This window comes from Malania oleifera, chromosome 6 (genome assembly GCF_029873635.1).
Source record: "Malania oleifera isolate guangnan ecotype guangnan chromosome 6, ASM2987363v1, whole genome shotgun sequence".
NCBI classification, from domain to species: domain Eukaryota; kingdom Viridiplantae; phylum Streptophyta; class Magnoliopsida; order Santalales; family Ximeniaceae; genus Malania; species Malania oleifera.
Window position 1 is genome coordinate 102343133 of NC_080422.1, and position 72089 is coordinate 102415221.

At 37.1% G+C, this 72089-nt stretch overlaps 2 protein-coding genes across 3 annotated transcripts in view; one reads left to right on the forward strand and one right to left on the reverse strand.

Annotated features, from left to right (window-relative positions):
* Positions 1-7776: 7776 nt before the first annotated feature.
* On the forward strand, positions 7777-41411 carry LOC131157230 (uncharacterized). Of its 2 annotated transcripts, XM_058111214.1 has the most exons (8): positions 7777-8407; positions 17034-17150; positions 18385-18578; positions 18657-18762; positions 18880-19027; positions 19177-19316; positions 40493-40659; positions 40743-41411. In XM_058111214.1, exons 1-8 carry the CDS (start codon positions 8347-8349, stop codon positions 41034-41036), a joined length of 1227 nt encoding a protein of 408 aa, XP_057967197.1. In that variant the 5' UTR covers positions 7777-8346; the 3' UTR covers positions 41037-41411. The 2 variants fall into 2 exon arrangements, with proteins under 2 accessions (XP_057967197.1, XP_057967198.1); XM_058111215.1 differs by lacking the exon at positions 7777-8407 and having other exon boundaries at positions 18385-18466; positions 18682-18762.
* Positions 41412-49121: 7710 nt separating this feature from the next.
* The window catches only part of LOC131158729 (pantothenate kinase 1-like), a 23895-nt gene continuing 927 nt past the window's right edge, over positions 49122-72089 (reverse strand). Inside the window, exons 2-13 of the mRNA XM_058113587.1 lie at positions 72007-72089; positions 71135-71323; positions 70859-70914; positions 70006-70056; positions 69754-69870; positions 69323-69442; positions 69127-69200; positions 68924-69017; positions 55306-55434; positions 53278-53390; positions 52921-53092; positions 49122-49587 (exon numbers count right to left, since the gene is read on the reverse strand). The exon at positions 72007-72089 is cut by the window's right edge and continues 62 nt beyond it. Coding sequence (XP_057969570.1) covers positions 49471-49587; positions 52921-53092; positions 53278-53390; positions 55306-55434; positions 68924-69017; positions 69127-69200; positions 69323-69442; positions 69754-69870; positions 70006-70056; positions 70859-70914; positions 71135-71323; positions 72007-72089 — 1315 coding nt within the window. The 3' untranslated portion in view covers positions 49122-49470. The remainder of the gene's footprint in view (positions 49588-52920; positions 53093-53277; positions 53391-55305; positions 55435-68923; positions 69018-69126; positions 69201-69322; positions 69443-69753; positions 69871-70005; positions 70057-70858; positions 70915-71134; positions 71324-72006) is intronic.

Genomic DNA, 72089 nt, shown 5'->3' on the forward strand with positions numbered 1-72089 from the left:
AATTTTTAAATCATATACTATAACTGCTAAATTAAACTTTTAACTTTAAAACTGTAAAAATATTTAATGATAAACATACATATACTTTTCCTTATACGTTTTCCTTAGATCGTCATATAAGCACCAAAATGATCCTTTTCACGTAAACTTACACTTTTCCTTCAAATTATCAGTAACTTTGTACACGTAATTAAATATGTATAAACACATATTGTAAAAACCACCCTTAGGCCTGTTTGCCGTAAGTCATGTTTACCCCCATGACTGGGTTGTGCGGTCCGAAGATTGGACTTAGCTGGCTGGCCGACCAAACTAAATCAACGTACGTAAACTTTAAGTGAGATTTTCCTTATTAAGTCCTGGTCCGGAACCAGGTGTGCACTCAGGAGAAATCCACTAACATAAATAACCACTCTGTAAACAGTGTGGGTGCACTTTGATCCGTATAAACTTTAAGCTGTGGTACCGAGCATCTGTAACTTTGAACTTTCGTTGCCATAAGGGGTTTTAAAATCATCTTATTATAATTTATGCAATTTAAAATAATATCGTGAAAATCTCATCTTTACTCATATTTTCATAAAAAATGTAACGTAAAAATAAACTCATGCCACACAATTTTTGTGTTAAAAATATATATAATTTTATTTTTGAATAGAAATAAATGCTGAAAATTTACCCGAGGGGATTAGAACATTTCTTAACCCAAATATAGATGCAAGTATATTAAAGATAGAACTGGTATAATTAAATATGCGTAAAAATAAACTCATAGAAATTTTGTGGAACTAAGTAACATAATTAAAATTTACGTACAAAATAAACTCGGGTATGAATTTAAAATAAAAAGAAACTAACATAATCAAAATTTACTTACCTTCTTCTTTTACCGTGTGCTACGAACACAATAATTATCTTTAAGAAATGAGATCGGAAAAAGTGGGTGATTGAGAATTTATTCAAAAATTCTCTCTCCACCACAAATTCTTTCACTCACTAATCCTTCTCTTCCTTAGAAAATTGTTGTGAAAAATGAAGGTTGAGAGCTCCCTATTTATAGGAAAATTTTGGGGAAGAAATAGAATTTATAAAAGTGTGGGGAGATGGGTGAAATTATAATTTTTTTTTTTTTTAAATTAAAGAATGGGCAAGGGATGGGCAAGGTATGGGTTGAGTATGGGATAGGGATGGAAGCCATGTGGGAGTGCTTGCCACCATTCCCACTAAATAATTTTTTTTTTAATTAATTACTTACCTAATTAATTAATCAATAACTTAATTAATTATTCTATTATTTTATTATTTTTTTTTCTAATCATTATTATCATTATTATTATCATTGTTATTAATTTTAAACTACTTTTAGTATTTATTTATTTTATTATTTATTTTTGAACAAGAATTAAATTTAAATTTTAAAAACTCATGTGAGCCCCACATGGTCTTGTGGGCCCCACACAACTTCGAGACCCGAATGGATCCTACGTAACTCGAATAACTCTTATACGATTTTATGCATCATACATAGCTTTGAGACTTGTGAAAACCTCCATACGGCTTCGGGACTCATGTGGGCCCCACACAGTCTTGTGGGCCCCGCATAGGATACCTATATTATTATTATTTTATCATATATTTCTACAAATTATATCAGTTAAAACATTATTTTATGTACTTATTTACGTATATAAACAGTGTCTTGTGGCTCCGGGACTCATGTGGACCCCACATAGTCTTGTGGGCCCCACATATGATACCTATATTAGTATTATCTTATTATGTATTTCGACAAATTATGTCTGTCAAAACACTATTTTATGTATATATACTTATTTACGTGTACAAATAGTGTCTATCCTGTTTATCCTATGAAATTCCATTTTGACCAGGCCGACCTCCAGGGAGCGACTGAGCCGCAATGGTCTCTGAGCACTCGCTAAGACAAGGTCTTTCTTAGGCATCAAACATGGAATCAAGGATCCTACAGAAAAACACTTCTGTATTGATATTAACTTAATGACTATTTTTATTATTTTATTATTATTGTACTTTAATCATATATATATATATATATATATATATATATATTTTTGGGTCATCACATACTATCACTAAAATTTGAAGTGATAGGGGTACAGAATTTAAAAATCAAGGCATGGAAGACTATTGCAATTCTTTAGGAATAATCCATAACTTTTTGGCCCATAGAACACGACAACAGAATGGTGTAGTTGAAAGGAAAAATAGGTCTATACAAGAAATGACCAGAACTATGCTTAACGAACATGAATTACCTAAGTACTTCTAGGCTGAGGCAGTGAATACCGCCTACTATGTGCTAAATAGAGTTCTGATTAGACCATCACTTAATAAGACTCCGTACAAGTTATGGAATGGCCATAGACCAAACATATCATATTTTCATGTCTTTGACTGTAAATGTTTTGTGCTTAGAGATAATGAACATTTAGGAAAATTCGACGTGAAATCAGATGAAGGAATCTTCTTAGGGTATGCCTTAGATAGTAAAGCCTATAGAGTTTATAACAAATGAACATTGACGGTTATAGAATCTATTTATGTAGTGTTCGATGAGTCAAATCCCTTCTCCAAAAGAACTGATAAAGATGAAATTGAAATAAACAAGGAATTTGAAGAACTATCCATTGAGAATGATTTAGAAAAGAAAAGTGTAACTAAAGAACCATCCACTGAAACTAATCAAATTGAAGATGAGTTTCATGAACTGCCTAGAGAATGGAAGTACATTAAGAATCATCCCATTGATCAAATAATAGGTGAACCATTACGTGGAGTAACCATTCGATCCTCTCTTAGGAATATGATTAGTCATTTTGCCTTTCTATCTCAAGAAGAACTTAAGAATGTGAGTGAAGCTATAGAGGATAAATCATGGGTGTTGTCCATGCAAGAAGAACTAAACCAGTTTGAGTGAAACAAAGTATGGACATTAGTTCCTAGACCTGAGGATAAGTCAATCATTGGAACAAAATGGATATATAAGAATAAAAAGGATGAACATGGGATAGTTGTGAGAAATAAGGCAAGATTAGTAGCTCGGGGATATAACTAGGAAGAATGAATAGATTTTGAAGAAACCTTTGCACCTGTAGCTAGAATGGAAGCCATTCGAATGCTTTTAGCATATACAGCTTTTAAAGATTTCAAACTATATCAAATGGACGTCAAGAGCGCATTTTTAAATGGCTACATAAGTGAAGAAGCGTATATAGAACAACCCTTAGGTTTTGAAAACCATAAGAATCCAGATCACGTGTATAGACTAACAAAAGCCCTGTATGATTTAAAGCAAGCTCCTAGAGCTTGGTATGAAAGGCTAAGCGGTTTTCTATTAGAAAATAAATTTATAAAAGGGAAGATAGATACAACTCTGTTCATAAAGACTAAGAAAGATGACATTCTCCTAGTTCAAGTATATGTAGATGACATCATATTTGGAGCTACAAATAATAAATTGTGTAATGAATTTGCGAATACTATGCAAAATGAATTTGAAATGAGCATGATGGGTGAACTAAATTTCTTCCTAGGACTTTAGATTAAACAAGCAAAACATGGAATATTCATAAATCAATCAAAGTACATTAGAGATCTACTCAAAAAGTTTGATATGGAAGATGGAAAAATACTAGGTACACCTATGAGCGTTTCATTGAAATTAGACAAAGATGAACAAGGTATACCAGTAGATGTCAAACTTTATCGTGGAATGATTGGTAGCTTACTTTATTTGACTGCCAGTCGACCTGATATAATGTTTAGCGTATATTTATACGCAAGATTTCAGGCGGCAGCAAAAGAGTCGCATTTGTTAGCTGTCAAACGAATACTTAGATACATGATAGGAACCGTGGAACTAGGGTTATGGTATCCTAAGTATACATCTTTTGAGATTATCAACTATTCGGATGCTGATTTTGCTCATAGGAAAGTGGATTGGAAGAGCACGAGTGGGACTTGTCATTTCTTAGGACATTCGTTAGTCTCTTGGTTTTCCAAGAAGTAAAATTCAGTTGCTCTTTCCACAGATGAGACTGAATCCATAGCAGCAGGTAGTTGCTGTGCTCAAATGCTATACATGAAGCAACAACTAAAGGATTTTGGATTAAATTATGAAACAAACCCTATAAGATGCAACAAAACGAGTGCAATAAACATCTCAAAGAATCCCATATTACATTCACGAACTAAGCATATAGAGATACGACATCATTTTCTTCGTGATCATGTACAAAAAGAGGATGTGACACTTGATTTTGTATGCACGGATGAACAATGGGAAGATATATCCAAGAAACCACTTTCGGAGGATAGGTTTATCCAAATTAGGCGTGAATTAGGCCTGATGCATAGTCGATAAGTTGCCTAGAATTATATTAGATGACATAATTCAGAGGAAGCAACGTCACTTAAGATGTAAACATTTGGTATCATATATTAATGTTCTCATTTGATATAACACTAGACAATTTGGTATCACATCAATCAATATTTGGTATCCTCGCATAATCTTTGAAATTTATGCATTAGTAAGGGGGATTGTTGATGTCAAAAGGAGGAGAAGTAATTTTTTTTTTTTTTTTAAATCTAATGGTTGAACAAGTTTTAAACTTTAAGAACATAAGATTATGTCCACTAATGTTATTTTTATTATACACCTTTTTGTTGATGTCAAAAGGGGGATAAAAAAAAAGCGTAAAATTGGTTATTGTTGGCAAAACTAATTATGCAAAGGGGGGGAAGGACAATAGCAAAATTGTTTGAAAAATCAGGAGCAAAAATGAGCATATTTTCACTTATTTAATGCATTATTTGAGGGGGAGCCTTGTTAGGCGTAACCCATTATATATATATATATATATATATATATATATATATATATATATTTTTGCTCGTGTATTTGTCATCATCAAAAAGGGGGAGATTGTTGACTCTATGGGTCCAATCCAGTTTTGATAATGACAAATCACTTGGTATTTGATATGTGCATTGAGATTGTGAACAAGAGCTATACTTAGCATGCACGGAAGGACAATAAGTCATGGAGGCCATACAAAACAAAACATACATAACTTGGTAGATCCACGGAACTCAAAGAGTACAATAATGAAGATGCAAGTACCAAGTTCAAGAACATCATGGGAATGGGTACTTAGAACTCATGTATTTACATTTTCATATGATTTAATTTGAGACTCAACATATACCCTAGAATGACTTTAGGACTCATGCATCTCATGGACATCATTAGGGGACATTCATGGACTTAGAAAGATTTTTAAAACCCTGTAAATGTTTTTATAAAAGAGCTGAGAAAGAGAGGAAATTAGTTTTTCAACATATAAAGAAAAAATTTAAGAAATAGGTACTTTAGAAGACTAAACTCAGTGTCAGACGTTTGAAGATTGCACCTCAGAAGACTGAACTCATCATTCAGTCATCTGAAGATTGCACTTCAGAAGACTGAAGATAACCTCAGTCGTCTAAAGAATTTCTTTAGAAGACCAAAGATTAAGTTCAGTCATCTAAAAAATTAATGGTGAAACACAGAACCTGGCAAGAGCACATCAGAAGATTGAACTTAGACTTTAATCATCTGAACCCCAAACTTCGGTCGTATGACCTTGTGTCCAGGTTATTTTTTCAAAACTTTAAGGAACTTCAGTCGTTTGGGCCCTTGACCTCAGTCGTCTAAATCTTCGGGAAAGTTTAAAAATTTATTTTTTAATAAAAGAACACGCGAGCTATTTCTTTGATCCAACGGTTGAAATCAATTCTAAGGGTAAAGCACCTATATATACATCATCTAAACCCAAGTGAGTTAGAAGAAAAGATCAACGTGAAGAAAAGAGAACATTTTATTGAAAGAAAATTGAGACTTTAACGTATTTCTGTACAATTGCCTACACTCCAACCTATAGTCATCTTCCTTGGGCAAATCAACTCAAAAAACCAAAAGGGATCTCACTTATACATCTTGATTTCAACTTGGTGTTGAGGTTTGGTGATTCGAGTTAAATATTTTCAAGAGTTTCTCATTTCATCACTTGTTATTGAATATCATTAGAGAGATTGATCTTGAGTGTGCATATACATATAACGATTGTTTTTGACAAGATCATTACTTGTGAAAAGTTTTAACTATTAGTTGAATAGTTTTTGACTCAAGAGTATATTTATTTTTTATAAAGCTTATCATTGCAAAATCTACTTTTGAATATTTGTTAAGAAGTTGAACATGAGTATGCATATGGTAAATCATTTTTGAGAAGATTACCACTTGAGAAGAGCTTTAGTTATTGATTAAATATTTTTGATTCAAGTGAGTTTTTCATTCAAAACTTGATATTTTTAATATTACAAATCTACTTATTTGAATATTCTTAGTGTTCATCACGATATATTATTGAGGGATATTCTCTTAAATATATTACATTAGGACTTTGATCTTTGGTATACATATCGTATATATATTTGCATATTACAAAGATCGTGGTGCGATGGAACATTTGAAAGAAAGTTTTTGATTTAGATCTTACACTATTCAAGACTCATTTTATAAAGATCATATTTGATAATTGAGCATCGTGTCTTCAAAGCTATTACTCATACAAATATTTTGGGAGATTTGATAAAAAGAGAATTGTGTGTTGAAGCATATCATTCATAAACGATTGTATAGTTTCATACATTCTGAACTTCAAGTTTCAGTATATGATCATGTATTAGGAATTTGAATTGTACTCACTAGCTTTGTTTTGGAAGCAACTTTGAGTGTTTTACAAATTTGATTGTAATCACGGTTTGGTCTGTGAACCGAGTGTGAGGAGAGAGTTGTATCTTTTGTAAGCAACGAAGTAGGAGGAAGTTGTACCTCTTGTAGGTAGCGGATTGTAAGGGAAGTTCCGTCCCAATTTAAGGAGCATGGATTATAGTGGAATCCTTGAGTGGGTTGCCCAAGGCGAGGACGTAGGCCGAGTTGGCTGAACCTCGTAAAATTACGTTTGTCTTCTCTCTTCCCTTAACTCTTTACTTTCCGCACTATATTTTATTATTCGTATTGCATGTATATGTTGAATAACTCTACATATACTTAATTAGGTAAAAAGAACTCATTGATGAATTAAATTTAATTCAGAAATAAATCTCAACATTTGATTTGTTAATATACAAATAGGAATTAAGTGGTAAATAGGTTCAAAGAATTTTTTAAAATACTTAATTCCCCCCCCCCCTCCCTCTTGGGATTACACCTTAATCAACAATATCTCATTAAGATATCATCAATCTTGACAAATACAAAGAGAATTGAAGAGAATATATCAAAATCGCAGTTACTGTTCACAGACACAAATCTCAACTCCCAAACTTAAAACCTGATCTCCACCATTCAGATTGTAGTTCATTGAGTCGTGAACCTCCTCTCTAAATTTTAACTCAATCGGACCAAGGACGAAGTGGAATCGGAGTCTTGATAAAATGGATAGTATGAGAAAAAACCTAAGCTGATGGTCACTTATTAAGTGCGAGGAAAAGCCTAACTCCTTAAACTAACTTTTGGAATTGAGAATATTAAATTATTTCATCTTCTCTTCTCTTTTTCTAACATCCTTTAGGTTATAGCACTAAAAAGATGGGTTTTAGGCTATAATAAAATTCACTTAAAAATAATTTAATATTTTTAATTTCTAAAGTTAGTTTAATGAATAAGACTTTCCCTCACCCTTACTAAGTGAACAAAGCTGTTTAAGGAGGAAGGCTTCCCTCACCCTTAATAAGTGAACATCAGCCAAAGCTCGTTTGCGGGGGAAGCCTTTTCCTCACCCTTGATGAGTGAACACCAGCCCTTTCACAACTGACGGGGATAACCCAACAGACTCTGCTCTTGCTCTCGCATTTGGAGCCTCGCACTTCAGCGTGACTTCCCAGCTCTCCACTCTCATCTCTGGTCTGTTCTGCTAGTCTCCGTCTCCGTCTCCGTCTCACTCGTATTTTGTCTGATCTGCTGGTCACGCCATTTCCTCGCTCCGTCTATGTCGTGTCTCGGAAAATTGGTTCTCAAATTTTGGAGCTGATTCTTCTTCTTCTTCTTCAGAAATTCAGTTGATGCTGCAGATTTCTGGATCTGCTTTGTCTTATTATTCTTCAAAAATTTCTTTCTCTGATAGACGGTGCTGTCTTTGATCAGTTGTATTTTCTCTTGAGCGTTGAGTTCCAGTGGTTCATGTTTCGCGTTATCAGTTCGTTGAGTTCGATTGAAGAATTCGTCTTCTAAACGAGCCGGAGTTTCTTGAATTTTTGGTGATGGGAAAAAAAGATACCTCGAAGATGAACATCGCCATCATTCATCCCGATCTTGGCATAGGTAATGAATTGATCAATTAGCACAATTTCCTCATCCCAGACTCTGTTCTGTTCTACACGTTGTATTTTGAAAATTGATGAATGATTGGTAAGCTCTGTAGATCGATTCCGTATCCTTTAATTACTTTAGTGATATCTGATGAAACCCCATATGCCCATTTAGACCCGCTTTGAATTTCCCTACGATGGTATGCCTCTCCCGGTTGGCTGTGGAGAAATGGAAAATTCTTGAGCTTTTTCTGTGTTTGGGTGTTTTAAGGGCGACCAATCTCGTAACAAATTTTTAGGAGCTACATTTGTCAAGGGCAGTCGAGCAATTTTGAGGACTCCCAAGTGTATACGGGTTATCTTTGGCGTGACGTTTTTTTTTTTTTTTTTGTCGGAGAAGTCTTAGTCTTTTGCTTGAGTTCTGTCCTTGAATGCAACTTAATCTGTGATATTCATTTAAACAAAATTTTGTTGTTTTTTCAATTTCAGTTTTGAGATTGTGGTGTAGTTTAGTGTCATGGGCCGAACACTTCACACCTTGTGAAGGACCGTGAAGAACTTGTTAAAGTACTGTTACTTAACATAAGAACATGTTTATAGTAGTTGAGTGAAAAGTAAGTTGAAGCAATAAGCTTTCATTGAAAGCAAGTGGAAAACATTGAAGTAACTTAATTCATGAATTATCCTCCATAAGGACCGTGCATTCGTGTGTTTAGCAAAGGAAGCAAGTGGACTAAACACGTTTACACAGTAAGTGAGTTTTACAAGACTAATAAACACTCTCCCTCCCCTAAAAATCTTTATACGTTATTTTAATTATGACACTAGGAAACATCAAAATGTCTGAGTAATATTCCCATTCTACACTAAGTCATTGACACCCTACATAACAAAATCTATACTAGTACTTACATTATGGTACCCTATCACAGGCAAGCATAATGCCGTGAACAAGTTTAGCTCATAACATTCTTCCCCACTTATGCGGTCGATGTCCTCGTAGAATTTGATGTTAGGTGCTCTTTAACTTTGTCCATGAATGGTTGTGAGTCTTTAGCTGAAATCTAGTTAATTTCTTTGTTTCCAATGCCATTCTGCTTCTTCCTTGATGATGTGGACTCTTTATCTGCAACAATGACTTCAAGTTCTCTTCTATTAGGTTGTGCTATCTTTAGTAGTGCTTTGGTTGGTTGACCTTTGCTTGGATCTTCAGTTTTGGTGTTAAATGACTTGGGGCAATTGACATGAAACATAGTATGCACTTTCATCCAAGTCGAAGAATCAACCTTGTAAGAAGCCTTCTTGACTTTAGCCAAGATGGGTGCTGATCTTTCTTTTTTGGGAAGTAGTCTCCTATCTCGACCCCGTAGTGACCTTATCTATTCAGGATGGAGCTTAACAAGCACCACGTTATCCTTGTTGAAGTGCAACGGTCTTCTCCCCTAATTTGCCCACTTCATTCGCTTGGAATCTTTCTTCAGGTAAGTTTGGGCGATCTCCGCATTTTGTCTTCGTTCTTTGGTGAAGATGTATGCTCTTGGACTCTCTTCTCTATGCGGATTATCCACTGTATGAGGTAACAACGATTGTTGGCTTGTAACAATCTCAATGGGACTCTTATTGGTGGTTGAGTTAAAATTGAGCTACATAAGTAGTTGCAATCAATTCTTTTGATTGGCAGTGACAAAATGGTGTAAGTACTCCTCTTGTAGCCTTTTGAATCTCTTAGTCTTTAACTTTGTCCACAAATGGTTGAGTCTTTAGCTGAAATATAGCTGATTTCTTCATCTCCAAGGCCATTCCACTTCAGTAAGAACTCGTGCCACTTCTTCCTTGATGATGTGAACTCTCTGTCTGCTACGATGACTTCAACTTCTTTTCTATTAGGTTGCGCTATCTTCAGTGGTGCTTTGGTTGGTTGACTTTTGCTTGGATCTTCAGTTTTGGTGTTAAATGACTTAAGACAATTGACATGAAACACAGCATGCACTTTCATCCAAGCCAAAGGATCAACCTTGTAAGTAGCCTTCCTGGCTTCAACTAAGATGGGCAGTGATCCTTCTTTTTTGGGAAGTAGTCTCATATCTCGACCTCCTAGTTACTTGATCTGTTCAGGATGGAGCTTAACAAGCACCATGTTATCCTCGTTAAAGTGCAACCATCTTCTCCCATAGTTTGCCCACCTTTTCATTTGCTCGGAAGCTTTCTTTAGTTAAGGTTGGGCAATGTTCGCATTTTGTCTCCATTCTTCGGTCAAGATGTATGCTTTTGGACTCTTTTCTCTATAAGGCTTGTCCTCTGCATGAGGTAACAATGGTTGTTGGGCTATAACAATCTTAATAGGGCTCTTATTGGTTTTTGAGTTAAAATTGAGCCACATAAGTAGCTGCACTCAATTCTTCTAATTGGCAGTGACAAAATGGTGCAAGTACTCCTCTAGTAGCCCTTTGAATCTCTTCATCCGTCCATTTGTCTACAAGTAGAAACTCGAAGAGATGTAAAGTTGTGAACCAAAGATTCTAAAAAATTCTATCCAAAAGTTGCCTATGAATCTTGAGTCTCGGTCATCGACAATGTAGGGAACACCCCAATACTTCACAATGTGTTTGAAAAACAATTGTGCTGTCTCCTCTATCAAATAATATTTTGGTGCAGGCATAAAAGTATTGTACTTTGAAAACATATCTATAGCCACAAGCATAGACCTTGTGTCTCCCACTCTAGGCAGGTTGACGATGAAGTCAAGGGAGACACTATCCCATGGTCTCATTAGTACTTAAAGAGACTCCAGTTGTCCAGCAATTTTCTTCCACTCCATCTTTTCTTGCTAGCAAGTGTGACAAGTTCATGTATATTTGACCACCTTATCACGCATGTGTGGTTAGTATACCCCTACTTCAGCAACGCCGAAGTGCAATATCATCCTAGATGATCTGCCCACATGATGTCATGACACTCTCTCAGCAGTGTCTTCCTCAGATCTCCAGCTTGAGGCACAAAAAGTCGATTAGAATGTCATCACCAATCCATCTTTTAACCAATGGCACGCTTTGCCCTCTTTTGCCAACTTCATGAGATTTTGGGTAATTGGATCTTTGGCAAGGTTCTCCTTAATGTGCTCCTGCATTGTTGTGGTAATCTTTGTCACTGTTAACTGTGTCATCATCCTATAAGGTCGCAAGCTCGACCTTCTTGCTCAGTGCATTCACGACTTGGTTAATTCGCCCTGCATTGTGCTCACATAAGAAATCAAACTCCGCCAGGAATTCTTGCCAACAAATTTGCTTGGGTGATAACTTTGGCTATGTAGAGAAGTGACTAACAACCGAGTTATCTATACTTCACCACAAACTTCGACCCGAAGTAATGCCCATGAAGGAAATGCGTCACCGCTAGCATCTCCTTCTCTTGAGCTATGTTCTTCCACTTGGCTCTATTAAGCTTACAACTCTTGTAAAAAACAGGATGCCCATCTTGTAACAAGATTCTCCCAAAGACAGCATCCGCTTGTACTTTGAAGGGTTTCACGATATCCAGAAAAGCAAGTCCTGGATCTCGCATCATAGCTTCCTTCAAGTTGTCAAAGGCTCGCTAGCACTTCTTTGTCCAGTTCCATTTATGACCTTTCTTTAGTAGAAATATCAATGGGGCAGTTCCCCTCGAATAGCCCTCCACAAACTTTCGATAATAGTTGGCAAGCCAAGAAAGGAATGAAACTCCTTCATTGTTGTTGGAATCTTCCAATATTTCTCACCTTCTCCATATCCATTCGTATATGACCTTCCTCAATCACATAACCAAGGAATTTCATTCTCCACTGAGCTAAAGAAGACTTCTTCCTTTTCACATAAGGATTGTTCTTCTCTAGTTTGTTGAACACTTTCGTAGATATAATGAAACTATAGACAACAATGTCATCTAGGTATACTAGGTACGCATGAAATACTTAGTTCATCTAGGTACAGAATGTCATTGGTGCATTCATTAACTCGAATGGCATCATCAAGAATCCATATGCCTCGTACCATGTCACAGAAATCGTCTCTGGTTCATCACCATTTGCTGTCTTCACCAGATAGTAACCTATCCGCAAGTTAAGTTTGGTAAAGTACTTTGCATAACTTAACTAATCAAACAAACCAGCAATCGGTGGAATGGTATACTTGTTGCACACAGTTACCTTGTTGAGCACGTGGTAGTCCATACACATTTACATGTTGTCATCATGTTTCCTTTAAAACAAAATCGGTGCTTTGAACGGTGCTTTGGAAGGACTTATATGGCCTACTTCCAATAACTCATCAAGTTGTTTCCTCAACTTTGCTAACTTTGGGGGTACCATCTGATATGGTTCTTTAGCAGACGATTTCACTTCTAGTAATAACTCAATTTCATGCTCCACACCCCATCGTAGAGGCAAGTTGTGAGATAGCTTGTCTAACATCACAACTTTATAGTCATCCAACATAGCTTGGATGGTAGTAGGCAACCACCCTTAGCATATGTCTTCATCTACCACCAATGTGGCAAAGTATGTTTGTTCACCCCTTCTCAAACCCTTCTTGAGTTGCATAGGTGAGAGGAACTTCTCATCATCCCCTTTCTTCACAATCGCTTGCACCATGCAAGGGTGGTCTCTTATCAGACAAAGGAAACTAGCAAATGACTTCGGTACTCCCTTAGTCTCCCATAGGAATTCCATTCCAAGAATCACTTGAAAGTCATCCATCCACAAAGTTGTGAAATTTGCATGTCCTATCCACTGTTCAAGCTTTACAATCACTTGTTTGGCTACTCCCAATATAGGATTTGGTGAGGAGTTAATTGCTCTCATGTGTCCTGAGTCATTCTCTAAGCTCAAGCCGAGTCTCTGCACTTCTGCTTGTGAGCTTGTGAGACGTAGTAATGGGTAGCTCTGGTATCAACTATAGCACGGGTGCTGTTCCCATTAATCCGTAGATCCACAAATATTGACCCTTTAACTTAGGCAACTTTTGGTTCTTTTGTCTACGTTTCCAATACATTGAGTAGCCGCATTGCACCAACCCTCGAGGTTTCCTTGCCATCCTTATCATCCTATAGTGCCCCCTCTGCAATGGAAGCTTGTAAAGCATTGAGTGATGACATATGAAGGCAATCAACAACTTTGTGAGGAACTCGACGTATGAAGCATGTCATTGTACCCTTACCACTAGATGTGTTATATAGTTGAGACGTTAAAGCTTCCTTTGAAGTGGTTGCCTTGGTGTTGGCTCCCCCATTTTGGGGTTTGCGCTTCTTGAAAGTCTTCCTGCTACTTCCACCCAAGCCACTCTCTTTGGACATTTGGAACTCTCTCCAGCATAGTCACTCAAGGGTTCTGCGGCAACCTACGTGCTAGGCAAGTTTTTGAACTCTTTGTTGATTAAGTTCTGCCCTTGCTCACTGCTTCAACTCCTAAAAAAAATAGAACAATTTGTCTTTCTCCAACATATCCCAGATATCTAACATCAAAGTAGAGAACTATTTCACATACTCCCTAGTCATACTCGGGTGCTTAAGGGCTCGTAGTTTTTGTCAAGCATTATACTCAAGATTTTCAGGAAAGAATTGGGCCTCCAAACAATCAATTACACAATGTCCATTCTCAATTTCATCGTACTTAATCACCACAACTTAGCATCACCACTCAAGTACATTGTTTCCATGGATACTTTCGCCTGATCTGAGTTGGTCCTCACCTACGAAAGTATCTCCATGTTAAGTAAGAAGCTTTATAACTTATTAGCATCATGGACACCCCCATATGTTTTGGGTTCTAACACCTTTGTTCCTTTATATTCCATTCCCATAGTGTTGGAATTACCCATAGCAAGTACCATAAGTTCATCTTGGCGATCAGATCTACCATTTAAGACTATATAGTTTCTATCATCACATGGAGGTCCTTTGAGATCTCCACCATAGAATTTTGTTGATGTTCTTGTGATCCCTCAAATGCATCAACAAATTTAGCAAGTTTGGCCATCTCCATGGCCCCCTTTTTGGTTGTATCAGCTTGCGCCTCTATCGCCTCAACCCTTTTTATATTTGTTGACATGATCTCTTACCCATGCTTCACACAATCCCGCTATGAAGACAACTAAATTCATGTAGCAAACCAAGATCATGGGCCGAACACTTTACACCTTGTGAAGGCTCATGGAACACTAGTTAAAGCACTATTGCTTGACTATTCAGTCAAAGATTACCATGGTTTACCACAAGAGCACATTCATAATAGTTGAATGAAAAGTAAGTGGAAGTAGTAAGCAATTCATGAAAGCAAATGGCAAGCAAGCGGTGAAACATTGAAGCAACATAATTCATTGAAAACACCTTCGTAAGCAATGTGTGTAAGACACGGAGGCAAGTAGGCTAAATAAGTTTACAAAAGCTAGTGAGTTTTACAAGTTTGATGAACACTCACCCTCCGCTAAAGAGCTTTATATGCTATTTTAGCTTTGGAATTAGGAAACATCAAAATGTCTGAGGAGTCAGACTCCTATTCTACACTAAGGCATTAACACCCTACATTAACAAAACCTATACTAGTATTTACATGATGGTATTCCATCCCATGCCCGCATGACAAACGGTCACAGGGCAAAACAAAGGAAGAAAATAATGTTGCATGTGGTTTGGCATATAATTTTTTTTTTTCCTTTTTGGTCTATCTATGATGAGAGGGACTCTCATGAACTTTTAATTTTGTTAAGAAACAAATCAACAAATTTAGCAGCATAAAAGGTAAATATATTGGATAAGATAGAAGTCAATAGATAGTACTGTGGTGATCCTACATTTGGTTTGAATTATCTCTTCGGCCCTCCACAAACAGTAGTTTAAGACAATTCATTAGTGCAAGTGTTTTGGTCAGTAATTAGTTGTATCAGTCATCAGTTCTGATTTCAAACTCGTCAAAGTTAACTGGGAAATACTATGTTTTATCTGCCACTCTGTAAATTTAATCTTCCACTAAGGCAGAGTGGCAAATAATGAAGGAAAAGGTTGAAAGCATTTGCAAATATGCATGCATTACATGTAATTAATGGAGTTCAAGTGTTCTGTAATATTATTGCATCATTTAACTTATTGACCAATTTTATTTTATTTTTTTAATAGTGGATTAATTTCATGAGGTACATATTTTAGACTTAATGCAAGCCTTAAAGCATTTTGCTTTCTGCTTTAGTGGAATGCTCAGAGTGTGAGACATGAGCTTCCATTGGTTTTGATTTCTAGAGTCCAGACTTTGCTTAAGGCATTTGATTTGCAGTTGAGAAACAAGTCTCAAAAGCACTTCTAAATTATGTTGTATGGATTATATTATTGCATTTTTTATTTCTTTCTTGGGTTTTGATAATTTTACCTTGGAAATATGGATTCTAGTTGTGATTAGAGATATTTAGAAATCAAAGGGTGGATAATACGGATCAAAATTACAGCCAACAGTTAATATTGCTACCTTGTTTTTCAATTTTCCAAATTTATATAGAAAAGTTGGAAAACATTTTTTTCATTATTTCCTAGATTTCTAACTCTTATTTTGCATATGGGAGCATGAAATCTGGATCTTGGAATTTGATTTGTGTGGGTCATGTTTTGAGTTTCTTTCAAATTCACACAAATCCAAATTCAAGCCCCAAAATCTGTGATCCCAAACTACCTTATATAATTATTTGAAAATTGAAAAACAAGTTGTCTTTTTGTAATTATTTTGAAATTTTGAAATAAGAAATGGGAAATTGTTTTGCACATTTAAACAAACTCTTTATTTTTACCTTTTTAATATGTATAATTTTGAAAAACTAAAAAATAAGTTGAAATTTTTATAATTCTTTGGAAACTAAAAAATGTGACAAGGAAAATGTTTTTGACAACCAAATAGGTGCGATATTTTTATTTTTATTTTTTTCAAAGTTTATGCCCCTTCATCACTTCCTCTAGGGATCCTCAAAGTCAAAGTTTAAATCAAGCTTTTCACAACCAATTTTTGTGCCAAATAATTTCCTTCTTCCTTTCTCTTGTTGTTTTAAAGAATTTGATCCACTGCATAATAACCTTAGCTCACTTATGATAGATCTTGCACTGTTGAGTGTGAACTCATGATTTTGCTTTAGTTTGTTTCTTATTGTTTGGAGGATATCATATTTTCTTTTTATACTCTCCTTTTTTTGTCTTATTAAATATTTATTATATTTTTAAAAAAAAGGAAAAAAATTTGGGCATTGGAGGTGGTTAGTGGCAAGTGAGGGTTGGCAATGGGTGAGGACATGGTGGCAGCTGTAGCAGTGTGGGGAAGGTGGAGAGCAGTGGCGCAGTGGGCTGTTTGGGTGGTAAGTGGAATGCAATGGTGGTGTGCTGCTGCTGGTGTAGTGATGCCAGTGCTGGTGCTTGTTTCTTTCATAAAACATAAATTGTCATCTTAAAAAATTGAATTAAAGGTGTTTATTATTATTTTTAAATTATTTTTCCAAGATTTGGTTCTTGTTTTGGGCTTATTTCTGGGGAAATAAACTATATCCAAGGAATTCTTATGATGTGCTTGCAGTGCAGATACAATATGATTTTCATTTAATGCTGTATTTATTCTTTGGTTATCTTGCTTTGATATATAGGTGGAGCAGAAAGATTAATTGTTGATGCTGCTTTGGGACTTGTGTCCCATGGACACAATGTTCATATTTTTACTGCACATCATGACCAATCTCAATGTTTTGAGGAGACTCTTTCTGGTAAGAATTTATCAATATTTTTTCAATGTTTTATGTCTTTTTAAAAATTTATAAAATTAGTAAATAAAATAAAATCAAGAAAAATCAAGTGTAATTTCTAAACTACATGTAGTCCATCCATTCTAAACTTATCGACATCATACAAATAAACCATTCTAGGAGACAATCACCAGCTGTAAGTTCAAATTGTTTCACTGTCAAGCTCTCAAAAGGACTTTACTAGTATAATGTAAAAAATATAAAGAGAATTGAAAAATATGAAAAATGTGCACAAATATAAATTGAGTCTGCAAGACATAAATAGTACAACTGTAAGATCCTACAAAGTATACAAATAATGATTAGAAATCACCAATTTAGTATATAAAAAATTCATTTCATTATTTTAAGTGTTTGCGAACATTTTTGGATCAAGTTGGGTAAGTCAACATAGAGCTAACCAATTATTTACCAAGGACTTAGTAATTGTATTTTGAAATAAAATTTCCAGTGTTTAACTGCTAATTTGTTTGAGGCTAAATTAATTTGGTAAAGCATTGATTTTAAGATGTCCCCAAATTCAAAATTTGGGATAACCAATTTTGCTAAAATTTTGCAATTTTGTTGTTGGAAGGATGAGTTGATTCTTTATTCTTTGGGAGTTTTTTGAGTCTTTTTTTTGGGAATTCAAGTGAGGGCATTTCCTTGTTTATATGTGAAGCAAAATCTCAAGTGAATGAAAAAAAAAGAGTGATAATGACATTTACGTGAATGGCTTTGCATGTAATTATGTAAATAATCTGTTCATCCTATTGGAACCACTGGTCATGTTTTCTGGAACAGAATATGGTGCTAATGAGGTAATACCTTGCCCTAGAGGTAGTGTCAGAACATAGCAGTTGTCCTTTGAGGCATATGAAGGATGTGCTTTACTTTAGATGCATGCTGTGCATTTCCTAGTCGTGAAGCTTCCTTGGTTTGGGCTTCCAAAAAAGACATATTGATTGTAGTTTGGGCTTTTTGAGTAACATGCTTCATTCTTTTGTATTTTCTCTGTGATTGAGAAGAGAGATTGATTAACCATATGAAATTACTTTAGATACATGAAGTTATCATTTGTGGCATATAAAGGCATGTCAAATTCTCTATTGTTAGTTGTAATAATATTGAGCCATTAAATATACTTTTTTGCACTTGCTAAAAACTTCAGTCAATTTTTGTGCATGTACATTATATTATCAATGTCAATTTCCAGGTGCCTTTGCAGTTACAGTGTATGGTGCTTTCCTACCGCGGCATATTTTCTACCGGCTCCATGCCATATGCGCATATCTACGGTGCATTTTTGTTGCTTTTTGTGTACTGTTCTTGTGGTCTTCATTTGACATTATACTAGCTGATCAGGTCTCTGTTGTAATTCCATTGATGAAACTTAAGAAGTTTTCAAAGGTAATTCTGCTTTTACACTAGTTGTGATTCAGAGTATTGTGGTAACATTCATGTTTACATGTTTCACATTTTCTTCAGGTTGTATTCTATTGCCATTTTCCAGATTTGTTGCTGGCTCAACACACAACTTTTGTTAGGAGGATGTATCGTAAACCTATCGACTTCATAGAAGAAATAACAACTGGTCTGTGTTGTGTTTATCATGTGAATTGTTGTCTGAGTCGTTGATGTATTCCTTTTATTTCACAGGAGTATTTGTATTCTATAAAGTTTGTAATCAAACTGCATCTGGGACATGCAGGAATGGCAGATTTGATCCTTGTTAATAGCAAGTTTACTGCATCTACTTTTGCAAATACATTCAAAAACCTTCATGCTCAGGGAATTCAACCAGCTGTTCTTTATCCAGCAGTCAACATAGACCAGTTTAATGAACCCAATGCTTTTAAGTAACAAACATGATTGTATATCTCTCTGTGTTCGAATTGTAGGATTGCTGTCAAAATGCCATGTCTAAATATTTCTTTTGACAATATTTTTTTCCCTTGAAAAACTCTTAGTCTAATTATTTTATTTATTTATTTTTTTTCTTATGTAGGCATAATTTCCTCTCCATCAACCGATTTGAAAGAAAAAAGAATATAGAGTTGGCAATTTCAGCCTTCGCCATGGTACGCACTCTTGAAGGCAATGTTCTTCAAGGCCAGAATTTGGACAATATTTCCTTGACTATTGCAGGCAAGCCATTTACCTGTTTTTAATTCAGTATATCATTGCATCCTTGTAAATATTTTCTGTTGCATATTGTGTTTTTGGCATAGTTTTTATGTTGAGTTTCAGAAGTCAGCTTGTACTTGTTGAAGATTAGTTTTATGTTGATGACTGAGCAGATATATTCCATGTTTCTGTGTTTGGTAGTGGTTCTTACTGGTAAGCTTATCCAGAATCCAGATATTAGGAATTGGGTCCTTTGCTCTAGTCGTTTTGCAAGTTTCCTTAGATGTGCCCCTTGCATTCAGACTTCTTATTTGCTCAATAATGGAAAAGACATTCTTTGTTGCCATGTTATTTCAACAAAATTTCTGAAAGTACAGTACAGTCTATAAGTTCGGATTTTGACAGGGGTTAATTTCACTTTGCATCTTTAAGTTTTAGGCCGTTTCCAATTCCTCCTATAAAGTTAGAATTGAAGCAATGCCCAACCCAGTTTTAAATAAATTGTTAGATTGCTTCACCATTTAAAGTGGGACTAACTTCAACAGCTCAAAGGTAATTGTTAGAAGAAATAGGCTATTTTAGTAATTATGTGGTGTAAATAGGGGTATTTGTGGAATGAAGTAAGTTAGGACTACCTGCCATATGGGAAGAGGCACCAATCAATAACCCATGAGGAGGGTGAAGAGGCAAGAAGCTCGGTTGTACTTGAATGGGGCATAGATGTGGAAGATCGGGTTTGAAGTTGGTGAACTATGTAGACAAGATTGTTATGGTAGATTGATGTACTCAACTCTCCAATAGAGTGGCCAAGTGCATTTGAAGTGTTATGGTAGAATTACTATTGACAAGACTATTGATGGATGTTGGATATCCATCAATAGTATGATTTGTCCTTGCCATAATGTGTGCAAATGCAAGAATTGGCGTGATGAATTCCTCATCCCGATACACTACTTTTTCCACGACTGCCATCCAAACCTCGTCCTTGTCCTCCAACACTTCCTTGACCATGGTAAAACATAGTGCTAAGAGCTAATCGTGGATGAGCTATCACGTGAAGAAGCTTGAGAAAAAGATTGAGAGCCATCTTTGGTGACCCATTTGATTCTAGCATGTGTTTCATTCATAGATGGTATGGATTCACAGGCAAGAATCTGATCGCAGATGGTTTGAAGCTCTGGAGTCAACCCAGGTGAAAACTAGGCAACCAAGAAATTTGCCTTTTACCTCTTAATCATCTCAATGTCCAAACTAACTAGTTGATAGATGTTAAGTTCCTCCCACTGTCCCACACACCCTTGCGAGTACTATAATGCTCAATAATGGACCTACCTTCTTGGTCATATATAAGAAACTTTTCATTTAGGTCAAAAACACAACTTTGATTTTTATCTTGTGAGAAGCTTTCACGAAGATCATCCCTAACAGCCTTGGTTGTTCTATGAAACACCATGTTATCAGTAATTTGTGGCTCCATGATATTCCACAATCACACAAGCAATATGTTATTTTCTTTCATCCAATCTTCTAATTCTTGGGGTTTGGAGATGGACAAGAATGCAGCAGATATTTGGACTTTCCTTTCACATAAATATACACAGGCACAACGTGAGACCTCGAAAGGTAGTTGGAGGATCCAACCAATTTGATGGCTGCGATTTGTACATAAAACATATCAGTTGAAGCTCTCTTTGTAGAGGTCATTAGAACAACCACCAACACGGTACAATAAGCACGCATTAGTATCTTAGGTGAATCAAGAGGAAGATTCTTGGATAGCAAAGAAAGTTTGTGGTGGGACCAAGATATCCAAAAAGTTATATAGACAGAGAATTTGGTATAAAATATGGAAAAAATGTATAAACATGGAAAACTTTGAAAAGTATAAAGTGGAGAAAAAAGATGCAAAAAAGGTTGTTTTTGAAGCTAAATATAGATCGTGTAATAATTTATATGCTAAATTAGATACAAAAGAAGTGGAAAGAGACATATTTAAACTTGCTAGAGCTAGAGAAAGAAAGATTAAGGACTTGAGCAATGTAAAATGCATAAAAAGCAAGGATGATATTGCTGTAAAAATCAATAAGAGTATCAAACCCCCAATCAAAAACATTTCTGATCAGGGGAACTTTCTGAATGTTCCTATGGGTTGAGCGTTCCTAGTGATGGCAAATGAGGGCATTGTTGTCATGGGCAAGTCTATAAAGTTTAAATAGACCGGAATGAAGTGCTAAGTTAGGAGCCACCACACCACAATACCAAAAGAACACATCCTCCCCATTTTCCATATTGAAATGAATGTGAGAAAAAAAGTTCTCCCACCATTTTATAATGAATTTCCAAACACTTGTACCATAGCCATCAATCATCTCTCTGGAGGCCAAACCATTGTGATGGAGGCCATATTTTGAAGCAATAACTTCCTGCCATGAATGATTCTTCTCAGACATGAAAAAATCTTTGACCCCCTGTAAAAAAAAGAGTTGTTAGAAAGAAAAGGCTGGCTTTGAGTGTTTTGTAAAAAAGTTGTAAGGTGCCTAAAAGTATTTTAAATGACTAAAATGGATATTTATTTTTAGGAAATATAATTAATGCATTGATAACTTTGTAATATTTGGAAAAAAAAATCAAGTATAACAAATAATAGAATAATTTGTTGGAGAAAAAGCTAGCTTTTAGCTTTTAAAAGTTGCAAATTTGTAACTTTTTAAAGCTCTCCAAAAACGCTAAAAGCTGGCTTTTAAAAGCTGGAAAAGCTTATTACCAAACACATTAGACCCAGCTTTTGCTATGGGAAATTTGAGGCAAAAAATGGGGGCCAAACTCACCCTAAGACCTTCCCCTCCTTTTTGCATGGGTTGTTTGACAACCTCCCACCTCACAAGATGATATTTGAATTCCTCTATTGTGTTCCGCATCCACCCAAAGTAATCTTCTTTTGATGCCTTCCAATCGATTTGCCACTGCACTGGGGATGGGAAACAATTACATCAAATAAACTAGGAGGTTGGCTAAGGTGCTTTTGATAAGGGTGAGTCTACCACCCATAGTGAGATCATCCTTTTCCAGGCAACCAGATTTCTTTCAAATATGCCAATAATGGGATTCCAAACACCTTTGTCTCTGAACTTGGCTCCCAAAGGCAGTCAAAATTAAGAAATAGGGAAGCTTCCAAGGTTTCAGATGAGAATCTCTGCAAAAAGGGAGATACAAACACAAGGACACTTGGGAATGATAACATTCTTGCTCAAATTCACCTTCAGACCTGTTACTGCTTCAAACACAAGAAGGATGCATCTAAGGTTAAGAATTCATACAGGATCATTGCAGAAAATAATGGTGTCATCTGCAAAGAGGTGGGAGACTACAAATTATCTCAGCTCCTTCCAATGTTAAGCCCCTAAAGAAGGCCACCTTCATTTGCCTTGGTTATCATGTGGCCCAAAACCTCCATAATCAACATAAATAAGAGGGGGGGCAAGGGGATCTCCTTGCATCAAACCAAGCAAAGATGTGGAAAACTTTGTAGGGCAATCATTAATCAACACAGAGAATGAAGTAGTGGAAATACAATGACTGATCCAATTGCAACTGTCACGGACCCCCAAAAATAGGACTCAAGTAAGGGTCGTGCGGCACTCGTTGAGAACTCTCCCTTGGCGAGTCAGCCAAACCTCACACGTTCAAGCCTGCAAGCACGAGCAACAAGTGAGTCTCAATACTCAAGAGAAACAAGGAACAATTTGATATCACACGAGCAATATATTCACATTCACGGAATAAGGCTACAACAATCGGTATATCACAATCCAAGGCAACAAAACACCATAATGAAAAGGACCACTCGTATTATTCAAATCCAAGAGAATAACCATACAAATGTTAACACAAATAATCATATATTCATTCTAAATCCCTGGAGAATACAATTATAGCAGTATCTCTCTCCTCCTTTTCCCCATTACATTGTCACTCCCTAACATCCCCCCCCCCACTCATTTTATTGACGTCCTTGTCGATGTGTTGTAGAAGGCCTCCTCACTCTGCTGATGTTGAAGCTGATGTCATTGTCTTCGAATTTCTGAAATCTTCATTCTTTTGTATGGCATGCTGAATGTTTTCTTCCTTTTCCCAACTGTTCCCTTCTTCTCCCAACCCCATCCACTGAACCAGATATTATTGTTGTTGACGACCTTCTGCATTGACGACTTTGTCTGCAATGATCTCCTAAACCACTTTTACAAGAACCAGATCTCTAGTTTCAAATTGTTGTGGTTGTCTCCCTTTGTCAGCCCATTTCTTCATGCGCTTCGATGCTTTTTCTAACTAAGTTCGAGTGACTTCGATGTTTTGCAACCAATTCTTTGTGAATTGGTATGCTTTCGGGCAATTTCCTTTGTATGGAGCATTTGAATTCTTTGTCATGTCTTTTGGGTTAACAAATGCACATGCTACCTTTTGTTCTTTAATCTCTAGTTTCAAATTGTTGTGGTCGTCTCCCTTTGTCAACCCATTTCTTCATGTGCTTTGATTCTTTTTCTAGTTAAGCTCAAGTGACTTCGATGTTTTGCAACAAATTCTTTGTGAATTGGTATGTTTTCGGGTAATTTCCTTTGTATGGACCATCCAAAGTGTGCAGGAGAGTTGGTTGTTGCCTTGTCACAATCTCAAAAAGGTTTTTACAAGCAGAGGAGAGGGGATAGAGAAGAGGTGAGGAAGCTATACGATAGGAGCGGGAGGTGAAAATGACGGAATATGGGAAAAATGCGAGACGAAGGAAAAAAGGAGAGGAACGAACCAAGCTATGCAAAAAAGGAAAGACGCAAACACGAGGGAGAGGCTGTTGGAAATCTCGCGAGGAAGCCAGTGCAAAGTAACAAGGGGGGAACAGAATATTCACAACAGGGACAGAGAAAAAAGAATAAAAGAAAAATACCAATAAACGAAAGAAAAAAGAAGGGAGCAGATAAGAACGAAGGAGGGAAAAAGAGAAAGGCGACAAGAGACAGGAGGACTAATAACAGAGCGTCAAAGTTCGCGACAAGAATGATGAAAATTCCGCGACGAGCGAACCATAAAAAACCAAGAGGGGAGGGGGGGAGCAACGGAAGGAAGGGAAAGGAGGCAAATGCACAAAAGGTGCATAAGGGGAAGAAAACCGAAAAAGAAAAAAGGGGAGTGCAGGGCAGGCGAAAATGAACAAGATCAAAAAAGGAAAAAGACAAGAAGCGCAAAGAAGGGAGGACCGAAACGGTGGTGAATTAGAAAAGAAGAAAAAACAAGTAGGAAAAGGGGAGAACGGAATAAAGGTGCGGAGTAAAGGAGAGCGAAAGAAGCAACCGGTGGGAGGAAAATGGAAGAGGTGTAGGGACAAAGGTTGAAGGGAAAGTGAGAATCAAAAAGAGAAAAGGTTGATAAAAAAAAAGCGAAAATATGGAGAAAAAAACAAGATCAACGTAGTAACCAACGAGGACAAGAAAGAAGACGGAAAGAAGCAAGAAAAGGAAAGCGACAGCTACAAGGAGGGTCGCAGGACATGGCGGAATAGAAAGATGATGTGCAAATAGGGAAGAAGAGCCGAAAACAAGTGAAAAAAAGCAAAAGGAAGAAGTAAAGGACAGATTAGAAGGACAACAAGAAGGAAACGAGAGAGTAAAAAGCTGCAGGGGAGAAAGAACAACGTAGAGAAAGAAAACAAGAAAAAAGTAAGCGCAAACAAAACAACGGGAAGGAAGAGGCGCTGGAACAGCAGAAAACATAAGAGGGAGGAAAAAAAAAGGCACAAACACCGGAAGGAAAAAGCGGTAAAAACAAAGCGAAAAAAAAGAACACTAAAGGTGAATACACCGAGAGTGACAACATAAAGAAAAAAAAAGGAAGTGCAACAAAGTGAGGAGGCGACAAGGACCACGCTTATAATGGGAAAGAGAAGGGAGACAAGAATCGAGACACAAGGACAGTTCGTTCCCAAGATTTCATAGAGTTAAAACAGAATTGTGCCGTGTCCAGTAAAGGAACCCAATTCTTCTGATTTGACTTAACAAAATGTTGCAAGTATTCTTCTAGCATCCCATTAAAATGTTCGGTTTGACCATTTGTCTACGGGTGGGAGCTGGTAGACGGATTAAGGTTTGAACCCATCAAGCGAAAGAGTTCATCCCAAAATCCCCCAATGAATCTGACATCCTTATCACTGATTAGGTTTTCGGGAACACCCCAATATTTCACCACATGCTTGAAGAATAGTTGAGTTGTCTTCTCTGCTGAACATGGCTTCAAGACTGGTACGAAAGTTGCATACTTTGAAAACCGATCAATCACCACCAGAATCGTGTCATACTCTACTTTTGGCAATAAGGAAATGAAGTCCAAAGAGACACTCTCCAATGGCCTTGCAGGAACTAGCAATGGCTCCAACAAACCTAAGGTTTTCTTTCTTTCTACCTGGTCTTGTTGACAGATCAAGCAAGTTTTGGTATAACTCATCACATCGTCTTGCATATTTGGCCAATCGTACCCCTATGTAATCAATGCATAAGTTCTTCGCCATCCGGGATGACCAGCCCACAATGTATCATGACACTCTTTCAGTAAGGTTTTCCTCAAGTTTCCGATTTTGGGCACATAGACTCTCCTGCTTTTAGTCATTATCAGCCCATCTTTTACCCAAAATTGTCGTGTCTTCCCTTCTTCTATCAGTTTGCTCAGTGTCTATGCTTGCTAGTTTTTACTTAAATGTTCCCTAATAAGATCTTTCAAAGGTAACGCCACCCCACTAGTTGATAAATGACGTATGTGTTTCAATGCTGCCAATTCGGTTTTTCTGGTTAAAGCATCAGCCACTTCATTCGTCTTCCTTGCTTTGTATTCAAAATCAAAATTAAATTCAGCTAGCTTCTCCTGTCAACGGGCTTGTTTTGAAGTTAGTCATAGTTGTGACAAAAAGTGAGTAACTGCCACATTATCGGTTTTTACCACAAATTTGGACCCCAAGAGATAGTGCCTCCACACCCGGAGACAGTGTACCACAACGAGAAGCTCATTTTCCTGCACTGTATAGTTTCGTTCGGCTCCCATTAATTTTCTACTTTCAAAAGCAACTGGATGCCCTTCCTACAAAAGAACTCCCCCTAATGCAAAGTCTAAGGCGTCTGCTTGTACTTCAAATGGCTTTGTCACATCAAGAAGGATTAGCACAGGATCTCCTACAATCTTTTCCTTTAATTTAACAAATGCTGATTGACACTCTTCTGACCACCCCCATGGTACCCCCTTCCTCAGTAAATTTGTTAATGATACAACTCTTCTAGAGTACCCCTCTATAAACTTTCGATAGTAGTTGGCTAGCCCCAAGAAGGATCGTAGTTCTCTAACGGATGTAGGTGCTCGTCATTCATTGATGGTTTGTAGTTTTGCTAAATTCATCCGTATCTGGCCTTTTCAATGATATGCTCCAAGAATTTAATACGCTTTTGAGCGAAAGCACACTTCTCCCCTTTTACATATAACTGATTTTCTTAGAGTTTTTGAAAAACCTGCCGAAGGTGATCTTTATGTTCTGCTAAGGATGTGTTGTAAACCATTATGTCATCAAGGTAAACGACTACAAATTGATCAAGGTAGTCCCGAAAAACCTGATTCATTAAAGAACCAAAGGTAGCAGGTGCATTTGTTAACCCAAAAGGCATGACAAGGAATTCAAATGCTTCATATTGGGTGACACAAGTGGTCTTAGGTTCATCTCCCTCTACAATGCGCACTTGGTGATATCCCAATCTCAAGTCCAGTTTAGTGAAATATTTGGCTGTACTTAACTGGTTAAAAATATCGGCAATCAACGGAATGAGATACTTGTTGTGAACCGTCACCTTATTAAGAGCTAGATAATGTACACACAAACGCAAACTTCCATCTTGTTTCTTTTGGAATAACACAAGGGCCCCAAAAGGTGCTTTTGATGGGCGGATGAATTTTGCTACAATTAGATCATTTAATTGCCTTCTAAGTTCAGCTAACTCAGGCGGCGCCATTCGATAAGGGGCACGTGCTGTCGGTTTTACCCCTGGCAAAAGCTCAATTTCGTGGTCAATCCGTCGTCGATGTGGTAAAACCCTGGGTAGCTGTTTTGGGATTACCTCCTTGAACTCTTCTAAAACTTCCTTAATTTCAACTGAATATTCGCCTATTTTTTCATTTTCTGAAACTACTAATAAAACCATGAAAGAAGGTTCTCCCCTTTTTACTCCCCTCTTGAATTGAAGGGCTGACAGCAACTTCCTCTCATCGAAAGTGTTGTAGGCTGCGGGAACCGCACAAGGTGTATCTCCCATTATCACAAGACAATCCGCAGCTGGGATCGGCATTAAGCGTGTCACTTTAAGAAAATCCATCCCCAATACCGCATCAAAGTCATCGAGGGGTGCCACGGTGAAATTAATTGTTCCAGACCACGACCTCATTTGGCAGGCTACTTTAGGTGCCACTCCCACCGTGGTTAATGCTTAAGAATTCACTACTTTCAACTTACCCGCATCCTTGTCTACTTGTAATTCTAACCGTTGGGCTTCTGAATCAACAATGAAATTATGGGTGCCCCCTGTATCAATCATGACCTTGATTTTATTTCCATTCAAAAGTAAATCAACATACATTAAGCCATTCTCCTGAGACTTGTTGGTAACTACTTGGCGCTCTAATGCCTCCAAAAATCTCAATACTCCCACCATTTTCTGTTTTTCTTCTAAGGTTGTTGTCAGGGTTTCGGTTTCCCCTCGAAGGGCCTTTAGAGCATTTAAAACCTTTCGTTCAAGGCACTCTGCCACTCGATGCGGTCCCATGCAAAGGAAACATGAGACCAGCAACCAACGCTCCCCACCACCTGTTCGTCCGCCCCTTCACTCCCTAGTCATGGGCGCTCATTTATCTTTCCAAGAACTATTTATCTCTCTATCATTTTCCCCATTTGTAGGCTTACACACTTTATTGGATCTGGAATCATTATTGGCGGACATGAGGAAATTTCGTTTCCTAGAACTGTCTAAAAAATCATCCAATCATTCAGCAGCGGCGAGGGTGAAAGAGAGATCACTGGCACCTTGCCGGCGCAATTCATTCTTCGGCCATGTCTTCAAACCCCGGAGAAAATGAAATAGCCTATCGGATTCGGTCATGTCTATGATGTCCAATATCAAGGCCTGATATTCTCGTAGATAACTCCTTATAGAGCCGGTCTGTTGCAATTCCATTACTTTGCACCGTGCTATGTACTCTACATTTTATGGGTAACATTGGGTCTTCAACGCATGTTTCAACCCCTTCCAAGTGTTAATGACACACTTATTGTGCTGAATATCATTCCATTTAGTTCTCCACCACAATTTAGCATCCCCAACCAGTTATACGGTTGCCATATTTACCCGGTCTGCTTCTAGATCCACTCGTGAGCACATGAAGTAGTTCTCCATATCAAAGAAGAAATTATCCAATTCCTTTGCATCTCGCATACCTCCAAAACTTTTAGGTTCCGGTACCTTTAATCGAAAATCCTCACTTGGTTCCGCAATCAGCCTTTGGGCTATTTGTGTCATTGCATTCACTTTCACCGTTATCTCTTGTAAATCCCTTTGAACCTGGTCCACAGCACTCTGGACATTGCCCATCTCCTTCAAAATTATCTGTTAGCTCTGGAACATATTGAGGGCATATTGTCATCTCTTTCATCCCAATGGGGAGAGCCAATAGAGCTTGAGGCCTCCTTGTAGAAGCTAACAGATAATTTTGATTTCCTTGCAGAAGATGTTAAGGAGTCCATCACTGCTTTGAAGGAAGATTTGAAGGAGATGGGCAATGTCCAGAGTGCTATGGACCAAGTTCAGAGGGATTTACAAGAGATGACGGTGAAAGTGAATGCAGTGACACAGATAGCTTGAAGGCCAATTGCAGAACCAAGTGAGGGTTTTTGATTAAAGGTACCGGAACCTAAAAGTTTTGGGGGTATGCGAGATATAAAGGAACTGGATAATTTATTCTTTGATATGGAGCACTACTTCATGTGCTCACGAGTGGATCTAGAAGCGGACCGAGTAAATATGACAACTGTATACCTAGTTGGGGATGCTAAATTGTGGTGGAGAACTAAATGGAATGATATTCAGCACAATAAGTGTGTCATTAACACTTGGGAGGGGTTGAAACATGCGTTGAAGACCCAATGCTACCCAGAAAATGTAGAGTACATAGCATGGTGCAAAGTAATGGAATTGCAACAGACCGGCTCTATAAGGAGTTATGTACGAGAATATCAAGCCTTGATGTTGGACATCATAGAAATGACCGAATTAGATAGGCTATTTCATTTTCTCCGAGATTTGAAGACATGACCGAAGAATGAACTGCGCTGACAAGGTGTTAGTGATCTCTCTTCCACCCTCGCCACTGCTGAACGGTTGGATGATTTTTCAGACAGTTTTGGGAAGTGAAATTTCCCCATGTTCACCAATAATGATTCCAGACCCAATAAAGTGTATAAGCCCACAAATGGGGGAAGGGACAAGGAGATAAATAGTTCTTGGAAAGATAAAAGAGCGCCCATGACTAAGGAGTGGAGGGGTGGACGAATAGGTGGTGGGGAGCGTCGGTTGCCAGTATCATGTTTCCTTTGCATGGGACCGCATCGAGTGGCGGAGTGCCCTAAACAAAAGGCTGTAAATGCTCTAAAAGCCCTTCGAGAGGAAACCGAAACCTCGATAGCAACCCCAGAAGAAAAACAAAATATGGTGGGAGCATTGAGATTTTTTGGGGCATTAGAACGCCAAGTAGTTACCAACAAGTCTCAGGAGAAGGGTTTAATGTATGTTGATCTACTTTTGAATGGAAAGAAAATCAAGGCCATGATTGACATAGGGGCCACCCATAATTTCATTACTGATTCAGAAGCCCAACGATTAGAATTACAAGTAGACAGGGATGTGGGGAAGTTGAAAGCAGTGAATTCTCAAGCGTTAACCACGGTGGGAGTGGCACCTAAAGTAGCCTGCCAAATGGAGTCGTGGTCTGGAACAATTGATTTCACCGTGACACCCCTCAATGACTTTGATGTGGTATTGGGGATGGATTTTCTTAAAGTGACACGCTTAATGCCGATCCCAGCTGCGGATTGTCTTGTGATAATGGGAGATACACCTTGTGCGGTTCCCACAGCCTATAACACTTTCGATGAGAGGAAGTTGCTGTCAGCCCTTCAATTCAAGAAGGGAGTAAAAGGAGGAGAACCTTCTTTCATGGTTTTATTAGTAGTTTCAGAAAATGAAGAAATAGGCGAATATTCAGTTGAAATTAAGGAAGTTTTAGAAGAGTTCAAGAAAGTAATCTCAGAACAGCTACCCAGGGTTTTACCACCTCGACGACAGATTGACCACAAAATTGAGCTTTTGCCTAAGGGTAAAACCGCCAACACGTGCCCCTTATCGAATGGCGCCGCCTGAGTTAGCTGAACTTAGGCAACTAAATGATCTAATTGCAACAGGATTCATCCGCCCATCAGAAGTACTTTTTGGGGCCCCAGTGTTATTCCAGAAGAAACTAGATGGAAGTTTGCATTTGTGTGTAGATTATCGAGCTCTTAATGAGGTGACGGTTCGCAATAAGTATCTCATTCCGTTGATTGCCAATATTTTTGACCAGTTAAGTATAGTTAAATATTTCACTAAACTGGACTTGAGATCAGGATATCATCAAGTGCGCATTGTAGAGGGAGATGAACCTAAGACCATTTGTGTCACCCGGTATGGAGCATTTGAATTCCTTGTCATGCCTTTTGGGTTAACAAATGCACCTGCTACCTTTTGTTCTTTAATGAATCAGGTTTTTCAGGACTACCTTGATCAATTTGTAGTCGTTTACCATGATGACATAATGGTTTACAACACATCCTTAGCAGAACATAAAGATCACCTTCGGCAGGTTTTTCAAAAACTCTAAGAAAATTAGTTATATGTAAAAAGGGAGAAGTTTGCTTTCGCTCAAAAGCATATTAAATTCTTGGGGCATATCATTGAAGAAGGCCAGATACGGATGAATTTAGCAAAACTACAAACCATCAATGAATGATGAGCACCTACATCCGTTAGAGAACTACGATCCTTCTTGGGGCTAGCCAACTACTATCGAAAGTTTATAGAGGGGTACTCTAGAAGACTTGTATCGTTAGCAAATTTACTGAGAAAGGGGGTATCATGGGGGTGGTTAGAAGAGTGTCAATCATCATTTGTTGAATTAAAGGAAAAGATTGTAGGAGATCCTGTGCTAATCCTTCCTGATGTGACAAAGTCATATGAAGTACAAGCAGACGCCTTAGACTTTGCATTAGGGGGAATTCTTTTGCAGGAAGGGTATCCAGTTGCTTTTGAAAGTAGAAAATTAACGAGTGCCGAACGAAACTATACAGCGCAGGAAAATGAGCTTCTCGTTGTGGTACACTGTCTCCGGGTGTGGAGGCACTATCTCTTAGGGTCCAAATTTGTGGTAAAAATTGATAATGTGGCAGTTACTCACTTTTTGTCACAATCAGGACTAACTTCAAAACAAGCTCGTTGGCAAGAGAAGCTAGCTGAATTTGATTTTGAATACAAAGCAGGGAAGACGAATGAAGTGGCTGATGCTTTAAGCAGAAAAACCAAATTGGCAGCATTGAAACTCATAAGTCATTTATCAACTAGTAGGGTGGCGTTACCTTTGAAAGATCTTATCAGGGAACATTTAAGTACAGACCAGTAGGCGCAGACATTGAGCAAACTGATAGAAGAAGGGAAGACACGACAATTTTGAATAAAAGATGGGCTGATAATGACTAAAAGCAGGAGAGTCTATGTGCCCAAAACCGGAAACTTGAGGAAAACCTTACTGAAAGAGTGTCATGATACATTGTGGGCTGGTCATCCTGGATGGCGAAGACCCATGCATTGATTACACAGGGGTACTATTGGCCGAATATGCAAGACAATGTGATGAGTTATACCAAAACTTGCTTGATCTGTCAACAAGACCAGGTAGAAAGAAAGAAGACCTCAGGTTTGTTGAAGCCATTTCTAGTTCCTGCAATGCCATTGGAGAGTGTCTTTTTGGACTTCATTGCCAAAAGTAAAGGAGTATGACACGATTCTGGTGGTGATTATTCGATTTTCAAAGTATGCAACTTTCGTACCAGTCTCGAAGCCATGTTCAGCAGAGAAGACAACTCAATTATTCTTCAAGCATGTGGTAAAATATTGGGGTGTTCCCGAAAGCCTAATCAGTGATAGGGATGTCAGATTCACTGGGGGATTTTGGGATGAACTCTTTTGCTTGATGGGTTCAAACCTTAATTTGTCCACCAGCTACCACTCGTAGACAGATGGTCAAACCGAACGTTTTAATGGGATGCTAGAGGAATACTTGCAACATTTTATTAACTCAAATCAAAAGAATTGGGTTCCTTTACTGGACACGACACAATTTTGTTTTAACTCTATGAAATCTTCTGCAACTAATAAATGCCCTTTTGAGATTGTGACAGGATAACAACCGAATCTCCCGCACACTTTGGATGGTCCATACAAAGGAAATTGTCTGAAAACATACCAATTCACAAAGAATTGGTTGCAAAACATCGAAGTCACTCAAGATTAGCTAGAAAAAGCATCGAAACGCATGAAAAAATGGGTTGACAAAGGGAGACGACCATAACAATTTGAACTGGAGATCAAAGAACAAAATGTAGCATGTGCATTGTTAACCCAAAAAGCATGACAAGGAATTCAAATGCTCCATACAAAGGAAATTGCCCGAAAGCATACCAATTCACGAAGAATTGGTTGCAAAATATCGAAGTCACTCGAGTTCAGTTAGAAAAAACATTGAAGCACATGAAGAAATGAGCTAACAAAGGAAGACGACCACAACAATTTGAAATTAGAGATCTGGTTCTTGTAAAAGTGCCGACAGAGACATTTTGATTTCTTCGCGACAAGGATAAAAGGCTTTTATGCCGTTACGAAGGTCTAATCAAAGTGATCGAGAAGGTGGGGCATTCATCTTATCAGCTTGGACAACCAGAGTGGATGAAGAGCCACAGACGACCAATCCATTGCGTGTTTCATGTAAGCAACCTAAAGCTATTCCACACAGATAAAGTAGATCCGCAACGACAAAAGATAAGGAGATCAACAATTTCCAGAAAGCAGCGTGTAAACAAAGATGTTTAGGAGATCATTGTAGACAAAGTCGTCAATGCAGAAGGTCGTCAACAACAATAATATCTGGTTCAGTGGATGTGGCTGGGAGAAGAAGGGAACAGTTGGGAAAAGGCAGAAAACATTCAGCATGCCATACAAAAGATTGAAGATTTCAAAAATTCGAAGACAACGACATCAGCAGAGTTAGGAGGCCTTCTACAACACATCGACGAGGACGTCGATAAATGAGTGGGGGAGGATGTTAGGGAGTGGCTATGTAATGGGGAAAAGGGGGAGAGAGAAACTGCTATAATTGTATTCTCCAGGGATTTAGAATGAATATATGATTATTTGTGTTAACGTTTGTATGGTTATTCTCTTGGATTTGAATAATACAAGTAATCATTTTCATTATGGTGTTTTGCTGTCTTGGATTGTGATATACCTGATTGTTGTAGCCTTTCCAACAAGTCTCCGGTATTGAACTGGGTTAGGCAACAAATCACTCATGTCTAGCATTAACTTGTTACTGGGATGTATGGGTATCAATAGATTTGGATCCCGATGGCCCTGTCTCATCGAAAAGATCAAGAACATACTTCCTCAGTGACAAGACAGTCCTTGTACGAGATCTCAATACTTCTATACCCAAGAAGTACTTCATTGGTCCCAAGTCTTTGGTCTAAAACTTACTCTGTAGAAAAATCTTTAGGTATTGGATGCCACGATCATCATCACCAATGATCACAATGTCATCCACATATACAATAATCAAAATACTGTCTGATGGAGTATGACGATAAAATACAGAGTGATCCACTTCACACCACTGAAGGCCAAACTGAAGTATTACAACACTAAAACGGCCAAACCATGCTCTTGGAGATTGTTTTAATCCATACAATGATTTCTTAAGCCGACATACTAAGCCTGACTCCCACCTAAGCAATAGACCCAAGGGGTTGCTCCATATATACTTCCTCTTGAAGATCACCATGTAGGAAAGCATTCTTCACCTCTAACTGATGTAAAGGCCAATGACAAGTGGTGGCTAAAGAAATGAATAAACATTTTGTGGCAAGTTTAGCGACCAAGGAGAATGTGTCTGAATAATCTAAACCATACACCTAAGTTTACCCCTTAGCAACAAGGTGGGCCTTCATACGAGCCACAAAACCATCAGGATTGACTTTCACATTGTACACCTAGTGGCAACCAACTACAGACTTATCAGAAGGAAGAGGTACCAAATCCCAAGTATCATTATCATGTAGTGCATGCATCTCTTCAACCATTGTCACCCTCCACCCATAATGGGATAAGGCTTTAGAAATAGATCTTGGAAGAGCAACAGAAGAAAAAGTACTAACAAAATAGTAATAAGAGGGTCACAACAAATCATAACAAATAAAATTAGAGATTGGATGTTGGGTACAAGTGTGTTTACCTTTTCAAACAGCTATTGGAGGATCAACATCATGAGAAATAAGATCATCCAACAAGGTAACTAGAGGCATAACAGTAGAAGCTGGAGGAGGCAGTTCCCCCTTGAGTCGCCGTGTGTATACCTGCAAATTGGGATGATTCAAGTGACGAGGACTCAAAATGGACGAAGATGTAGGAGGATTGGGCACAGATACTAGGTTTGGATCTGGAAGGCAAGGCAGAGGAAGGGACTCATCAAGGTGAACAAAACTCAAGGAATCAAAGTAGTATGGTGTAGACTCAAAAAAGGTGACATTAGCAGAGACGAAGAATCAATGTAAAGTAGGACTATAACATCGATATCACTTTTGAGTATAGGAATAGCCCAGAAAAATACATTTGATAGCATGAGGATCTAAATTATCCATTTATGGAGATAATTGATGGACAAAGGACACAACCAAATATACGAGGAAAGGAGAACAAAGTAGTCTTAGGAAAGATAACTGAATATGGGATTTTCCCCCAAGGACAGAGGATGGCATTTTATTGATCAAAGAGCAAGCTATGAGCACAACATCAATCCAAAAGACTTTGGGTACATTCATTTGATACAATAGAGTATGAGTGAATTCAAGAATATGTCTGTTTTTTTGCTTTGGAACTCCATTTTGTTGTGGAGTGTGGGCACACGAGGACTGATGGATCATACCAGAGTTAATCATATAAGTACTAAATTGGGTACTAAGTACTCCTTAGCATTATCACTATGAAGTATCCTGACTAGCACATCAAATTGAGTCTTTATTTGGGAACATAAAGCACAAAAGATATCAAACAACTTGGAATGATCTTTCATTAAATATAACTAAGTCATCCTAGAGTAGTCTTCAACAAATGTAACAAAATACCGAAACCCCAACTTTGATGTGACATGAATAGGACCCCAAATATCAGAATGGACAAGCATGAAAGGAATAACCACCCGTTTGTCAACCTAGCGAGCAAAGGGAGCACGATGATGGTTGCCCATTTGACAAGACTCACACTCAATATTAGACACAAAACTCAATGTAGGAACTAGCTATTTCAACTTGTCTAAGGATGAATGACTAAGGCAACAATGGATTTGAAGTGGTGTAGCTGCGACTGTGCATGCAATGGGTGGAGAAGGCGACTCAAAGTAATAAAGTCCACGAGCCTCATGTTTTATGTAAATTGTCTTTCTCGTCTTCAAATCTTGAATAACCAAAAAATCAAGAAGGAATGTGACAAAATGATTTAGTGACTTTACAATCTTACTAACTGACATAAGATTGAAAGAAGATTTAGGAATGTATAAATCAGAAGAAAGAGTGATAGAAGGAGTATGATATACTGTTCCTCTCCCCTTAATAGCAGCAAGGGTAACTTGAGGGAGATTTTTAGGATATTGGAGATCAGAAAAGAAGTTGGTTGCACCTGTTATATGGTCTGTGACAACAAAATTGATAATCCAAGGACTAGTAGGAAGGATACCAGATGACATGTAGACTGTAGGATTACCTTTCTAGGTAAAAGAAGCAATGTGATAAGATGCTTGTTAAGACAATAGATATCATAGAAACCTTGAGTACTCCTCTGATATAGTCACAGTATGCGGTTCACTCAAACAAGTGACGAACGAAGGAATCAAACTTTTGGGATTTGCAAACGCCATCCCAACATTGTGTCACAAACTCGGACCAATGATCATAAGATTAATTGCTGGAATAATCGAAACAACCACAAACAAGGTGACCCACCATGAACAAGTCATAGATAAATCAGTACAAGGCTACCCTAGCACCAAGAAATTCAAATGCAGCCCCAAGAAAGCAGCACTAAGTACCGGAGCAATTGGAGAGGTGAACCACCGAAACTACCATGAGCAAATCACCAACAACCTTAGATGCAACCCCAAGAAAGCAACACACGAGTGCATTGTCACAACAAAGATTGGATCTTTGAGCAAAAAACACAAGCCCAACAGCTTGATATTTTGGTATATGGAAGGAATTAAAACAATGAGTCAAAAAACACAGCAAATTCCACTGTTTCAGATCCAATAAACTCAATAATCATTGATAAACAGTTTCACGTAGCATCAAACAACCATTCCTTGGGTGCCGCACTGCCACAGACGAGGTTAACAACTCACCAATGGATATAGTACTGCCACAGCCTCACAACTGAACATATGAACACTGCCACAGCTCCAAAAAACTCACAAAAGATTACCACAAACCTTGAACAGAAATTAACAGAACGCCGCGAGTGCGTAGTCAGAAAATGTTGAATTTTTTAGCAAAATATTGACCTAATAGCTTGATAATATAATCTAGAGAAGGAATCAGAGCATGGCAGAGGGTAAAGAAAAAAAGAAAAAGGTGGCCAAAAATTCACTCACGCGCCGGCACGTGGGGTTGGCCTTGTCGGTATTTGGCTGGCACGTAGGGGGTCCTCCTATTGATGGGGTTTTTGGTGTGAGTCGTTGGGGGGGTCTGTTTATGGGTGTGTGGTTGGTATTGTGAAATAATATGGGATGGAGGTGAATCTAGGAAGGATAGCCAGGTGAATGGTGTTTTATGGCGACAGCTGAGGAGAATAGGGTTTAGTTTGGATCATGTTCTGATACCATGTTGAGTAATTGGGTAAAATGGTAGACCTAAACTCAATGATAGGTCTCTCCCTCTATTTATAATATATGTAAGTACAATTGGAGTGACCATAAAACCCTTACTAACTCACATTTATTACTAACAAAACTCTAAAACATAATAATAATGCTAAAAGACTAAATAACCAATAACATTCTCCAAGATTCCTCCTTAGTATACAGATTTTTGTAAAAATTGCATATGCCCCCTTTAATATCTCCCTCCTCAAGGAGAGCACCATCCATTTCCACCAAATTATATCTTCGACGCGCATTAGCTATGTGGTGGAATTTGCTGGTGTCCGTGTCTCCTACCTACAACCAAAGGGCCCTAGATTTTTGCCTCCAGACTATCTCCTTTAAGTTAATGGTCTGGGCAAGGGCTTTCTAAGGGCAACTCTTTTTGTTCTATCATCAATATTGAGGCTCCCTCTAAGCTCCTGATTGTTGAGCTCCTTTATATCAATTAAAATCTCATTTTTCCTCAAAGTGATTTTGGTGAAGATGTTCTTGTTCCACCACTTCAGCTTTTTTCTTTTAGCAATTTTAATTTAGAAGCGGCCACATAACTGGTCTTCTCTTCAAATCACATGCTAAACCACCAATTTTTTATCAAATCACCAAAACCTTTGCAGTTAAGCCACATTCTCGAAATGGAAAGGAGTTGGCCCCCACCTGGTTCCTCCCGTGTCAAGTAAGATGGGAAAGTATTCCAAAACAGGCCTAGGGATAACGATTGTGTTGCTTTCCTCCAAATCTGATGGGACAAGGAATCTGTCAATTCTTGAGGGACAAGGGATCTCTGTTGAGTTAGACCACGTGAAAGAGCCTCCAATGAGGGGGAGGTCAATGAGTGAAATCATCAATGAAGTCATGAAACTCCTACATACTGGAGGAGTCCGAGAAGGTCCCACTCCTTTCCTGAGGATAAAGAACCAAATTGAGATCTCTCTCCCCCCCACCTCCCCCACCAAATACCACGAGGCCTCCCATTTATTTCTAACTTCCATGAGCTTGTTGAAAAAGAGATGCCTGGAAATACCTTCTCTAGGACAATAGAACCCAGCGAAGATCCACGAGAAGTTGTCTTCCAAGGTCTTAAATAGGCAGGACGCCAAGAAATAGGATTATCTAATAAATGCTCTGTTAGGGCAATTTTATTGGTACGAGGAGGTTTTTTGAAAGAGGTTTGGGAGGGATTTAAATAATCTAAATTTTAAATTTTAAATGGCCTAAAACAGCACTTTTAGAAAGTATTGTCAAGAAAATTGTCTAACTTTGGCCAGGGGGAGAGTTTTGAAAATGACTCCAAATTTTAGGGTAAAGGGAAATTAAATACCTCTTATTCATTAAAGTTAACCCTAAGTTGAACAGTGGAGGGCCGAAGACAATTAATTTAACACTCGGGTGTACATTGCCCTATTATATCTTTAAGGAAGCTTGGGGGGCAAAGTAAATTCAAAAAAATATGAGTTGAATTTATTGATATTTGTTCAGTCAGCTCGCAGATATACACCTTTAACCATGATTTGATGGAATACCATCTCCAGAAGGTTTAAGTGTAAGTAACTAGTTGGACAATTTTTTGATACTTTTTTATGCTGGTTGATCACACCAACTGTGTTCAATTTGATTAAACTGGATTTGAAAGAAGATTTCTTGTTTGGAGCGTCAATAACAACTCAGTTAGAGTTTTGATTCAAACTCTTTTTGTTTGTATTGCACATGAAATTAATGCCACTAATAATTATAATTTTGAACACGCACGCGCGCACATGCTTACAAAGGTCAGTACTCGCATGTGTTTCTTTAGAGTTTGTTCTATATTGTTCATCTTCTGAAGGAGGCCAAAAATGTGGCATTGATAGTTGGTGATGAAGCAATGGACTGAATATATTTAAGAGATTTCTTGAGAGGGATTCCTTTTCTTAGTATTTTCATTTTAGAAGGGATTTGAATGAGAGAGTTGGAGGAGCGTTTTTATTTGCATCTTGTGTTGGACGGTTGCTATATCCAATAGGACTGATGCTTGAATTTCAAATTTGATTCATCGAGGGTTATTTGTGTAAATCTTTCATCTCTTGTTTAGTTCAGGCCCTTGTGTCTATTCCTCCTCTTTGGGGCATGTGAAATGCTCAAATTCCTTCTATGATAAAAGTGTTTGTTTGGCTGGTGGCCCTTAACTCCAACAATCTGCTGCAGAGTAGGAGGCATTCTAAAGCTTGGTCTTCAGATATGTGTCTCATATGGTGAAATAGCTTTGAGGATGCATCTCATTTGTTTCTATTTGGAGTTCTTGGTGAATTTGGGTTTGCCTGAAATCAGTGGAGGAGCTTCTGAGTATTTCTTTTGATGGTTTTGGGAAGGGCAAGAATGTTGGGAGGCTGTGGAGTGTGCTCTCTGTGCTGTTCTATGGGGAATTTGGTTGGGAAGGAATGCTAGAATGTTTTCTGGAAATAGGCTGTGGAGGGATCTTCTTCAGGACAGAGATGCGATACCTTGGCTTCTCTTTAGGCTCATAATGCAGGCTGTTTTAATGTACAGGTTTTTGGCTGTTGCTCTTGGTCAAGGCATTTTTCTTTGCAAGTTTATGGGTCGAGTCATGCTCAGTAGTAATAATGTTTCCTCTCCAAGAGGGGAGAATTTGTACATTTCTATCCTTTTTAGTTTGGTCTCCCACATTTTATTGAGTAGGCATAAATGTGCCAATTACTACCAAGACTACTGTGCCTCCTGCACTAACTTCCCCTGTTTGTTATGTTGGATTTTATGCTCAGACAGTTTTTGCCATATTAATGCAACGCCAGCATCTTTGTGGTGTAGAATCTTGCTGGCTTTTTCATTTCATGGAAGCAAAATATTTTTTCATTTATCTTTTGTTTCAGGTGGCTATGATAATCGCCTGAGGGAGAACATTGAGTACTTGGAGGAACTCAAGGGCTTAGCAGAAATGAAAGGAGTCTCTAATCGGGTTCATTTCATCACATCCTGCTCAACTGCAGAAAGAAATAAACTTCTCTCTGAATGCCTCTGTGTTCTTTATACACCAAAGGTGCGCTTGAATCCACCATTTCCAAAGATGATCACATCTGTAAGGAAATAAATATTAAATTAGAAACTGTTCAATTATTGCAGGATGAACACTTTGGCATTGTTCCCCTGGAGGCAATGGCAGCTCACAAACCTGTTATCGCATGCAACAGTGGGGGCCCTGTGGAGACAATTAAGAATGAGGTGACGGGGTACCTCTGCGACCCTACGCCACAAGAGTTCTCTTCGGCAATGGCTAAACTCATTCGAGACCCCAAGATGGCTGAAAAAATGGGTGAGAATGCCCGGCAGCATGTAACCGAGTCATTCTCAACTAAAATATTTGGCCAGCATTTGAATCGTTATCTCATTGACATTGCCCGGGCGAAGAGCGAGTGAACTAGGTTGAAACTGGCCTGAGGAAGAACATGACAGCAGCTCTGCATGAGCACAAGAAGGGTTTACAGGGCATAGTTCAACAAGGTCCTTTGTTAGAGTAACAGCACTGTTAAATATATATATATTGATCATCAGTTGCCATCTGGATACATATTTGGTTAAATGGTCTCGGACCTTGAGACGATGTGATTTAACTTTTGCAGTTGTTAGTTTCGGTTTCTTTGGCATGGAATAGAGTAGATCAAGTTATGGTGCTTATCCTAGCGCTTACAGTCACAAACTTTATCCTAGTCTTTCTAGTTTAGAATAAAGACTGAAATAGAAGGAAAAATTATATGATGAATCTGCATAATTGGATTTTATTTTATTTTTGCATATCATCAGATAATGTGTACATCTTTGTGCTTTAATTTTGGTTTAGACAGCAGCAAGTCAGATGTCACATTAAAATTTAGCAAGTTGAAGTCAAAATCAAAGTCCTTAAATCGATCAAAGTCAATTATGCCAGCACAGAGTCCACCTGCAAAAGACTTGGATGACCCAAAACAAAAAATATGCAACTTAATTGATCTAAGTTTTAATTTGCCAAGTATAACAGTCTTGAATCCAATCTTGATGAAGTATTATCCGTTTTGATTCATCGGTCTCGTGGACTTATTCAATAAAATGCATTTTACATAGTTAGATTCCAAACCAACCCTATAATCCTAAAATTTTCCTAGATCACATTTGATATGGACCGTAACATTCTCCCTCATCTAATCTCCGATGTCCTCATTAGATTACGTTCAAGTAGGGTATCACGTGATAGTATCCTAGAGTGGCTCTAACATCAAATGTAATAGTTTTGGACCTAACTATGGTGAGGTAGGCTTTGACCCATCAGCTCACGGATTTATACTATAAAAGGTGCTTCACATAGTTGAAATCCATACTAATATTATAAGCCCAAGATTTTTCTAGTGCACATTTCATGTGAGACTGGCACTAAGCTTAATCAAAAGGAGTGTTGGTCCGAGTCCGCTCCAATTAAAATCACATAAAACTTGATGAAGGTAGGGTTTTGTCAAACAAAAAGAAAACGTATATTAGACCTATTCAAACCAAGCTCCCCTTAGGCAAATTAAAGCCACATTCATAAGTATCAAATAAGGCAATGATTTCTTAATATAATACCACCATTCCTATACTATGACTTCTCCATTTTAATTAACTTGAAGAAAGGAGAGCTACAACCTAAAGTTTCCAAGACTGCTCTTATACTTGAGAGTGACTTTCAACAAGGCTTCGCTGCCAAATATGCAAGAAAATGTCATTTTCTTTTCTTGAACCAAATCAAATTGCTTGATCAAGTAAAAAGCATTTGTGACATTTGTGCATACAAATTTTTGATATGCTCAGCATGATATTTCTATCTCTCATCTCATTTTCTATGATCAACCTTTGAAAAAACTTCACCGACAAAATAAATCAAATCTAAGAAGGTCCAACCCACTGCTAAGACCTCCTGCATTAGCAACAATGACTCCACATCCTTAGTCATTGCAAAGTCAAGGAAACTACCTCTCAAAATGAGCTAGTTGATATTTCACACTTGCTTTTGTACAAAATATTTGAGATGAATAATGAACCAATGATCTCATTAGCTCCATTAATGCAAAGAATCTAATTAGTTTGACAATATGAAATTGCCCGTTTTGTGTGAGGATGCTATATCCATAGAATTCCTATTCAAGAACATGTTCATATTTTAGTTCTTCACTTGGAAGTCCCAAGGCTTTTTTTTGTCCCCCCTCTCCCTCTAACACTATCATAATCAAAGGTCTCTTATTCCATTATGCTAATCATGTCAATTGGGACTATTTCCATTGAAAAGCACTATCTAAAATGTGATGAGTGATTGAAAAACTCAATAAAACTACAAAAGATAACAACTTTCAAATTGAGGAGAAAAATCTCCGAATCATTGATAATATAAAAGAGCTAAAAAGTGGGAAGTTTGAGCAAGCCTCCCACCATGTTAAGAAGGAAACCAGAAATTTACCCCCGAGCACTGGCTCAGGTGGCAAGGGCGGACCTGGACGAGCCTGTGACCCAGGTTAGCGTCCCGGGTTCGATTCCTGCTGCTGCAAGCAAAACTCGATTTACCTCCCTATAGGGCCTTGGGGTGGGTTCTGTGGGGTGTGGGATTAGTCTTGGCTGTGATGCATCCTAGGGTAATCTGGTAGATGCCGGCTGGGGACATCCGACATAATCAAAAAAAAAAAAAAAAGTAAACCAGAAATTTAAAATATGTGCAAATTCTCTCAATTTGTGGCCACCATACGATCTATTAGGGCATTATAATAGCTATAGTTTAAGAGACGAACCAAGCTACCTACTTTACTTTGAAATCATTATCTTTTCAACAATTACAAGACATGCCAAAAAGGCCTATGAGTACAATATAATAGGACATCTTATATTAATACTCTTATATACTCTGAGCCATAGACAAAGAGAATCATAGCCATAGACTAAGAGAATCAAGTACCATTGATATCAAACTCCCCCGAGTCCTAACAGTTCGAAGAGGGCAACCCAAAGCAATACGTTGCTCACTTTATTTAAACACACAATAATGCTTGAGCAAAGGGTAAGTTCATTTCCATACAATTCGCCCTTCTTAAATGTCGCGTCTTTAATTGGTACAAAAATATGAAGCCTGAGTCCATTGGCAGATGGGATCCACTGAAATAAGAGTTTCTAAATCATTTTTATAGCTCTTGAAGTACTGTCAACATGTGCAAAAGCAAAGAAAGCGTTCAAAATCTAATTTCTATTATGTTTTTCATTGCCATTGCATTGATGTGCTAACATTTCATGCTCTTTCAACTGGCATGTGGAGTAGGAACCCAAAGAACTTTCATTAACCTTTTTGAAAAAAAAAAAAAAATTGCATTCTTAGCCCACTGGTGGAAATGCCCAACCAAACAACCATCCAAATCGTCTAACATTGATATTCCACATCAAATCAGATGGTGAAAATTTCCAAACAAAAAAAAAAAGGTTGATGACCCTCGGAAGTTGGGTGAGGCACAAATCACACTATCATTTTAAGAAGATTCGTGTCTTTCTCTATACAACTAGTGCGAAGGATTAATAACATGTCGCCTCCTTGATACACAAACTTTGCAATTGAAACTTCTTATTAATATATCTTTGCCCAGATTTAATGAAAAACAAAGAAATAAAGAATAGAACAAAACAATAGAACAAATTAGAGCTAAGAAGCTCTATTATGTAGGAATAAGATGAAAAAATGCTGCAAAATAGAAATTTGCTTCAAGGTACGTTACAATGTCGTTTTCCTTAAAACGCTATTTGCCCCACCAGATTGGTGTGTATTGGGTCAGCAAATACGTTTCCAATATAGAATGAAATCTAGAATATGATTTAATATCAATTTGCGTTATACACAAATAAAAACTGATCACAAACACCCTTAGAGTAATCTGAACAAATTTTCTGGAATTTTATTTCTACAGATAATAGAATTTAGATTTGAAAAGATATAATTTGTGGAAGCTTTTGTAAAAATGAGAAGGAGAGAATGATGAATTTTCTTTATCTTTCGTGGAGTTAATATAGACAAAATTATGTCTTTTCTGAAAGATTGCATTTGTTCAAATTACGAAGCAAATTCGACCTAATTGAGACTCTCGGGAAATTCATGTTTAGTCGATGGTACCGTCAACTAGGTCGCATCATTTGGTCACGCAGGCTGTAGGTGCTACGTGTCACGGTCTGCCTCTTTTCACACCATTGTGAAGGGCCGTGCGGTGCTAGCTAAAGCACTCTTGCTTAACTAGCCAGCCCATCGTTTACCAACATTCATCCACGAAACACTTTCATTAACATTCATTCAGATAGCAGTGGAAATAATAATCAATTCATGAAAGTCGTGGCAACCAAGCAGTAAACATTGAAGCAAACGTAATTCATTAACAAATCCTCCGTTGACATGTTGTACTTAGCGAGGGAGGCAAGTAGGCTAAGTACGTTAACAATTGCTAGTGAGTTTTACAATGATTGATGAAAACTCACCCTCCCCTAAAGAGATTTTTATGTAATTATCATCCTAGCAATAGGAAACATCAAAGTGACCGAGGAGTCATACTATCATATTTGGCTTACAAAGACTATACTAGCAAAAAATAACCCTACACTAGTATTTACATTATGGAAACTCATCCTAAGCACACGAGATAAGCGGTCACAGGCAAGCATAATGCCTTGAACAAGCTTAGCTCGTGACACTACGCACTGTCCTAGGGTGCACTAGAGTACACACTAGTACTTTCTCTTAACAAATTTTAAGAGATTATTTCACCTTATCATTTATTAATGACCATTCCTTTTCCACTTTTTCCAATGTGGGACAACCCCACATAACATTCAATGCTTTAGAAAATTCATCAAAGGAAGACTTTGAAAACCCCCATAAAATCGTATATTTAAGAAAATATTTCAACATATTAAACTAGTAAGGAGCCTAAGAATACATTGATTAATAAATAATTTTACAATGGAAACCCTTCAAAAATCAAGGCTTTGCAAACAACAAAGTACAAGCAAAGAAACTAAATGTTGCATTTGCATAAAAAACATGAACAAGGATTACAATCGGTATATAAGAGTTTAAATTGCTACAACAACAACAACAACAAAACCAAGCCTTAGTCCCACTAAGTGGGGTCGGCTATATGAATCTTTTTTTGCCAATTTATGTGATCATGAACCATTTCTTTTGATAGATTCAAGGATATTAAATCCTTACTCAATATCTCCTCCCAAGTTATTTTAGGTCCACCCCTACCCCTTCTACTGCCCCCCACAGTAACTAAGTCACTTTTCCTCACAGGTGCACTATAAGGCCTACGTTGCAAGTGTCCATACCATCTGAGTCGTCTCTCCCTTATCTTATCTTTTATAGGAGTTACACCTAACTTATCACGAATATGTTCATTCCTTAATTTATCTTTCAATGTTATACCACTCATCCATCTAAGCATTCTCATCTTGGCAACTTTTACTTTTTGGATATTATGTTTCTTCATCGCCCAACATTTCGATCCATATAGCATAGCTAGTCTTATAATTGTCCTATAAAACTTCCCTTTCAATTTTAAGGGTATTCTACGATCACATAGCACACTTGAAGCACTTCTCCATTTTAACCAACCTGCTTTAACTCTATGCATTATATCATCTTCAATTTCTCCTTCAGCTTGCATAATAGATCCAAGGTATCGAAATCTACAAGTGCTATTTATTTCTTTATAATCAAGTTTAACTTTGCCTCCAATATTACTCCTATCATTACTAAAATTACATTTCATATATTTTGTTTTATTTCTACTTATCCTAAAGCCTCTAGATTCCAAAGCTTCTCTCCATAATTCTAACTCAACCTCTACTCCGTCCCTAGTTTCGTCAATTAATACAATATCATCTGCAAACAACATACATCATGGAACCTCTTTTTGAATACTCTTAGTCAATTGGTCCATCACTAAAGCAAAAAGATAAGGACTCAAAGCAGATCCTTGATGTACACCTATGGCAATTGGAAATTCTCTAGTTTCTTCATCTATAGTCCTTACACTAGTCATTACTCCATTGTACATATCCTTAATGACATCGGTATACCTACAACATACACCTTCTTTTTCTAAAACCCACCATAGAACTTCTCTAGGTATCCTATCATATGCTTTCTCAAGGTCAATAAATATCATATGCATGTCCTCCTCCTTTTTCCTAAACTTTTCCATTAATCTTCTTAAAAGATAAATAATTTTTGTGGTAGATCTCCCAAGCATAAAACCAAATTGATTTTCTGAGATCTTCGTTTCTAATCTTAATCTTTGTTCAACTACCCTTTCCCATAGTTTCATCGTATGACTCATAAGTTTAATTCCACGATAATTATTACAATTTTGAATATCTCCTTTATTTTTGTCTATAGGTATTAAAGTACTTTCCTCCATTCATCTGGCATTTTCTTAGTTTTTACAATTGTATTAAATAAATTAGTTAACCATATAATTCCTTTATCACCCAAGTATTTCCAAACTTCAATTGGGATGTTATCTGGTCCCATAGCTTTCCCATTTTTCATCTTTTTTAGTGCAAACTTAACTTCGTTAACTCTAATTTTGTAAATAAATCTCATATTTTTAGTCTTTTCTTCATTTGACAATTCTAAGTTTAAGTCTTCTATTTAGTTTTCGTTAAACAACTTACTAAAGTAACTTCACCATCTTTCTTTAATATCTTCGTCCTTAACCAAGACAATATCATCCTCACTTTTTATACATTTTACATTTCCTAGTCCTTGCTCTTCCTTTCTCTAACTTTAGCAAGTTTAAATATATCTCTTTCCCCTTCTTTTGTACCTAATCTATCATACAAACTATTAAATGATCTATATTTAACTTCACTAATGGCCTCTTTTGCATCTTTTCTTGCCTCCTTATATTTTTCAAAGTTATCTCTGTTTCTATATTTTTGCCACATTTTATACCAAATTCTTTTTGTCTTTCTGATTGTTTGTATATCTTTATCCCACCACCAACTCTCTTTGCTATTCGAGAATCTTCCCCTTGATTCACCTAAAATCTCGTTTGCTATCTCTTTAATAGAGCTAGCTAATCTATTCCAAAGAGTATTTGTATCTATCTCATCCTCTAAGGTCCAATCCCCATCTTTGACCATTTTATCTTTAAATTTTATTATATTTTCTCCTTTTAGATTCCACCATCTAGCTCTCCTACACTAGTTTATTTTATCATTTTTCTTCTATTTTTTAATACATATATCTAACACTAAGATTCTATGTTGTGTGGTTAGGCTTTCACCTGGAATAACTTTACAATCCTTGCATGATAAACAATCTACCCTCCTAGTTAAAAAAAAAAATCTATTTGACTTCTATTTTGTCCACTTTTGAAGGTTATTAAGTGTTCTTCTCTTTTCTTAAAGTAAGTATTCATTATACTAAATCATATGACATAGTAAAGTCTAAGATCATCTCCCCAGACTCATTTTTGTCTCCATATCCATATCCTCTATGTATCCTCTCATAATTTTTATTATCTCTTCCAACGTGTCCATTTAGATCTCCTTCTACAAATATTTTCTCAATCCCTGGTATACCTTGTATAATACTATCCATAGCCAACTTGAGGAGCATAAGCACTAATGATATTTATCTTTTGTCCTAATACCATCTTGATTTTTATAATTCTATCACTTACTCTAGTTACATCCACAATGTTATCTTTTAAGTTTTTGTCTATAATAATGCCTACTCCATTCTTATGTTTTTCTTTTCCAATGTACCAAAATTTAAATCCTAATTTATCGATTTCTTTAGCTTTCTCCCCCACCCACTTAGTTTCTTGAAGGCAAATTATATTAATTCTTCTTCTAATCATTGTATCCACAATTTCCATACTTTTACCCATAAGTGTCCCTATATTCCAAGTTACTAATCTAATACTAGTTTCCTGAACTAACGTATTTACCTGCCCACGTCCAGAATGATGCAAGAACCCTCGCATATTTGACACCGTACCCGGGCGATGACATGGCACGTCACTTTGGGGCGACGACCTAGCCCACCCTCGCCCACTTTTTGCCACACCCAGGTGGTTCAAGTGCAACACGTCGCTCGTAGGGGACGCCCCAGCAAATATTCGATAAAGATTCATATCATAGTGATCTAAAATATTTTACGCTGACTCTCAGCTACCCAACACAACCCTCCTCCTTAACCCGAGCTTGGGACTAGCTGTGTGTGAAAAAATTAGGACATTAAGTGCATCACAGATGGAGTTAAATTGCTGCGCACAGTTATTTACACCAATAAAATGGAAACCAAAATAAAAACTCACTTATCCCTTTTCTTCATCTCTCCCGTGCACAGGCAGAAATATTTTCTATTTGCTCATTTGTTTGAAGAGAAAATAATTTGACAAAGCAGACAAACAAAATGCAGTTTGAAAACTTTGGCCAACGTATCAGGATGGAACAATCGTGTTCCTCAAAGTGATATGCCCCTATATTTATCATAATAGAAGTAGAAAAATTAACAATGTTTTTATTTACAGAGATAAAACTATACTTTTTACAAATTTTTGTGGAAACAATATGGGGTGAGCACTATACTGGTACAACCAATTAATTTCACACCTTGGAGAACTTTGTGTAGCAAAAAAAATAAATAAATGAGAATTCTCGAAGTCCAACAGTAATCAAATCCTCATGCTAGTACTAGCAAAAAGTAAACTTGCAAGGCATACTTCTATCTGCTTGGTTGTGGAATGATTGCTTGCAGCTTTCAAACTGCCAGGAAAGGAACACATTCACATGTTCACCTCCATAACTTTCACCCATTGCTTGAATTTTTTGCTTGCAACTGTTCAATCAGTATTGCCTTCTCCTTTTGTAAAATATCTATCTCAGCTCTTAGTGTCTGCACCTCTCTGCTGAGACTATCTTCACCCTACAAGAAGAAAGCCATAAAATAAGGAATGATTAAAAAAAAACCAGGATGCACATTTATGCAAATGAAAACAAAAGATAAGAAGAATACACAGGTCGGAGTAGAACAGAAAGATTTTGTATGAACAAACACTAAGAAGACAAAGACAATGATGAAGACAAATCAACAGCCTTATCACTTATCCAATAGATCCAACTATCAACTCCTCTTTCAAATTAAATCAAACTGTTACATAGAGAGAGACTCATTTCCAGAAATGCACACAGAAAGTCCTCAGGTTACCAGAGTCCACTCTGTTCCGTCTATTTCCTGCTATGAGCCCCAAACAAAAAGTAAATTCTCCATTGAGAGAGCCCGCAAGACGATAAAAGAGCTCCTTTAAGATCAACAAACGCATGAGAACTAACATATTATTTTTCTAAATGGGCCACCAAACAATGAATACTTTCACTCAACGTCATGAAGAGAGAAGAAAACATAAAAACCAAACCAAGAAAGAAAAAAAATCTGATCTGCATGCATCATATTTACAAAGTCTACTGCTTAGAGTCCATGGAACTTGAGCAGTGAAATATTTATTCCCTGCGGTAAATATTAAAATAATTGCTGAAAAAATATTATCAAGAATCTAAACCAAAGTTTTAAGAAAATGGAGGTCGAATTATGGGTCCAATTTATTTTTATTTTTTTGAATTGATCATGTCATAACATATCAGAGTGACTTGAGGATCAGGGATAATTTCAATTGCAACATTCAAATAGACTGCCCTGCTTCTTATTTGTAACCTTTCAGAGGATCTCACGCAGTGACTAGGTGGCTTCAATAGAGATGACAACCATATATAATATTCCATCAAGCTACAAGGAAAAGAATAGGATATGACTAGTCGATTTCGGACCATCAAATTTATTCTATACTGCCAATAAATTTATACGGGAGAAGCATCAAACCTTTGTACAAGTAAATAATAATAATAATAAAAAAATTATATTCAAACTTTTTACACAGGAAATCTTTTGGATGCTGATCTTACAAGTGTCCTCAACTCCAAGTCTACAACACTTATCATTTGGGTTGGTTTCAAGAAACTTTTTTCAGCATCAACTATAAGGCCACATATTCGGTTATCTTACACAGCCATGAGACGCTCTTTCTTCTTCCCGTAGTGCCTCCAACTTGAGCCAAATTATCCTATCATACAACTATTAAATATTTTGCATATGAAGACATTTAGCCACCAAGCATTCATCTCTCTCTGTACTTTACTTTGTGGTCATTCATCCACCTCAACAACTTCAATCAACTACTTTATAGCATCCGGCACTACAGGCCACACATGCATAGGAGCACTTCAAAGTTGGAATCTCAAGCAGAATTCAAGTACATGTTCTGCCATTAAGTTTCCAACTACCCTTTCTTTTATAAAATATTTCATCTTTCTTGATGTTTACCATGTGGTGTCTATTAAGCAATTTAGAGGATGATTAAATAAATGGAAAACATCGATGATGGAATATAACTATGTGGAACACAATAGCAGCCGACTTGAAAAGATGGCATCACACCAAGTCAATTATGTGGCCAAACAGAATGGTCCATTATTGAATGACAAATCATTGAGATGTTAAGGAGTTAAAGCTTCATATCATCTCTTCTCGCTGGCTGAAGTATTCACTTTCATAAGGCTACCATGTAAGATAGACCTTCAAGCCTTCAATTTTCGGAGGAACTATGGAGAGCCAAACAAACATATGAGTTGAGGGCTGCAAATGAAGAAAGCAGCCTACGTCTCAAGCTTGGTTTAGCTTATTATTTTTTTTATGAGCACAAGCTCACCTTGAGCTCAAAATTTGCCAGGTTGAGCATGTTCATTTCAGCTTGTCAAGCTCATAAGCAAAGTACAAGCTTTTGACAAGCTGCTACAATAATTAAATTTTAAAAAGTTAATTCTTGATAAGCAAACATTTGTTTCATGACATAGGTCAAACTTAATGGCAAAAAAAGAAGATTGGTAACAACTTGACATATCTAGCCTTTTCCTTTGAATTCCAGCCAATGTTGAATTGTAGAATACAGCCATAGAGGAGCCTTGATAGCAATAAAAAGGCATACCTTAGACAATATAGGTCACCTTTCATATCTATGAATATTTTTTTAACAAAATAATAATAACAAATAAGATTGTGTTTTAAGATGAATTGCTTCACATAAAAAGATAAAAAAAAAAACCAGAAATATATATATATATATATATATATATATGAATTATGAAGTTTTAAGAAGTATCTAAATGAGCTTTTACCAAGCTCCTTCATGTATGTTGTCTGTGAATATATGCGAGTGATGCCACCTCTTTGAAAATTATGCTTATGTTTAACTTTCATCAAAGTTAAATGAACTACAAGCTTTTCTCATCAGGCCGTATTACGTGGGATGGACTTTATACTCCCCAGAAACCAGCAGCATGAGTACAGGGTCGCAGGAGTTAATTACTGCTACTTCAATCCCAAACCATCCCTTTGAATTTAAAGAAGGAAACAATAGTAGAAGGAAAGAAAATAATCTTCCATCAAAAATTCAAATATCAACATTTAATTGGATTTCAACACAAGAAATGAGAAATAATGTTTGATAAAACACTGATGCTGTGGTTATTACACCAATAATATCAAGAATAAAAGTACGTATCAATAGCGATTTGTGATACATCAATAATAATACTTGGACAATTTAATATCAATACCACAAATCTATAGATACATTACTGAGTCATAGATATGTATATCTAGGATATATAGGTAAAAGTATTGACATTTCAAAATAATTAAATAACAAATTCAGCAATGACATGCATGGCATACTTTGGCCAGTCATTGTTTAAACAATAACAAAAACAACAAAACCAAACCTTAGTCCCACTAAGTGGAGTCGGCTATATGAATCATTTTCCGCCAATTTATGCGATCATAGACCATTTCTTTTGATAGATTCAAGAATATTAAATCCTTACTCACTATCTCCTCCCAAGTTATTTTAGGTCTACTCCTACCCCTTCTACTGCCCCCCACAGTAACTAAGTCACTCTTCCTCACGGGTGCACTATAAGGCCTACGTTGCAAGTGTCCATACCATCTAAGTCATCCCTCCCTTATCTTATCTTCTATAGGAGCTACACCTAACTTATCTTATTTGGCCAGTCATTGTTTAGATGCACATAATTAAAAACACCAGAATGCACAGAGGCATGCACACACAAACACACACACATACACACAAAATAATCTTAAAACAAAGTTTGAGCAGAAAGCAATAATATGAATTGCTTCACTTACTTCGTATAATTCTCTACTATCGTATTCAGTGCCAGAAGCACAAGAAAGCTCTGTGGTAGACACATGTGGCAGCAACACATCAGCATCGATCCTCTTGTATTTTAGTAGTGCACCTACAGCTCCTAAGAAACCTTCATGTTGTAAAAATACAGCTTGCATTTGACCTTTGGACCTTAGAGAAAAGGGGGAAAAAACATCAGAACACAGAACAGTGAATCAGCTAGTACTTCCATAAAGAAAAAAAATAAAAAAAAAAAAGGAGGAATGCTTGGTTGGTAATTGACTTTGAAAAGGCATTGGACATTCAAAAGTCCCACTAGATAGTCCATGGAAAAGTGATTAGTATCACATCCTTACCAGTAATTAAGCCCATATGAAATATTATCCATTGTGAAGCCATTCCTGCGTATGTATGAACCTCCAAAATAGATCTTCTTAAGCCCCAAGAGGGCAGCTACAAGGTAGGAGATCTGAAATTTATTAAAAAGGCAATAACAATGATTAAAGAACCAAAAAAGTAGAATAAATAAACACATATTTACATAGTTTTCTTGAACATTTAAGCTTGAAAAGATCATAAAAAAGAAAAGAAAGCAAAGAAGAAAAGGGGAGGATGTCTCAACCAACTCTAAATGCTATTTCAACAAAAAATTGATTAAAAGTAGATATAAAAACCCTATATAGGATATGACAATTCCTAAGTTAAAAAAAAAATAATTAAAAGAAACAAATAAAGGGAAAAAATTACCCCACAGACAAGGCCCCCATACTCTAGGCCAAAATTTTAACACAGTATATGAAAGATTAAAGAAAAATAAGAGCCCATTTAGTTGTGGAAAACATTTTCAACTTTTAAATTTTTAGTTTTCCAAAGAAATATAAAAATTTTAGCTTTTTTAAAAATTTTCAAGATCCGTATTAAAATAGTAGAAAATAAAGAATCTCTTTAATGCGCAAACAATTTTTCATTTTTTATTTCTAGATTTCAAAATAATCACATAAAGGACAATTTATTTCCAATTTTTCAAAATTTATATATGGTAATGTTTACAATCATGGATTTTGGGGCTTCAATTTAGGTTTGTGGATTTTGAAGAAACTCTATACATAATCCACAAAAATTTAAGTCCAAGATCCGATTTTCATGCTCCCATATGCAAAGTAAGAGTTAGAAATCTAGAAAATTAATGAAAAGGAGTTTTCAATTTTTCTATATAAATTTGGAAAATTGGAAAACAAGGTGGCATTTTTGTATTGAAAATTTGAAAAGTTAGAATTGAAAAATAAAACTATTTCCACAAGCAAATGGTGCCAAAACAGTTTATTGTTGTCCATTTATTTCATACAAATGTTGCGAAAATGAAAAAATAACTTTCTTGTAATTTTTTGGAAAATTAAATGGAAAATGAATTTTTTTTCCATAACTAAACAGCCCCCTAATTATTACATTTCCATAATTTCTTGGGGTACGACAAAGTCCATTTCTAACATTTTTCTTTCAATGCCACAAGCATGTATGTGCACACACAAACTCCCACTCCAGGAAATTTGAAGTCATTCCTTCCTATCTCCTTTGGCAGAGTAGGTTTTTTTTATTGCTTCCCTTTGGCCTCTTGGATACTCTGGGGTGTTTCTTTGTTTGATTGGCAAAGCATGGGGCAGCTCTTTTTATTTGCATTTGTTGGGTTTCATACCCTTTCCTCGATAAATTTCTTTTTCTATCTAGACTACAAACAGTGAGTGCGTTATTTTTTACAGTGAACATTTCAATTTTGAAGTTATAATCTGGACTGATAAAGCAACAAGCCCACACTCATAATAAAATTTTCAACAAGATATACTGAGTTTCAGTTGAGATTTTACTATTCTGCATGCCCATAATCTTTTGCTAAAGATTCAATGAGAAACTAATGTGGTCAGTTCATGATAACCCAGGTCGCATGCATGCATACTCTATGCATTTATTACCTTTAAAAATACAGGGAAATAACACAACATTCATGAAGTTATTGACAGAGGAGTATGATCTGGTATTGTTCGCAAATGATAATGAATATAAGTTTCAAATATCTGGTAATTGCTTCTGACATTTGATATCCATTGGAGGATTGCAAAGCCACTTTCTTATTATAATATGAATTCAAGCAACATATACAAAATTAAATAAACCATTGCTGCAAAATTAATGATCATTATCCATGAAACTTATATTTCTCCCATGTAGATGACATGAATTAAGTAGACTCATAAGCAGTAAATTGTGAATAGACTCAGAAAAAATAAAAGAAAATAAAATTTGCATACACAATCAGGGTAAACTTTCCCAACACAAATTGCATGGTAATCCTTTTCTCACTTATTAAGATGTTAGCAATGGGTGGTTACCTGTGCTATATGGTATGTAAAATCTCTTAAAAGAGTGGCTGCAAGATCCTCAACTTTGTATTCTGAAAGTTTTCTACTGCCGTTGACCTTCCCAAAGCTAGAAGCAATGGCAGAGGGTGAAAGATTATGCTGAAAAAATTGAAGCAAATCATATAATTATTAAATCCAGTAAACACATTAAGGGGAAATTAAGATGGCAGTTAAATAAAGGAGCAAGGAAGATCAAATTGATTATCCACTAAGAAAAATTTCCTTTTCCATTGCATTAACCACACATCAGATATAACCTCGAAGAGGTAGATGCAAGCGAAAATGAAATGAAACAAGCTAGAGACTAGCCAATTCTTCACAATTCACCCATATTCGCTTCCCTTTTGCCCATGCTTTATTTTATCAATCTGAAAATAAACGCTATTTTCTCTATAAATCTAGGTTTGCATCGTATCAGAACAATAGTAGGAATATGCTCCAGGTCAGTTTATAATTTTCCGATAGCATTCAATCTGGCTAGAACAGTTTTGGGTTGGGGGAGTATGCTTAAACACATTACTTTTTTTTATAATAAAAGAAGGTATATTAGATTGAGAAAGAAAAGTTACAACCTAAGGGGACAAGAAGTCTACCTGAAAAAATAAAAAATAAATAAAAAATAAAAATAAAAACAAAAACAAAAAAATTAAAATTAAAATTAAAATAAGAAATTAAAATAAAAATAAAAAATAAAAATAAACGAATAGTACCTAACCGAGAAAACCCCTTTCAATCCCTTTCTATCATAATTCACCGAGCACCTTAAATTTGCTAGCTCCCTCTAACCCTCCTTCAGTTTGTACTTACCCCCCATCAAAGCACACTTCAATTCCACCAGCATCGCACATTTTTAAATCCAGTTTATCCATTATATCTTGGGCTTCTACGTCCTTCCTAGAAATCACCTCCACTGGTGTAGGTAAAATTCCATCATTGCATGCAGTTTATTATCCAATCCATTGTTCTCAAAATAGGAACCCCCTTTAATCCTTCCAACTAGGCAGGATGTACATATGATAGGTCCCCGAGAAACAACACAGGAATCAAAAACATATCCATATTGTTCCCGAATCTCATCCAACAGAAAACCACCATCACAGTCAATACGTCCCTAAGAACAGCACGGGAACCAAAAACATATCCATATTGCTCCAGAATCTCATCCAACAGCAAACCACCACCACAGTCAAAATCATTGATGTTATTACTATCGTTATCTGAAAAATCTCCCCATTTCTTAGCCTCCTTTCTTTTGCTAACTCCATCACTTGCTATATCCTTCATCTTAGCAAGTGTATCTTCCACGATGCCCAACTCTCCTTCAGAATCTCTCCTTATAACTCGCTGGAATGCTCTCTCTTTGCTTCATATAATTCCCTCATTCACACCCATTGATAGCAGCCTTGCCATGTGCATACACCTTAGGACCTTTAGATTTTTCAGAATTTAATCCTGAAACGCCAGATTTCCTATCCAACCCAGCATCTTTCTTTTATCTTGGAGACACCAGCCTCTAATCCCTCTACAAAACCAAAATCAACGGCCAATTTGACACTTACATTATTATCATCATTTTCATCACGAATTGTTTTCAAAACCAAACTAAAAATCATCCTAAATACTCTCTAAAACCGATTGAAACAAAAAATGAAGAGAGCACAGGAAGAAGAAAGAGCAGTACAGAAAACAGAGGAAGGCGATATGGCAGTGAAGGGACTTCAAGAATTCATCTTATTTCACACACAGAAATGTACACCATGAGCAAGATAAATAGGGAGAAGGAATAACAGAATTAGAGAATCTCGAGCATATACAACTGACCAAGCAAAATTGATAACAAAAAAAAAAGAATAATATGAACAGAAAACGGATTTGTTCAAGCCATTCACGTGGGGTCCCTTCCTTCAGATTTCTGGTGTGAGCTAGGGAACTGAGCTGGAGCTGAAGTCTGGGCATCCTCAATTCGTAACAGCTCCCCGCAAGATGGAGAGTAGATGTTTTCTACTCCCATCTTGGACAGGTGAGAATAAAACAAGGAAGAGGCTATAGGTTTGGTGAACATATCTGCCATTTGCGAGTTGTTGCTGACATGTTGAGTAATCAGACTACCATCTTGAATTTTTTCACGAATAAGATGACAATCTAGCTCAATGTGCTTTGTGCGTTCATGGAATACTAGATTTGCAACAATGTGTAAGGCAACCTGGTCATCACATAAGAGAGTGGCAATCACATAAGAGAGTGGCAAGTTGAGGATAAGGGACTTGGAGATCATTCAAAAGGTAACGGATCCAATTCAATTCGCAGCATACCATTGCCATGGCTCTATACTCTGCCTCTGCAAAAGACCTGGAGACGGTGTTTTGCTTTTTGAACCTCCAAGAGATCAAAGAAGAACCAAGGAAAACACAATAGCCAGTTATGGACTTCCGACTATCAGGACATGAACCCCAATCACTGTCACTATAAGCCTTCAACTATAAACTAAAATCTGATGGATAGAAGAGTCCTTGACCAGGTGCCCTCTTGATATATCTAAGAACCTTGTGTGCTGCATTTAGATGAGGGACTCATGGAGTTTCCATGAATTGGCTGAGAAGTTGGACAGAATAAGAGAGGTCTAGTCGAGTGATGGTTAGGTACATTAATAGGACAATGAGTCTTCTGTAAATGGTGGGATCCCCAATAAGTTCTCCCTCATCCCTTGACAACTTGAGATTTTGATCCAAGGGGATTTTAGCAGGAGTAGACCCAATGGTTCCCGTATCTGATAGAATATCCAATGCATATTTTCTTTGACAAAGATGAATTCCCTTTGCTGATCGTGCAACTTCAATGCCAAGGAAATATTTGAGTTGCCCAAGATCTTTGATCTTAAACTTTTCATTTAAAGCTCCCTTAAGTTCTTCAATAGATCTCATGTCATTGTTGGCCACCATAATTATGTCATCAATATAAACTAAGATGGCAGTGAAGGAACCATTATACATTCGAGTAAACAAGCTATAATCTCCCTTAAATTGAGTGTAACCATGCTGGATGATGAAGGAGGAAAGTTTGGCATACCATTGCCTCGAGGCTTGTTTAAGGACATATAAACTTTTGAGCAGCCTGCAGACCTTTGTTTCATCTGATGTGGGATAACCAGGTGGCAGCTTCATGTATACTACTTCATCAAGATCACCATGAAGGAAGGCATTGTTGATGTCGAATTGATGTAAATACAAGCCTTTGATTGCTACCAATGCTAGTAAGGCTCTGACAAACACTATCTTAGCTACAGGGGAAAAAGTTTCATGATAGTCTATGCCTTCTTCCTGTGTGTATCCTCTGCAGACCAATCTAGCCTTGTATCGTTCAATGGACCCATCAGCACTGTATTTTATCTTGTAAACCCATTTGCATCCGATGGCTTGCTTAATAGGAGGAAGATCAGTGATAACCCAGGTTTTATTCTATTCAAGAGCTGCAATCTCAGTCTGCACAGCTTTCTCCCAATTAGGATTCTCAACAGCATCATGATGGAAATAAGGTTCAATGTTTTTAGTGATAGAGGTGACAAAAGTCTTGTGTTTAGGTGAAATGTTATGATAGGATAAAGTGGCACAAAGAGGAAAAGGACTACCTGGAGCTGCAGGACCTCGTTCCTTGTTGGACTCCTGTGAATGGGTGAGAGAGCTAGCTTGCTGACAAACGAAGTGTTCAAGGTGGGATGGTGGCCTCTTGGTTCTGGTAGATCTCCTTGGGAGATGAGGACTGCCTATAGTGTGGTCTGAGGTCTCACCGGGAGGTTGAGGTTATGTTGAAGGCTGACTTGGTGTATTTTGTGGGCTATTAGGTTCTGCAGTGGCATCAGCTGGTGTAGGAGAGTCTTCATAGGAGAAGTCCATAATAGTAGGCTAAGGAAAGGGAAGCTGAGTAGTGGGGACAGATGTGACTTCTCCAGATTGGAAGGGGAAAATGTCTTCATGAAAAATAACATTCCTCGAGATGAAGATTCTTTTAGTTTGGAGGTCAAACAGTTTGTATCCTTTTACCCCAAAGGGGTATCCCAAGAAAACACACTTTCTGGCACGGGCATCAAACTTGTGTCTGTTATTTGAAAGAGTTGAGGTAAAGGCTAAGCAACCGAAGACTCTGAGGTGGGCATATGCAGGCTTCACTTTAAAAAGGAGTTCAAAAGGAGTCTTGGATTTTAAGATGACAGATGGGGTTCGGTTAATGAGGTAGACTGCTGTTAGCACACAGTCACTCCAATATCTAATAGCAAGTCCACTTTGGAATCTCAAGGCTCTTGCAACATTTAAAATGTGCTGGTGTTTTCTTTCAACTGTGGCATTTTGTTCAGGAGTCTCGACACCAGTTCTTTGGTGAATGATGCCGTTCTCATGATAAAATTGTTTCAGATCAAACTCCCCTCCATTGTCACTTTGAATGGTTTTGATTTTGGTTGCAAATTGAGTTTCTATCAAGGCACAAAATCCTTTTAAGGTAGAATTTGCATTAGATTTAAATTTCAAGAGATATACCTAGGTGCACCTGCTGAAATCATCAACTATAGTGAGAAAATATCGGAAACTATCATAAGAAACTTCATTACATGGTCCCCAAAGATCACAATGAATGAGTTCAAAACGATGTTCAAATTTGAGTTGACTATAGGGAAAAGGAAGCTTGTGAAGCTCGGCTAAGGGACAAACAAAGCAAGGCTTAGCACTTAGTGAAGTTTTGCATACAGGTTCAGGTTTAAGAAAATCTAATTTGACCGATGAAGGGTGTCCTAGGCGATAGTGCCAAAGGTCCAGGCTCTGGCTGTTGGTAATGGCAACTGCTTTTGGTGGTATGTTGGTGACTTTGGACAGGGTTGGAGTCAAAGATGCTGGAGAGACTTCATTCTGCAGCAAATGGTATAACCCATTCTTCACCTCACCCATCCCAGTCATGTGCCAAGTCAAAAGGTCCTGAATAAAATAATTTTCAGATAAGAAAATGAGACAACACTTCAAGGTGTGAGCCAATTTTCAGGCAGAGATGAGATTAAAGGAAAAATATGGAACACAAAGAACATTGTGAAGAATAAGAGCTTTTGTTACTCTCACTGTGCCAACATGGGTCACAGAAACAGCTTCTCCATTAGGCAAGGTTACAGAGTAGGAGACTTCAGCTGTTATGGAGGTGAAGAAGCAGGTTGCACAGACCATATGATCTGTTGCACCTATGTCAATTATCCATGGAATAATTGAAATATCTTTGGGCCTGGTGGTGTAAGCTGAGAGACATAGAGGTATACCAGAGAACTGAGAAATGTGTGCATCATAAGGAGTAGCAATAGCAGTTTAAACAGAATGAACCAAGGCTTGACTGGCCTTCTGGAGCATGGCCATCAGTTGCTGGTATTGCTTTTGGGTTATAGTGCTTTGACCTTCATGAGTTCCTTGTTCTGAAACGGGTAGAGGAGATGCTGAAACTTGATGAGCATACGAACCAGTAGGTGGAATCCTACCATGAAGTTTGAGACCTAGAGGATAGCCATGAAGTTTATAACATTTCTCTGCAGTATGTCCAGGAATATGGCAATGATTGCACACTGGTTTGCTGGGGTTGGCCTTGAAACATCTCTCCAGAGAGTAACCATGAATTTTGCAACAAGAACAGTAGTATTTGTCACGTCTCTAAGAGTTGTTTTGAGGTGTGAACTGTCTGGTGCTATCCTTGGCCAGGAGAGCAAGAGGTTTAGTGGGAGAAGCGTCAGAAGATATCTCTCTATGCTTCTCTTTCTGTTGGATAATCGAGTAAACTTCATTCAAATTGGGAAAAGGTTTAATAAGCAATATCTGTGCCTTCAAACCTTTGTAGGAGTCATTGAGTCCCATTAGGAACTTCATTACCCAGTCCCTCTGTTGATTTTCGATCACTATTTTCAAGCCACCACAGCTACAGCTAGGGATGGATTCATAGTTCATTAGTTCATCGAGAAGTGTTTTCAGCTTGGAGAAGTAACAACTCACCGAATCTTGTTGCTGCATCAAGGCAGCTATCCCTTGTTTGATTTCATAAATCCTTGGGGCATTTTGTTGCGCTAGACGATGCTCAAGCTCAACCCACAGCTGATGTGCCGTTTCTGCATATAGGGTGCTGCATTTGATGTCAACCGACATGGGGTTTTGCAGCCAAGTAATAACAATGTCATTGCATCAAAGCCAATGATCCATCAAGGGACTGTCGGGATCAGTTGGCACACAATTGCTGTCATCAATGAAACCCAGCTTGTTCTTAATACGCAAGGCACGCTTCATTGACCTTGCCCAAGGATGACAATTGCTGGAATCCAGCACTTGCGTGACGAGTAAAGCTCCAGAGTGGCCATTAGTGCTGATGAAGTATGGACTGCTAGGCTGTGATGGATCAATATGGTTTGATTGATGGTTTGAGGCTGTTGAATTGGTGTTATGGTTTTGGTTTTGATTGGTGTCTTGATCGGAATTGGTAGAATCAGTTCGAGCCATTAATACCAACTTGGCTCTGATACCATAAAACAGTTTGAAACAAAAAATGAAGAGAGCACAGGAAGAAGAAAGAGCAGTACAGAAAACAGAGGAAGGTGATATGGCAGTGAAGGGACTACAAGAATTTGTCTAATTTCACACACAGAATTTTACACCATGAGCAAGATAAATAGGGAGAAGGAATAACAGAATTAGAGAATCTCGAGCATATACAACTGACCAAGCAAAATTGATAACAAAAATAAAAGAATAATATGAACAGAAAACAGATTTGTTCAAGCCATTCACGTGGGGTCCCTTCCTTCAGATTTCTGGTGTGAGCTAGGGAGCTGAGCTGGAGTCGAAGCTGGAGCTGAAGTCTGGCCATCCTCACTTCGTAACACTCTCTGCATGTAGATTCATTCTATGCTTATTTTGGAGAGCTGGAGAGAGATTTTGTATTTCATTAACATCTTCCTAAATACCCACATATCGCGTATAAAAGTTCAGCTAAGATAGTGGGCTTGTTCAGTAACAGAGTCGTGCCAGGGAAGGGCCTGATCACCCATATCCTTGCATTGCCTTTTTAGATACAAGGCCCATCTGTGAAAGCCCCTGTTTATGAGAACCTGCTTTTGAACCAGAGAAAAGCCCATAGCATTCTTGTGAAAACATTGGGCCTGTTCTATTAATGGCCCAATTTTGTTAAAAAAGAAGCACCACCTTTCTCACAAACCTGGTCCGCATCCAAGATGAATACCAGACAACCAGGCCCAGATTTTGTAGCCTTGCCATCCCCTATCACAACCCTAGCCACCTCTGCAATATTAGCAGCGACCACCAGAACCCTAGTTCCTTGCACCTTACAGTTCAATCATTGTGCCATTCATATGACTGTGCTGCACTCTAGTTTACACCACAATGACAATGAACTAGCAAAACCTTGTGTTTCTTTCTGAATTTCTTTCAAACATGCTTAAGATACATTCTCAGAATTAGTTTGATTCAGGAATTAGCTTTATCAAGGTCGTTCAGCTATTATAAGGTTGAGATCTTCTATGAGGACAGTGAATGCTCGAAAAAAATTTGTGACTTCAGATCTTTATTTAAGATTGTATGATTGCTTCATTTCTTCTTCTTCCTTTTCTGTTCTTGTTCTCCTCCTCCTTTTTCTCCCTGTTTAAACTCCTCAGTCCTTCTCCTGTTCTTCTTAATTTGTCTTTTCTTTATATTATTTCTAAAGCTAGGACACCACAAACTTCCCCTGCAACTATCAAAATAATCCTCTATTAGACTTCATAGGTCCACGCATAAACCAAGTTCGAAATCATAGTGTTGAATTCCGATAAATCAAGCAATCATCCATAATATGCTTAATTTTAGAACTTAAGTACAGAACTTATCATCCTATCAATAAATATATGACATATTCATGGAATTTATGAACTGAGAGCAATCTAAAATTTCCTCTCACAGGTAAACAAGGCAATTGAAAATATAAGAAGCTGGTATTTTTAGCATGAAACCATTTCAAATCCCCATGGTAAGCCTCATTTCTAATGGATGAAATCAAAAGCACAAAAGCACAATCTGAAATAAGTTCATAGACACACGAAGACAAGCACGCAACATAGGAAAATTGATGACATTGCAATACTTTTGAGGAGAAAGAGTGAATAATGTTACAGGGATTTGTAAAAGGGAGATGCATATGGGGTTTCTGTCCATGTTGCATTATGATTTATTAACTATGTTTAGTTTGCAAAGCTCTCCTTCCCTATCAAAACCTTGGGAACATGAATGCTTGACAGGAATTTGATACAATTGTATAAATAAATAAATAAATATATGTAAACATATAAATTGAAGCAGAACTAGTAGAGAACTAGCTGTTGCAAGGCTGCCACATGGCTCAGATTTTAAATGCTTGCATTAAATCATTATACATAAAAGTACAAACAGTCTCAATCATTTTATGGACAAACATATCCTTGTTTTTTATAGTAAGACGATAAAATTCCTAACAGAAATATACTATATATAGAGGTATGAATAGAGTAAATAAATTTGTAGATAAAAGCATCATAATTTTTAAATGCAAGACTAAACATTCCTAAAAGAAACAAACTTTCATAAATTATATGCTGTTATGGTTGAAGATTGGCAGCCTATTGTCATGGACTTTGAAATTCCAACACTTCCTTCCTGGCACTTAGAACACTCTCAGACGGCTTTGAATGCTAAGTCAACCTTAATCTAGTCAAACCAGCTCAAAAAGTAATGAATGAAGAATTAGGAGAGTGATGTGAGTAAGAAGACTCTAATAGCTCACTTTGATTGGATGCTTACAAATGATATTTCTACCTCTATTTATACTATTACACCTCCCTAACCAATGGTGGAAATTTTGATCCTACCATTTACAACGAGCATCTAGAATGGTCCATGGAAATGTTTACAACTTTCTTAATTTTCTATAATAACAACGCTTTCTACATCATTTCCAAGAAAACTCTAGAAATTATAATAGTTACATATAATAATTATATTCTTCTAGATTTTTCTCCAAGAAGATTCTAGAGACAAATCCACCTAAGTATCCACGTAATACCCACAAGCATTCACATGGGAACATTGTTAACAAGTTGGCGAGTTGTTACATTCTCCCCACCTATCCTAACATCCTCATTGTAAATTTTTCTTGGGAGTTGCCTATTTCATTCTTGAATTGCCACTAGGAGTCTTAATGTTCTCAACTTGCTTCACTATCAGGGTTGTCCCTTCAACTTCACCAAGTAATCCACATAGGTTCATATGATCTCCTAATTAGGAATGACCCAATGAGCAAAGACACAGTCCACCTTCTTGTCATAAGAAGTAGTTATGAATTTGGGAGCCCTTTTTGAATACCCTTGGCTTGGGTCTTCCATGTTGGCATGATATGGATTGAGTAAGCTTACATGGAAAACAGGATAAATCCTGAGGTAGCTTCACTTGGTTGGTCACCTTGCCAACCCATTAAATGATCGGAAAAAGGTCCTTTACACCTCCTAACCCCTTGTGTAACTTCTTGAATGCTCTAGCTTGGTTGGAAGGAGCTTCACCAAGACAAGCTCCCATCTTGATATTCGTCACCATCCCTTATATGCCCATTTCTTCATCTTCTTAGCTGCCAAGGTCAAATGATTTGTCCATATATATCAATTTGCTTATGCCAGGGCTTGGCAAATTTGTGAGCTGCTGGACTATTGCTTATACACCCTATAGTGATGGTATCAAGCATTAACAGTTGTTCAATTGTTGTCCCGTGGCTACCACAAAAGGGCTCCCATGTGCAGACACACTTCTTTGTAAGTTAGGTGAATTGTGCTATATCAAGCAACTAAACCCAATCCTTTTAGTTAGCACTGACCTCAAATATAACTCCAATAGGCATTCAGCCTTTTGGTTTGGCCATCATTTTGCGGATAAAAGCTTGTGGAGAAGTTAAAATTCAAACCCATGAGCTGGAAGAGTTCCATCCAAAATTGCCCCATGAATCTTCCATCCCAATCACTTACTAAGATAATCAGAACTCCCGAACAATTAATCATATTCTTTAAAACATATATATAAATCACTTCTTCTACGGGCAGGTATAAACACCTATATAGGGTAATATTCCATGAGAACCATCAATAGAGCCACCTCGCCACACCATTTCCCAAGGCATAATTTTATATTGCATGCTACACCATAGATGGGCTTGGCCTAAAAGTTCACTACCTTAAGCCACCCTTGCTTCTTTGGATATTTCCAAGTCGTTCCCTCGATGAAATTTTTGGAAGCATCCATATCCACCAAAGCACCAGTCTCCAACTCATTCACCATAGTCTTCACTTACATGTGGCTTTTATTCTCGCTCGTGGGCACCTCAACTTTCGCCTTGATGGCATTCAATAGTTGTAATGAACCGATTTGTGTCTCCTCTTCTTGTTGATTACCCTCCTCGTCTTGAAACAAGTTGGAGAGTTTGCCCCTCTTTGGGCACTCCATGGCTAGGTGAGGGGCTTCATAAAGGAAGCAAGGGAACGCTGGTTTGTCACCACCACCCATATTTCCATTATTCATCTTGTCTTGCTTGAGGATGGCTTGTGAGCCCCCTCCTTGGCCAGACTTCCATTATCTCCTCCACCTTTTCCCTTATTGTTCTTTGACCCCTAGTACTTGGATTGGTCATTCTTAAATTCCATGAGAGATTCCACTACTACTATTGCTGAAGCAAGGCCTTCCACATGTTGCCATTGTAGTTTCAATCTAGCCCAAGGTTGTAGGCCATTCGTGCATGTAAAGGGCAATTACTTCTCAAGCATGTCCAAGATTTTAAGCAAGAAATCGGAGAATTCTTTCACAGAATTCCAAACATCCCCTTTATGGGTGAACTGTCAAAGCTTGCTATGAGCTTTGTGCTCCATGTTTTGAGGATAAAATTGTTTCTTGATCTCCTTTTTGAAGTCATCCCTAGTGTTGATGATGCAAGTTCCTCTCTCTCTATATTTGAAATATCTTCTCCTCCACCATACGAGGGCGGAGTCAAAAAATAAATAGGTGCAGTCTTAATCTTGCTTTTTTTTTTCTTATTAAAAGGCATCAAGGAGATGCCACCCATGTACAAACAACAATAAACTTACTCGCTTTGCAGGGCATCAAAAAATAAAGAAACACAAGTGAGTCAACTAAAGACAAACCACTATGCCATCTAGTAATAGTAGTAATCTAGAAGTTTTTAAAAACATACAAGGCATTGTTGTTCCTTTGAAAGCTCTCTAATTCCTTTCCCTCCACAAAACTAAAATATGTCCAAGGGAATGAGGGACAAGGCTTTCTTCCTCTCCTTACTAGGAGGATTCCTTTCGAAGCCCATAACTCTCCTTCCACTATTCTAGCAAAAGCCCACTAATGTTTGATTAATAAAAAACCCAAGTTCCACAGGGTTCAGTTCCAGGAATAGTGCAAAAGGATGTCATCAATAGTTTCTGCACTTCGAAAACATAAGAACCACGCTCCCTTTTGTGAAGGTCATGTAAGAATTTTCTAAAGAGTTGCCTCCAATGCAAAGAAAGAAACTTTTGTAAAGGATCTTGTTTTCAAGATGAGTTTCCAAAAAAAATTATAACAAAGGGCACGGTATTGATCTTCTTAGAATCCTCCCTCATGCTTACAACCTCAAATATTGTTTAAGACTCCATTAGAAATTATCATTATCAAGTTCTTTCCTAGAGCCACCATAATATTTGGTAGTGGAACATCAATTTTAGATGTCACGCAAATAGTAACATTACCTTGAATTATCACCATCTTATAAAGACACCAATCCGCTTTGACATCCTTGATTTCTTCCTTCAAGGCCACATGATCGACTTGGAGTAACCCCTGGTTGGTTCCTTGATGAATCCATCATGGAATTAAGGAGGCCTTGCATCTTCCCATGAAGCTCATCATCCCCCAACTTGAGCCCTTCGATGCCTCCTCGAACCTATCTTGTCCATCAACCATAGAAAGTTCCACCTTAGCAAGTTGTGCATCCATGGAAGCCGCATTGTATCTTAAGTGAGAGTTCTCCTTCCTTCCCTTACCTATATCCTTGTCAACATTGCTCTCTTGCATTAGCAACACGACATCTTGCCAAATAATGTCCCCACATAACCATGCTCTAATACCAATTGTAATGGGCTTGAAAATTCCAACACTTTCCATGTGGCACTTAAACATTGTTGGAGGACTAAGAGTACTCAGTCAGCCTTAATCTACTTGAAGTTTGAACCATGCTCACAAAGTAATGAGTGAAAGAAGAGTGATGCAAGTATGAAGACTATTATAGCTCACTTTGCTTAGATGTTTAGAAATACAACTTCTATCCCTATTTTATACCACTCCACCTTCTAACCAATGGTTGAGATCAATTTGATGCTACGGTTTACAAGGAGCAACCAGAATGCTCCATGGAAATATTTACAACCTTCTTTACTATCCATTATAACTACATTTTCTAAATAATTCTCCAAGAAGACTCTACAAATTATAATAATTACATATAATAACTATATTTTCTAGATATTTCTCCAAGAATATTGTAGAGAAAAATCCACCTAAGCATCGACATAATGCCCACATAAGCATTCACATGACACCACATGACCTATGAGTCGGCTAGTTGTGACACACTAGCATGCCTTTATAAGTAGAAACTTAATAAAAAATATTTAAGATGATGAACAAAATAAAATAAAACATGTTCTTTGCATGGGCCTACGTTGTTTGCATGAATAAGCTCATACTATATGTTCTTCTAGGTAAAAGACTATATGTTGTTTAAATTAAATTTCATTTATCTATTTAATGTTAATAAATTTTATTTAATATTATTAACATTAAGTACATATTAAATATATATAAATGTTGTTTATATGGTCAAGGATTGGCAGCCAAGACTTAATAACAAATTTTAAATGAAGAACAAAATAAACAAAACATTTACATTGCATGGCCTGCAAATACTTATATGTATTTAAATTCTTATTGGTTGTTTGTTTTTTCAGCCTTGAAGCCATTCTTTATAACTGGGGGAAAAAGAAGAAGAAGAAAGGCGGACTTTACCTTCCCCCTCTTATTTCTTTTGATATTAATAATAGATAACCTATGAACACAAGTGTGGAACGTTTTTCCTCCCTTTTGGTTCTTAGAAACCCCTCTTTACGCAGGTACATATGCATCTAATCGCTTGCCTTTGTTGCTTTGCTTCAGGGAGAGGGTGTGGGAACAGTTCTCATTTCGATTGAATTTCATAATATAAGAAAAGCAAGAATCCTCCCAACGTTTAATAAAGAGTAAAACTTGCTAAGTCATGACTAATGAGCTCGTATGCACCAGATAACAGTATCCTTTCTATTGTAGTGTGGACAATTAATGCTTTTTAAAAATGACATAACACGAATTAGATTGGGAAAAGCAGAGAAAATTCATTTCAGAAACCTAAGCAAGTCTATGAGTCTCAAACAAATGGCGCTCAATTTTCTACAGCACCAAAGACAAAGTAATCAGAGAGAGAGAAAGAGAGTATTTACCTCTGGATAACCCACATCTCCATAGATATCTCCAACTGTCAAGTCCAGAGCAAAGTTATCCCCATGCTGACTCAATTCCAAGAAGTCATCATAACTAGGAAAATAAAAGATCAAAGAATCTAAAATAAAGAGCATAGTTGATCAAACTGAACATTAGTTTTGTGTCTAAATATTTAGAATACCTCTGACAATTAGTTAATAACCTGGCAAGGCCTAAGATAGTGCCGCCCCCAAAGTGGGTACCAGTTATTCGTTCAAATTTTCTGTTTCCGATAATCTGGATCAAATCAAATGTGGTAAATGGATTAGAGCAAACTTATGTTTAGCAACATAATATAGAGCTGTAAGGTGTCCTGAACATAAATGAAGTGTTTGAAATCGAATGAAGTTTCCACATACCTTAATTATGCTAACACCAGAACCAATGTTGACAAGAAGGTAAGGGAATAAAGTATTTGAGTCAATTTCTAAAAATGTCTTCTTCCCACATACATGTGTAAAAGCTTCATGATCAATTTCCTATCCAAGAAATCATTTTAAGCGAAAGTATTATATGTCAGTGAACATATAGATACTGTCAAAGTTGAACAGCACAAGATGACACATTAAACATCCATGTATTGAGTATCTCTATGTATAGATGCCGCATAATGATTTTACAGTCATAAGGCAATGGAATGATAAAGAAAGTTGAGCATATTAGTGCAAATTTAATATAAAGAATACTCCATTTTAATAGTTAAATTCACAACGATAGACTATAATTTTTTATAACCCATGTTGATGGAGTATGAGAAAATAAGAGAAGCCCAAAACTTTCAATGGTATACCTGTAGCAAATAATTTGCGCCAGCTACAACACTAGCTATTTCATCAACCTTGTCAAGTGTAATGCCTAGCTTGTCTCTGAAAATATCTGCATACTTGTATGCCCCACCTCCAGTGGCCTATTTCAAACAAGGAGAAAAAAAATGAAAAAAAAAAAAATCAAGAAATGAAAGTTTCATGAAAGTCAGCATTGGTGTGATGGCAGGTGCTCATCTGCCTAGGCCAATGACATTGGTCTGAATCCAGGAATTAACCTTCCAGCAAAGGGAGTCGGGCTGCTTCCCATCCACCCTCCCTGGACCCTGCTATAAGCAGGAGCCTTGTGCAGTTGACCAAGCTTAAAGCTTAAGAAATGAAAGTTTCAAAACCCAGATACCACAAAAAGTATATAAGACATTAATCACATTCAAGTAGCAAAATAGCTAGAATGCAAAAAATGTGAGGGAAGTAAAAAATATGTCAGAAATATAAGAATGTACTGACAATATTTTGCAAAAACACATGTCAAATCATTGATAATGTTTATTATTGCAAAAAATATCACAGTTACCAATGCATGCACCAATTTTCATCATTCTAAAAATTTATGAGCTCAAATTCAAAAGGTTTGAAAAAACCAAATTCTCTCTTATATTACCTATTAACAAGTTTGTCTTGGACCAACAGTAAAGGACATGAAGAATGGGTTAAAAATTATAAAATTTACCAACATTTGAACCCAAAGGATAATGACCATTCACCATTTATTTTCCCTTAAATTCCTTTAAATGGCTAGCAAAAAAATTTCTTTGAAGTGAACTTGAAATTTATGGTGTTTAATGCATGCACCAATTTTACATAATACGCTAACACAACAGCTATCATCCTTCACCAAAATGTTTTATGGGATTATCTAAGCAGAAGGTATCCTATAAGATTATGTAAAATCTCCAGGTTTTGAGTTTGCTGCAACAAGATGTTTCTATTTAAATTTATTGAGATTTTTCATTAAAATCAACAAATACAAGTTGTGCATTTGCATGCAGGCATGCACACACACACGCACGCATGTACAGAGTAGGGGTGAACTGTGGGACACACAGAATAACATCCAGTCATGAAACTTGCCTTAATCGTTATATTTTTAAGATAGCCCGTTAATGGTGGAGGATCCAAACTTGCACCTGAAAAAGAAAATGAATATTTTACTATGGCGCTACTTTGGATTGCTTAATGAGTTTTCATTAATTTTTTTTTTAGAACTTCACATTGTTCGCTCGTGCAATTCACAATCTAGTATAGTTTCTACCAACTGATGAACACTTGCAGTATTAGATTCACAAAAAAGAGAATGGGAGAAATATATATATATATATTTCCTTCAAATCAGATATCAAGCCTGACCTTTAAACAGTTTTTCAGTCTGAAGAAACTCAATCCATTGATTCAAATGTTTTGTCTCAAACATGGTAACATGTAGGAGCCCGCCAAGACTGTGACACTCTATGGTATCCCCATCTGAAAGGATGTCATTCTGCCCTTTTGTACATCTCTTGTTGTGCCTTGAAAGATACACTACTTTGATAAGAGTTCCTGTAGTTGATAATCACTACTATAAACTGATTTATGCTGAAACAAAATGTGAAAGAAAAAACCTAGACAATAAAGATATTTTAGCATAACAAAAGTTTCCAATGGGTTATAAACTTCAACAAATTGAAAGTGAAAAGATTCACTTCAAAAGCTCCAATAAAATGATCATAACATTTCTACCAGAAAAAAAAATTAAAATAAAAAAAAAAATAATATGTTTCCAGTTAAAAAGTTAAATATCCAATGATAATTTCAACATATTAAAAGTGACAAAATCTCTTTCAAAGTTTAAAGGCTCCCATTAGAGTGATCATACAATTTTCTCCCTCAAAAAATTGAAGGGGAAAAAAAAAAAGGTAATTCATTTACATTAAAATGCAAAGTAGGCATAAAACGAAATAAAATAAATAAAAGAAAATATGTGGGCTATAAAAAGTTAACTAATTAAACTCTCAAATTGAAAAACAATCTCAATCTGTTTATACTAGTAAAATTACAGTACCCAGACTAAATCCAGTTTTAAAAAAATGGTATCCCATATTCTATATACAAATTGTGGCATCCCATATATTCCATGTTCAAATTGACAAACTATCTATAATACTTCACAAATTCTAATCTAAGTCTTGCAGCATATGTATCTTTTTAAAAAGCAATATTCTAAGCAGAAATACGAGTGGAACCTCCAATGTCTAGTGATATGAGAGAGCTCTCAAATGGAAGTTTGGGGAGAAGAACTTCTGGATCCAGCTTATGAAAATTTTGA

Coding starts and splice junctions, on each gene's coding strand:
- LOC131157230 (XM_058111214.1), top strand. CDS start 8,347: ATGGGAAAAAAAGATACCTCGAAGATGAACATCGCCATCATTCATCCC. Junction 8,408..17,033: donor TCATCCCGATCTTGGCATAG/GTAATGAATTGA, acceptor TTTGATATATAG/GTGGAGCAGAAAGATTAATT. Junction 18,763..18,879: donor CATAGAAGAAATAACAACTG/GTCTGTGTTGTG, acceptor TGGGACATGCAG/GAATGGCAGATTTGATCCTT.